The sequence below is a fragment of the Xenopus tropicalis genome, chromosome 9 (assembly GCF_000004195.4).
Source record: "Xenopus tropicalis strain Nigerian chromosome 9, UCB_Xtro_10.0, whole genome shotgun sequence".
Lineage (NCBI taxonomy): Eukaryota > Metazoa > Chordata > Amphibia > Anura > Pipidae > Xenopus > Xenopus tropicalis.
Window position 1 is genome coordinate 7,499,387 of NC_030685.2, and position 60,948 is coordinate 7,560,334.

At 42.0% G+C, this 60,948-nt stretch overlaps 3 protein-coding genes across 4 annotated transcripts; all 3 read left to right on the forward strand.

The window, feature by feature from the left end:
* Positions 1 to 26,104: 26,104 nt before the first annotated feature.
* On the forward strand, positions 26,105 to 34,210 carry prss8l100494289 (serine protease 27-like 100494289 [provisional]). 2 transcript variants are annotated; one of them, XM_031893519.1, is made up of 7 exons: positions 26,113 to 26,186; positions 28,048 to 28,252; positions 28,617 to 28,646; positions 31,036 to 31,198; positions 31,702 to 31,973; positions 32,712 to 32,881; positions 33,534 to 34,210. In XM_031893519.1, exons 4-7 carry the CDS (start codon positions 31,068 to 31,070, stop codon positions 33,912 to 33,914), a joined length of 954 nt encoding a protein of 317 aa, XP_031749379.1. In that variant the 5' UTR covers positions 26,113 to 26,186; positions 28,048 to 28,252; positions 28,617 to 28,646; positions 31,036 to 31,067; the 3' UTR covers positions 33,915 to 34,210. The 2 variants fall into 2 exon arrangements, with proteins under 2 accessions (XP_002939739.1, XP_031749379.1); XM_002939693.5 differs by lacking the exon at positions 28,048 to 28,252 and having other exon boundaries at positions 26,105 to 26,186.
* Positions 34,211 to 36,956: 2,746 nt separating this feature from the next.
* tpsg1 (tryptase gamma 1) lies at positions 36,957 to 45,813 on the forward strand. The gene is made up of 7 exons (XM_012970764.2): positions 36,957 to 37,058; positions 39,212 to 39,301; positions 40,228 to 40,393; positions 40,516 to 40,784; positions 42,051 to 42,208; positions 44,122 to 44,318; positions 45,022 to 45,813. The coding sequence occupies exons 1-6, from the start codon at positions 37,013 to 37,015 to the stop codon at positions 44,284 to 44,286; spliced, it is 894 nt and encodes a 297-aa protein (XP_012826218.1). The 5' UTR covers positions 36,957 to 37,012; the 3' UTR covers positions 44,287 to 44,318; positions 45,022 to 45,813.
* Positions 45,814 to 53,315: 7,502 nt separating this feature from the next.
* On the forward strand, positions 53,316 to 60,657 carry LOC105948396 (serine protease 27-like). Its single transcript, XM_031893373.1, has 5 exons — positions 53,316 to 53,397; positions 56,950 to 56,979; positions 57,811 to 57,973; positions 58,827 to 59,098; positions 60,428 to 60,657. The coding sequence occupies exons 1-5, from the start codon at positions 53,352 to 53,354 to the stop codon at positions 60,655 to 60,657; spliced, it is 741 nt and encodes a 246-aa protein (XP_031749233.1). The 5' UTR covers positions 53,316 to 53,351.
* Positions 60,658 to 60,948: the final 291 nt, after the last annotated feature.

Consider the following 60,948-nt stretch of genomic DNA (forward strand, 5'->3'; position numbering starts at 1 on the left):
GATATGTTTGTTGTACGGTCTGTGGTTTATTTGGGATGGCGGGTTGCATGAAATCATACCTATAGTGCCTATATATATATATATATATATAAATGTCCTATAAGAACACCTGTTTGGGCCGAGGTACCCTGCTATGTATATGCATCTCGGCCCATAACAGAGAAGGTACCAGAAATAGGTTTAATCAAATAAATGTATTTCATTTCAGGTTGGTGGAGAAGGCGCCACCAACCATCCATGATTTTCAGCTCCAGTCCTATCTCGGCGAAGGGACTTTCGAAAGGTAAGCTTTCTCGTCCCTATATGATATATCTAATCCTAATCCTGTATAATATCCAATTTCCATTCTGTCGTTTCTCCATTACAAACACCTAAATAGAACTGAAGCGGCAAATATGTATTGCATTTTATCTCATGAATCTCTTTCATTGCAGGTCTACAAGGCGCAACATAGAAAGTCGGGGAAGGTTGTTGCCATCAAGGCCATGGAAATGCACAATATCAACAAGATTCGTGCATTTAAAAGGTAAGTTATGGGTAAAAATCCCAACGGGGGCCCTCAGAGACTAATAGGGACTAATGGGGGCGCTCGGAGATGTAAATCAGTAACTGGGGGCTAATATAATGTAGAATAAGTGCATTTAGACTTGAATTAATGAAAACCTTAGATTATAACACTGGCATATTCATTTTGAATCCGAAATCATTTTAGACCTTTTAGAAAAGAACATTTGAACCTCGCCCCCACTCTCTCTGCCATAATTCAATGTGTATAATTATTCTTGTATTAACTTTGAATGGTTTTTATTTTCCAGGGTCGCCGTAGAGCAGAGAATCCTCCGGCTGGCCGATGAGGAACAATGTCCGTTCCTTGTCGGACTACGCGGCTCCTTCCGGGCTCCAAACCACGTGTGTCTGGCTATGGAGTATGCGGAAGGAGGAGATTTATATTCCTATGTGACTGCAGGCGGAATTCCACTTGACAGAGTTCGGTAAGTACTAATTAATGTTTAGGGAGCTCAACCCAATTACCCCTATGGCATTCTTACCACTATAGGGACATAATACCATTATTATTGGGTCAATAACTCACTCAATAGGTAGAACATTGGCGTCTCTCCCACTAGTCACACAATCCCATTTACTGGGAAACATGGGGGTCTGTTCATGTCATTAAAGGTTTCAATGCAATTTCAATCCATGTTTAACTTTAATTACTGTATTTATTCTTTGCAGATTCTATTCCGCCTGCATGGTTCTTGGCCTGCAATTTCTGCACCGACACAACATCGCCCATAGGTAAGCAACAATGAACATGAAAGGGACATAGAGCCCTAATCCTAGAAATGATCATTCTCCTTTGATTATTTATGCTAAACCTCTCATATTAAATATATTTTTGCTTTATAATAAATGAATCAGTTTTTTATAATGTGCTTCTGTTTTATTGTAGGGATATAAAAGCAGCCAATATTCTACTGTACGGGGATGGATACACCAAAATTACAGACTTTGGGCTTTGCAAAGAAGGTAAGATGTATAAGTAAGATGGTGTAGCATATACACAGTGTAGCAGCTGAGCTGTAGCATTGGCCATACATATATATATATATATTATTATAACCAGAGAGAGACAGAGATAGATAATAAGAGAGCTGTAGTGCACTGCTGCTCTTCTGTTCAGCCAATGAATGCAGCCTTTCTATGGATAAACTCTGTAACTAACTGTTTTCTTTCTGCTTCAGGAATGACGTTTGACAGAACAGCCTCATATTTATGTGAACCCTACCTTATTTGGCCCCAGAAATCCACAGGGGCAAATACACAAGAATGGTCGACTTGGAGTGACCATCTTCAAGCTGCTTACCGGAACTGTAAGTATCCATTTATAGAAAAAATTAGCCAATCACCGGCAGATCCAAATCCACTTTTTGTGTGAAAATTCCGGTAAGGTGACGAAAAGTCGGGGAAAATATTGTGACGGCGATGAAAAAGTTGCAGAAATACCGATCATTACGAAAAAAACGCCTTCAGAGCGTTCGTGGATTAATAAATGTGCCCCCTAGTGTCCCACAGGCCTTAGGGTGATAATGATCTTCTCACAGTATTACCATTTAATGTGAAAAGAAATGAGGTTAAGGCTAGAAATGGATCATTGCCTCCCTCATAACATGGGAAACCTTAGCAAATATATATTTTCACCATATATACCTTACAGAAAACATATACATGGATATAAACATGTACAGAGTGAAAATGTTATGTTCATTAGATACCAAGCAATTCCCTCCCTTGTTGGCTGTTTGGTTGGCTTCCTATTAGAAAGACCCGTATTGCCCAGAAGCCTTGGACATTATTGTAGTTTAGTTTTATCCCCCATAAATCACTCAACTCACTTTTTATATTAGTTTTTTTTTTCCAGGTACCATTTTATGGGGAAAATCAACATGAGGTGCTAAAACGAATATGTTACAAGGAGCCGCAATATCCTGAGGAGACTCGCAGCATATTGGTAAATGTAAGTATGAGGCCGGATATGGACATGTTGTTATCTGTATGATGAGAGTTTGGCACAGAAGCCTTTCCATTATTACTGACCCTGTGCTTATATTTGTCCTTACTCTTATCCTTTGTTCTAGTGGCTTCACAGAATCATAACTGTCCCTTTGTGATTAGGGAATTGTGTTGAGCTGTAAGCTTCTGTCTGTCTAACAACAATTTCTTTTTGCAGCTCTTGAAGAAAGATCCAGCCCAGTGCCTTGGAGCAGGGGAACATGGGGCCGAGGACGTGAAGAAGAGCCCATTCTTAAAGGTAAGTTGTTCTGGATTCCTGCCAGTTTCAGTTATTTGTGCCTATACCTGAGCTAAGGAATTGCATATCTACATACTCTGAATAGATTAATAAAGTGCATTTTGTTTCTCCTATTTTTATAGGGATTAGACTGGGAGGCTCTCGAGAAGAAAGAACTCGAGCCGCCATTTATCCCTGGAAGAAGAATACACGCCCAACCTGAAGAACGCCTTAAATTGATGGAAAAGGTTGAAGCAAAAGTGTGGGAAGAAACTGAATGGGCTTTAGTGGAGCTGGACTACCCTTTGGGTTCAGCTTCAGAAACAGAAATGTAAGAAGCGTTCCTCAGAATGAATGGATTTAGGCAGGGTGGAAGCCTGTTCCCTGCTTCAGTTCAACATCACCGTTCCCGAGTCCTGTTATGGATACAAAATGAATGCAAACAACGTGGCAACTCCTGGAGTAGGAGGAGGGGTGGAGGAGGGGTGAGACTGTTGGGCACAATGTTAAGTCAGTCAAGCGTTTATTTGCCCAACAGGGGTGGAGGAGGGTTCAAAAACATGGCTTAAAGTTACAAAAAACAAAGTCATGATCACCAACAGCAACCTGTAAGTACTTGTCTATATTGGTCAGATCTCTGAAGTGAATTGAAGTGAAGACCAATGTGCACATTGCAGCAGAGAGTCTGGGGGCCAAAAGGGTGTCGGTGAAGACCAATGTTAACAGGGGTTCACCTGTTCTAAAAGAGTCTGATCCTACAGAAACATCACCCAGAAGCTGATGCAAAGCGACATGAGGAGGGGTGAGACTGTTGGGCAAGATGTCAAGTCAGTCAAGCATTTATGTGCCCAACAGGGGTGGAGGAGGGTTCAAAAACATGGCTTGAAATTAAAGAAACCAAAACAAAGTCATGATCAGCAAGTAAATGGGCATGGACCTAACTGTCACCAGCAACCTGTCAAGTGAAGTGAATTGGTTCCCTGTGCACATTGTAGCAGAAAGTCCGGGGGCCAAAAGGGCGTCGGTGAAGACCAATGTTAGCGGGGGTTCACCTGTTCTAAAAGAGTCTGACCTAGAGAAACATCACCCAGAAGCTGACTGGTGCAAAGCGACATGAGGAAGGTTGAGACTGTTGGGCAGGATAGCAAGTCAGTCAAGTGTTTATTTGCACAACAGGGGTGGAGGAGGGTTCAAAAACATGGCTTAAAGTTAAAGAAACCAAAACAAAGTCATGATCAGCAAGTAAATGGGCATGGACCTAACTGTCACCGGCAACCTGTCAAGTGAAGTGAATTGGTTCCCTGGGCACATTGCATCAGAAAGCCCGGGGGCCAAACGGGCGTCGGTGAAGACCAATGTTAGTGGGGGTTCAACTGTTCATGAAAGACTCTGACTTCTCTGACGAGAAAAAAGTGTAAATTGAACATAATAAGAATAAAAAACATTCAACTTTTTAAGTCTGCACAAGCGAAAAATGCTTATTGTTACTGTATTCAACTGCATGTATGGGGGGGGGTAATAGGGGATCCAAGGGGCCAGGGGGCTGAACAGCTGCCATATTGGGTTATTTTAGGGTACCTGAGGGGAAAGTGGGTATAGGGGGTTGGGGGTAGGGAGGTGAGGTATCCTAGATCTCGTATGTAACCTTTCATCTATTAATATGTCAAGGAACGTCCCCCATAGGGCTTATTTCAGCAGTTGTGGTCCCTCTAAAATAAAAAAAAAACACTCCTTGAACTTGCACTTTTTGGCATCAATGGCCCCTGCCAGTCTGGTCACAAGAACTGTATGCATGGGGGACCCCTGGATCTACTGTCACCTCAAAGGTGGGGGCAGCTCCAGGTTTCCTACTCTGTTCCCACTAGTGTAAGAATGCCTTATTCTTGAGGGACCTGCCCTGACTGCAGAGTAAAGAGACAATTTGCCCACTTCTAGAAGCCTGAGATATCCTGTAGCCCAGCTGGCAGTGCCGCTTACTTGCCCCCCTGAGCAGGCAGTTGGCATTACTGAGCAACTCCTTGTCCCAGGATTATGGCCTAAGGGCACTTGTGGCGCCCACAGATGGGAACTAAATCAACTCTTCTCAGAAAGTCCCCAAGTCCCAAGAGGTCCCACATATAACCTGGAAGATAGAATGTATTTCTGATTATCTGACATATGAGGTAGGACCTGGCTTCAATGTGTGTAAATACGCCCAGATTCACCTTTATGGCTTTATGTGGGAGGGACAGATAGACTACAAAATCCAAAGGCAAAATTATGGTCCAAACAGTTGGTTTATCTTTCATTCCCCTCTGCTGCCTCCATACAGTATTCCCTATGTACAGGTAGATTCAGGGTAATACCTGCTATTACTGGGAAATAATAGTTCCGTTCTCTTCCAGAGTTCAGGTTTCAGCAATTAGCTAAACATGGCTGATCAACCTTAACGAGCCATTAAAATGGGGTGTAGTCTTGTTACAAGGTTCAGCAATATCTATAATGGAGTGTAAGTTGGGCAGGAACCCAGTGGGCATAACATGAATGGGAAGCCGTGTCCTTCTCTAACACTAAAGGCAAAGTTTGCTGCTGGGCACTATACAACCTTATGTTCCAAGGAATAATATGTTATCTTATGGGGCTCGTTACACATTTTGCTCAGTGGGTTTCAGACCCTTCTGTAGTCTCACCTTCCCTACTTTGATGACCAACATGTTGTTGGGTTCCTTATTCCATAACAAGGTTACAACTGAAACACTGTATATTACTTTAGCTCTGGGTATTTTGCCTGTTCAGAAAGACATCCAAGCATTTCTAAAGGCCATTAAAGGGACAGTATACTCTGTTTTTGGATTTTTACCAGCTAACTGGTTGCTAGGGGCTTATTTACCCTAGCAATTGGGCAGTGGTTGACACGAGAGATGGTAATAGGAACAGTAGAGGTTCTGCATAGGAAGATAAGTGATAAAAAAGCAACAATAACAATAAAACTGGAGCCTCACAGAGCAATAGTTTTTGGCTGCCGGGGTCAGTGACCCCCATTTGACAAATGGAAATTAAAAAACTATAAAAAAAATAAATAATGAAGACCAATTGCAAAGTTGCTAGGAATATGGCATTCTATAAGGGTGAACCACCCCTTCAAGCAACCAGATAGCCACTGAAATTCCAAACTGGAGAGCTGCTAAACAACTAAAAAAAAAAACTACCAAAAATAGCAAATCAATGTCTGCATCATAATAAAAGTTATTTCAAGGTGGGCAACCCCTTTAAGAATCCCATCTCATATAGTCCACCTGTATTGATTCCTTATTGTTAATGTTGCACTAATGCAGCCGCAGGCTACCAGTTATCCAGTTATACAACTGCGCTGCACCAAAAATAATCTCAATAGGAAAGGAATTTGTTTTCCGCTACGTGAAACCAACTGCGCACGCGAGGCAAGCCCCGCCCCTAAAAGACATGAATTCATGGAACGGGCACTTGAGAAACTTTAGAAAATGAAACAATAGGGGTTGAGAATACACCAAAATGCTACGTTTATGTAATAACTGGTAAGCCCACATTCCTGATACTAGAATTAGATATAGCCTTAGACCGAATGGTCATCGACAGAGCCGGAGAGGAGACAGCCATGAACGCAGTCCCTTTAATGCAAACTGTTCTCCTGCTGAACTTGGGTAAGTTTCCCTATAGCCGATAGGTCTGAGCATTATATGCAAACGCCCCATTCTGGATGCCGCCACAGTGGGAAATAGGGGCATGGGAGAAGGTGGAATGGTCATAGAAGACCAGATGGTTGGGTGAGTAAGGGGACACTGGTCCATTGTCTACTTGGAATATTCCTGGTGCCCTAGAAGGTGTGCTACATTTTAAAAAGTTACTACAGGTATGGGACCAGTTATCCAGAATGCTCGGGACCTGGGGTTTTCGGGATATGGGTTTTTTTTTCCATAATTTGGATCTCCTACCTTAACAAGAACATGTAGAACAGTTCTGAATTTAATTTTAGATGACCTCTTACATATCTGAGCCACAACCACCTCCCGCTCCTTTATAGTCCTTGGGCCGTTATCTGGAAACCCATTATCCAGAACATTCCGAATTATGGAATGGCCATCTACCATAGATTCCACATTGTACTTAATCCCAACTGAGATATAATTACCCCTTATTGGGGGCAGAACAGCCCTATTGGGTTTATTTCATGGTTAAATGATTCCCTTTTCTCTGTAATAATAAAACAGTACCTGTACTTGATCCCAACTAAGATATAATTACTCCTTATTGGGGGCAGAACAGCCCTATTGGGTTTATTTCATGGTTAAATGATTCCCTTTTCTCTGTAATAATAAAACAGTACCTGTACTTGAGCCCAACTAAGATATAATTACCCCTTATTGGGAGCAGAACAGCCCTATTGGGTTTATTTAATGGTTAAATGATTCCCTTTTCTCTGTAATAATAAAACAGTACCTGTACTTGATCCCAACTAAGATATAATTACCCCTTATTGGGGGCAGAACAGCCCTATTGGGTTTATTTAATGGTCAAAGGATTCCCTTTTCTCTGTAATAATAAAACAGTACCTGTACTTGATCCCAACTAAGATATAATTACCCCTTATTGGGGCAGAACAGCCCTATTGGGTTTATTTCATGGTTAAATGATTCCCTTTTCTCTGTAATAATAAAACAGTACCTGTACTTGATCCCAACTAAGATATAATTACCCCTTATTGGGGGCAGAACAGCCCTATTGGGTTTATTTCATGGTTAAATGATTCCCTTTTCTCTGTAATAATAAAACAGTATCTGTACTTGATCCCAACTAATATATTTAATCCTTATTGGAACAATCCTATTGGTTTAATTAATGTTTAAATGAGTAGACTTAATGCATGGAGGTCAGAATTACAGAAAGACCCCTTATCCGGAAAACTCCAGGTCCCTTACCTGTATCAACAATTTATTAATGATGATATTATTTGTATTATATTATAAACTTTGCTAATACTTATTCTATTTCCCCAGGCCTCTTTGGGGTTAAAGAAGCTGTAACAGGTAAGTTGGACTTTTAATAAGGAGAGTATTGCAAATTGATTATACCTATTGGATAGTGAGAACGTACAACGTTTCCCCTGCCCAGTGCCCTATGTCTATATATGATATTATACCAAACATCAAACTGAAGTTAACCCTTGCATGGTTTCACTAGAGCACAAATCAAATCAGATTAAAAGCATATGAAGACACTCTCTGTTATATCACTGACAACATTGAATAAAATACCCAACCCATAAAAGCAAAGCAGCGCTAGAGGAAAGGGAGGGGCCCCTCCACATGTGTAAATAATACTCTATAGATGATACAATATACTATGTTATAACATATGTGACAGCATAAATCTCTAACACCTAAACAGGTTGTTCGATGTGTTCCAGGCTATAATAGAATTGCTACAGCATAAAAATTGTCATATTGTTGAACGTTCAGTTAGGTATGTGTCAGTCCAACAAGATGCAGATTATCAATAAATGCTTTTCCCATAAAAATGATCAACGCACCAGTGGCCCCCCTTTAGATTAGAGGAACAGAGCTTCCATTTGAAGCAGCGTAGGGGGTTCCTCACGGTGAGGGCAGTGAGGGGGTTGGGGAATGCCCTGCCGGGGGATGTTGGGTAGGGGGTTTCTCACTGTGAGGGCAGTGAGGTTGGGGAATGCCCTGCCGGGGGATGTTGGGTAGGGGGTTCCTCACGGTGAGGGCAGTGAGGGGGTTGGGGAATGCCCTGCCGGGGGATGTTGGGTAGGGGGTTCCTCACTGTGAGGGCAGTGAGGTTGGGGAATGCCCTGCCGGGGGATGTTGGGTAGGGGGTTCCTCACGGTGAGGGCAGTGAGGTTGGGGAATGCCCTGCCGGGGGATGTTGGGTAGGGGGTTCCTCAAGGGGAGGGCAGTGAGGTTGGGGAATGCCCTGCCGGGGGATGTTGGGTAGGGGGTTCCTCAGGGTGAGGGCAGTGAGGGGGTTGGGGAATGCCCTGCCGGGGGATGTTGGGTAAGGGGTTCCTCACGGTGAGGGCAGTGAGGTTGGGGAATGCCCTGCCGGGGGATGTTGGGTAGGGGGTTCCTCACGGTGAGGGCAGTGAGGTTGGGGAATGCCCTGCCGGGGGATGTTGGGTAGGGGGTTCCTCACGGTGAGGGCAGTGAGGTTGGGGAATGCCCTGCCGGGGGATGTTGGGTAGGGGGTTCCTCAAGGGGAGGGCAGTGAGGTTGGGGAATGCCCTGCCGGGGGATGTTGGGTAGGGGGTTCCTCAGGGTGAGGGCAGTGAGGGGGTTGGGGAATGCCCTGCCGGGGGATGTTGGGTAAGGGGTTCCTCACGGTGAGGGCAGTGAGGTTGGGGAATGCCCTGCCGGGGGATGTTGGGTAGGGGGTTTATCACGGTGAGGGCAGTGAGGTTGGGGAATGCCCTGCCGGGGGATGTTGGGTAGGGGGTTCCTCACGGTGAGGGCAGTGAGGGGGTTGGGGAATGCCCTGCCGGGGGATGTTGGGTATGGGGTTCCTCACGGTGAGGGCAGTGAGGGGGTTGGGGAATGCCCTGCCGGGGGATGTTGGGTAGGGGGTTCCTCACGGTGAGGGCAGTGAGGTTGGGGAATGCCCTGCCGGGGGATGTTGGGTAGGGGGTTTCTCAAGGGGAGGGCAGTGAGGTTGGGGAATGCCCTGCCGGGGGATGTTGGGTAGGGGGTTCCTCAGGGTGAGGGCAGTGAGGGGGTTGGGGAATGCCCTGCCGGGGGATGTTGGGTAGGGGGTTCCTCACGGTGAGGGCAGTGAGGTTGGGGAATGCCCTGCCGGGGGATGTTGGGTAGGGGGTTTATCACGGTGAGGGCAGTGAGGTTGGGGAATGCCCTGCCGGGGGATGTTGGGTAGGGGGTTCCTCATGGTGAGGGCAGTGAGGGGGTTGGGGAATGCCCTGCCGGGGGATGTTGGGTAGGGGGTTCCTCACGGTGAGGGCAGTGAGGGGGTTGGGGAATGCCCTGCCGGGGGATGTTGGGTAGGGGTTCCTCACGGTGAGGGCAGTGAGGTTGGGGAATGCCCTGCCGGGGGATGTTGGGTAGGGGGTTCCTCATGGTGAGGGCAGTGAGGTTGGGGAATGCCCTGCCGGGGGATGTTGGGTAGGGGGTTCCTCACGGTGAGGGCAGTGAGTGGGTTGGGGAATGCCCTGCCGGGGGATGTTGGGTAGGGGGTTCCTCACGGTGAGGGCAGTGAGGGGGTTGGGGAATGCCCTGCCGGGGGATGTTGGGTAGGGGGTTCCTCACGGTGAGGGCAGTGAGGTTGGGGAATGCCCTGCCGGGGGATGTTGGGTAGGGGGTTCCTCAAGGGGAGGGCAGTGAGGTTGGGGAATGCCCTGCCGGGGGATGTTGGGTAGGGGGTTCCTCACGGTGAGGGCAGTGAGGGGGTTGGGGAATGCCCTGCCGGGGGATGTTGGGTAGGGGGTTCCTCACGGTGAGGGCAGTGAGGTTGGGGAATGCCCTGCCGGGGGATGTTGGGTAGGGGGTTCCTCATGGTGAGGGCAGTGAGGTTGGGGAATGCCCTGCCGGGGGATGTTGGGTAGGGGGTTCCTCACGGTGAGGGCAGTGAGTGGGTTGGGGAATGCCCTGCCGGGGGATGTTGGGTAGGGGGTTCCTCACGGTGAGGGCAGTGAGGGGGTTGGGGAATGCCCTGCCGGGGGATGTTGGGTAGGGGGTTCCTCACGGTGAGGGCAGTGAGGGGGTTGGGGAATGCCCTGCCGGGGGATGTTGGGTAGGGGGTTCCTCAGGGTGAGGGCAGTGAGGGGGTTGGGGAATGCCCTGCCGGGGGATGTTGGGTAGGGGGTTCCTCACGGTGAGGGCAGTGAGGGGGTTGGGGAATGCCCTGCCGGGGGATGTTGGGTAGGGGGTTCCTCACGGTGAGGGCAGTGAGGTTGGGGAATGCCCTGCCGGGGGATGTTGGGTAGGGGGTTTCTCAAGGGGAGGGCAGTGAGGTTGGGGAATGCCCTGCCGGGGGATGTTGGGTAGGGGGTTCCTCACGGTGAGGGCAGTGAGGGGGTTGGGGAATGCCCTGCCGGGGGATGTTGGGTAGGGGGTTCCTCACGGTGAGGGCAGTGAGGTTGGGGAATGCCCTGCCGGGGGATGTTGGGTAGGGGGTTTATCACGGTGAGGGCAGTGAGGTTGGGGAATTCCCTGCCGGGGATGTTGGGTAGGGGGTTCCTCATGGTGAGGGCAGTGAGGGGGTTGGGGAATGCCCTGCCAGGGGATGTTGGGTAGGGGGTTCCTCACGGTGAGGGCAGTGAGGTTGGGGAATGCCCTGCCGGGGGATGTTGGGTAGGGGGTTCCTCACGGTGAGGGCAGTGAGGTTGGGGAATTCCCTGCCGGGGGATGTTGGGTAGGGGGTTCCTCACGGTGAGGGCAGTGAGGTTGGGGAATGCCCTGCCGGGGGATGTTGGGGTAGGGGGTTCCTCACGGTGAGGGCAGTGAGTGGGTTGGGGAATGCCCTGCCGGGGGATGTTGGGTAGGGGGTTCCTCACGGTGAGGGCAGTGAGGGGGTTGGGGAATGCCCTGCCGGGGGATGTTGGGTAAGGGGTTCCTCACGGTGAGGGCAGTGAGGGGGTTGGGGAATGCCCTGCCGGGGGATGTTGGGTAGGGGGTTCCTCACGGTGAGGGCAGTGAGGGGGTTGGGGAATGCCCTGCCGGGGGATGTTGGGTAGGGGGTTCCTCACGGTGAGGGCAGTGAGGGGGTTGGGGAATGCCCTGCCGGGGGATGTTGGGTATGGGGTTCCTCACGGTGAGGGCAGTGAGGTTGGGGAATGCCCTGCCGGGGGATGTTGGGTATGGGGTTCCTCACGGTGAGGGCAGTGAGGTTGGGGAATGCCCTGCCGGGGGATGTTGGGTAGGGGGTTCCTCACAGTGAGGGCAGTGGGGTTTCTTTCCAGTTCTTGTACAATTGGCTGATTCCTATTTATGTATTTACACTCAACAAATTGCTTTGTAGTTGTTAAATACCCGTAACACCTGACATTTAAAACTACAAATGAGACGCGCTACTAATCCTGGAAAGGCGGCGGCTTTATGTAACATAAATACCTTAATGCTAGAAGAGACTTTGTTTTTTCTTACTAACTCCAAATGGGTTCCAAGTAGACGAGCCCAAATGTTGATATAAGACAAACCTACCACCCAGTTACAGCCAATAAAATTCAGCGACAGCCAATGAAATTCAGCGACAGCCTACTAGCAGCTTCCTTACATTAAAGTGTACATACACTCCCTTGTAACTTTTGAAGTTGTTACTGCCTTTAAACCAGATGAGCAAAATGGGCAGCCACCTACTGTATAACAGAAAAATTTGCCATTGGCGAAAAATTTGCCGCGGTAAAATTTTCGCTCCTGTCGAAAAATTGCTTTTTAAAAATTACGTGTGTCAAAAAAATTGATTTCGACGTGCGCAAATTTTTATGCAAACTTACATTTTTCACATTTTTCTGAGTTTGCAAATTCTACAAATTTGAGATATTCGAGTTTTTCATACGGAGGAGTTTTTTTGAGTTACAGAGTTCCATATGGGAGTTTATTCGATTTAGAAAAACAAACTCGAAATTCACAAACTCAAAACTTGCTAAATAAGCCCCTAAGGACCAGATTTATCAATTGCCATATTTTTTTGTACTAATAATCCTGATTTTTTTAACTTAAAAAGTGAATTTTTAACAATTTTTTATGCATGAAAACCGCAAATGTAAAAATACGTCATCTAAAAGCTTGCGAGGTGATGTAGAAGCCAATGGGAGCTGTCCTAGGCTTTTTTTTTTTGAGGTCCCTTCACTTTGATTTTTTCTTATTTATTTGGGGAGCTATTAAATTAAAGATCATAAATTTGCCTCTAGGTTTCTACAAAATGAAATTCCCGAGGTTTCGTCCTGAAAAACGATAACTGGAGAATTCTCCCAGAGATGTCATTTTTGACCCTAGGGGTAATAAGAATGAACACTGGGGTAAAGCATCAAAATGGATACAAAATCGAGTGTATGTTGACCCTATTCACAAATAGTGATGAGCAAATTTTTTGGGCAGGCGTGGATTTGCGTCGAATTTGGGAATTTTGCTATTGGTGAATTGTTTTGGGAAACTTCAGTGAAAAAAAAAGTCACGGTCACTTCAAAATAGGCGCAGCCGCATCACAAAAATACACGCGAGTGACAAAAAAAGTTGTGCGATAAATGCATTTTGCGGATTTTTCACCATTTTGCTAATTTTCCTGATTGATTGTTGTCATCAATATTTACACAGGTACTTGGATACTTAAATACTCCTTTGCGTGTCAAGCGGTATTTTCAAACTCAAATTCGAAACTCAAAAAATTCACGAAACGCATTTGTCACGCGAATATTTTTGTCGCCCGCGTCTTTTTTGTTGCATGTGTTGATTTTTTTTGTCGCCCGTGTCTATTTTTTTGTCACCTACGCTTTTTTTACGCGGCCACGCCCTTTTTGACATGACCACGCCTTTATTGATGTGACCATGCCCAATTTGATGAGCAACAAAAAAAATTCCGTGCAACAAATTTTTCCACCGCAAATTTTCATGGAAGTTTCGCGAAACAATTCGCCAATGGCGAAATGCGGAAATTCGCTGCAAATCCATGCCTGCCGAAAAAGTAAGCCCCGAAGGACAAGATTTATCAATTGCCGTATTTTTTCGCGCTAATATTCAGGTTTCTACATAAAGAAATTCCTGATGTTTCTTCCTGAAACGTGATAACTGAAACATACTCCCACAGATGTAATTTTTGACCCTAGGGGTAATAAGATGAACATTAGGGTAAACCATGAAAATGGATACAAAATCGAGTGTATTTTGACCCTATTCACAGAGATACTTGGGTACATACATAGCAATCATCAATGTGCTGCCAAGCCTTCGGCTTCACAAAATGGCAGCCTGAATCTAATGGTAATTCCAGCCATTTGTAATAATAGATGAAAGTGACTGGTGTCTTTAATGAAAAATCTCAGCACTTTGTTTTCCTCTTTATTGCCAGAATGTGGAATGCGCCAACAGTTAACTCGCATCATGGGGGGGCAAAATGCACAGCAAGGAGCGTGGCCTTGGCAGGCAAGGATTCAGGGAAATGATGGAGGCTTATGTGGTGGATCTCTGGTCACAACTAAATGGGTCATCTCTGCCGCTCACTGCTTTAACAGGTGAGTGCATGAAGAATGACGAGTGGGGGCAGTCGCTTTTTGAAGTGTAACTTTTCACCTACCACCGTGAATATGAAGATTTTCATTCATCCAGGTCATGGTATATCTACTTTAAGTAAATCTAGAGCAGCTGGACTTGCCGAATCATTGAAGACGTTTCACTTCTCATCCGAGCAGCTTCTTCAGTTCAACTGACTGGTATGGGAAGCCCTCAGCATATGTACTCTTCCACTAATCCAATCACAATGGCACTTTGTAACTCTTCCACTAATCCAATCACAATGGCACTTTGTAACTCTTCCACTAATCCAATCACAATGGCACTGTGTAACTCTTCCACTAATCCAATCACAATGGCACTTTGTAACTCTTCCACTAATCCAATCACAATGGCACTTTGTAACTCTTCAGAGAGGTGACATCTGAAACTCGCAGAGGTGTGAATGCTGGGGAGTTACTGTGAGAGGATTACCAAAGTATCATGCAACTCATGCAACAGATGTTACTTGTTATAGTTACAGATGTTAGAACAGCATTGTACGTAGCAGACAGATGGTGTCGAAGGCCCCCACCTCTGTTCAAATCTTCATGGTCACCTCTCTGAAGAGTTACAAAGTGCCATTGTGATTGGATTAGTGGAAGAGTATATATGCTGAGGGCTTCCCATACCAGTCAGTTGAACTGAAGAAGCTGCTCGGATGAGTAGTGAAACGTCTTCAATGATTACTTAACAAGTCCAGTTGCTTTAGATTTATTTATACTAGATATTCACACCATTGTGTAAAAAAAAAACACAACCAAACACACCACACATTGTGCTCTATATGTATATGTATGGGCTCAAGACAGGCATGTAGCCCAATGTAAAATGTCACCCAACCCAGTTATACCCCATCACCATTCCCAATTCTGCCCACTTTTTATAAACTTTCTGAACTTTCGGCTTTACAGCCGGGAGAATTTCTTAGGAGAGTGATACAATTTTTACTCTGTAAGTAGCCCTGTGTGTTAGTAAAATGAGAAAGCAATCAGTCAGTCAAGAAAGTGACCTTCTGTTCTAGCTCCACCAGTGTAAAGTTATGGGAAATTCTGCCCGCTTTTCTTCTCAATAACCTTTTTTTTCCTGTTTCAGTTCAAACCCACCTTCATTCTACACGGTTTATCTTGGGTCCTACCAGACAAGTGTGCCAAATGCCAATGAGGTTCCAATGACAGTCAAACGATTTATGAATCACCCTAATTACACTTCACCTGATAAAGGTTTTGATATTGCCCTTGTGGAACTCAGCAGTGATGTGAATTACACACTCTACATCCAACCAGTTTGTCTTCCATCCATTGGGGTGTCTTTACTGACCGGCCTACAGTGCTGGGTGACTGGCTGGGGAAATATCGCAAGTAATGGTGAGTAGCCCAAACTGAGTATAAAAAATATGAAATCTTAGTACCAAAGGACTTGTTGAAATGCCGTAGAAGTCAATGGAAGGTTGCCACTGCTCCTGTGATTTGTTGGCTTAACACAATTGTGGCTAAACCAATATAAAAATTGTTTACAAAAATGCTCAGAATCGCAAAAAATAGAATTGCTATTGCAGGAAAAGATACAATTTTTGATTAAATTAGATTTTTGATGAATTTACCCCAAGACGAAGAATCACAAAAACGTGCAAAGCATTCTGGGTATTGAAGTCTGTGCTGAAGGGAGCGAACTGCTACACTGTATGTAGGCCGTCAAACAAGAAAGACGAAGGACAGATAGATGTTACTTTTTAATTAGTAATTACATTTACAAAAACTTTAATATCGAAAATCAAAAATTGTAATTATTTATCAAAAGATTATTTAGAATTACCTTTTCTTTCTTTGTACATTTGTTTTTCTCGTTTGGGTGGAAAAGATGATGAGCTGAAGAGGGACGGACAATGTTTCCTCGGCTCCTGCCAGAGGACTATCAGTTCTAAAGGTCCTTTTTCTAACTACAGCTGCTGCCGCCTGGAGCACCATTATGTGCCTGGTCAATGGCAGTCAGTCAGCAGCCAATCCGCTCTTTGGGCACCCTAAGGAAAGCTCTATGTTCCTGCAAGGTAGACACTACAGCGACAGTAAACCCCAAACCAATAAAATGCCTAGGGCCTCATTGTATCCAAATCAACCTCTTCCAGAGTGGAGAGATGTAGCAATATGTAGGCCAAATGGTCCTTCTTGTCCTACAAAGTATCTTGCTATATTATCACTATACAGGTATAGGACCCATTATCCAGAATGCTCGGGACCAAGGGTATTCCAAATAAGGGGTCTTTCCATAATTTGGATCTCCATACCTTAAGTCTACTAAAAAATCAATAAAACATTAATTAAACCCATTAGGATTGTTTTGCATCAAATAAGGATTATTTATATCTTAGTTGGGATCAAGTACAGGTACTGTTTTATTATTACAGAGAAAAGGGAATCATTTAACCATTAAATAAACCCAATAGGGCTGTTCTGCCCCAATAAGGGGTAATTATATCTTAGTTGGGATCAAGTACAGGTACTGTTTTATTATTACAGAGAAAAGGGAATCATTTAACCATGAAATAAACCCAATAGGGCTGTTCTGCCCCAATAAGGGGTAATTATATCTTAGTTGGGATCAAGTACAGGTACTGTTTTATTATTACAGAGAAAAGGGAATCATTTAACCATTAAATAAACCCAATAGGGCTGTTCTGCCCCAATAAGGGGTAATTATATCTTAGTTGGGATCAAGTACAGGTACTGTTTTATTATTACAGAGAAAAGGGAATCATTTAACCATGAAATAAACCCAATAGGGCTGTTCTGCCCCAATAAGGGGTAATTATATCTTAGTTGGGATCAAGTACAGGTAATGTTTTATTATTACAGAGAAAAGGGAATCATTTAACCATGAAATAAACCCAATAGGGCTGTTCTGCCCCCAATAAGGGGTAATTATATCTTAGTTGGGATCAAGTACAGGTACTGTTTTATTACAGAGAAAAAAGGAAATCAGTTTTAAAATTCTGAATTATTTGATTAAAATGGAGTCTATGGGAGACAGGCTTTCCGTAATTCAGAGCTTTTTGGATACCGGGTTTCTGGATAAGAGATCCCATACCTGTACTGGTCTTTTTCTTTGGGTATTGGGCAATTTTATAACTGAGCGTTTTTACTCACAGTCAGCCTTCCAGAACCCAACACCCTTCAGGAACTTGCAGTGCCTCTGATTGATAACCAGCAGTGCAACACTTTACTTCAGACTCCATCTTCGACAGGCCAAAGTAGCTCATTTGTGATTTTAAATGATATGTTATGTGCCGGCTACATCGATGGTAGTAAAGACTCCTGCCAGGTGGGTATTGTATTTGAAGGACGGAAAAGGTTATATTGCTTAATTAATTCTATGTGGCAGAAATATTGCATGGCGCCACCTTTTGCCAAATGAGTGAACTACCAATGGGTTATGGAACAGGAATGTGAATCAGTTTTTGATTTGGGATGAAGGCTGGGGACCCTAGGAACCGTTTGGAAGGGTGATATTATGACAGTATTTGTTGAATCTCTAACCTTCTGAAGAACATAGAGGCCCCAAAAAAGCCTTAAACCAATGCTGAACCGTAACATTAGGAAATGTTTAGTTCAAGTTGAGGTACAAATAACCTGTTTTGTTACACACAACTTCTATTCTTTACTTGAATGTTTTCCCAGTTCTAATCCCTTTTGTTTTGTATTACAGGGTGACTCTGGGGGGCCTTTGGTTTGTACTCAGAACAGTCGCTGGTATTTGGTTGGGGCTGTGAGTTTTGGAGAGGGGTGTGGACAGCCCAACCGCCCCGGAGTGTATACCCGGCTGACTACATATTATGATTGGATTCTATCATATGCTCCTGAGGTCTCGGCCAATATTCTAAATGTATCTTTCTCAGGCCCATTTATTTCTCTCTATAGTGGAGTCGTAACCACGACCATGACCAGCAGTGTTACTGTCTGTACGTGCCCATAATGGCTGTATATAGTCAGCTCCAGAATGTAAGTCAGGCCCAACACTGATATAGAGTAGATGGTCAGCAATACTGTTTGGGTTACACCAAGCATTGGCGATCTCTTGCCCTGCCCCCGAATATATCTTGCTACCTGGTAATAATGCATTCAAACCACCTCAAGTGTTTTAGTCTATGGTAATAATACCTCCCCAACCTTCATAGCTCTAGTACCTGATAATAAGATAACACAAAACACCCAATGGGTGGGTATATGGTAGTAATACCTCCCCAACCTTCATAGCTCCAGTACCTGATAATAAGATAACACAAAACACCCAATGGGTGGGTATATGGTAGTAATACCTCCCCAACCTTCATAGCTCCAGTACCTGATAATAAGATGACACAAAACACCCAATGGGTAGTAATAATAATATTCATGGTGCAGTTCCAACTATTGTTGTGTTCACCTTCTTCTTTACATGGCTCGTTCTTTTGCTGACCTGGTTATGAAGGTTCTGATCATTTTGGGTTCTCATGTGTCCAGGATATTTATAAATATCTGTTGATTGGGGAGTAAATGGTGGTTGGCACTGATTTATAGTGGGCCAGTGTTCATTAATAACTAAATACACATTATATTGATACTCAGGAACATTGACCAAACCTATGGAAGGGGTTGTAAACCCAACTGCAACACTGTTCACTGCACCTCCTTAGTTATCTATAGAATTTTCCAAAAAATATCATTATTAATGCGATAAAATTCACCAGCGAGAATCCTACTGACCAAAAACTTAATTATAAATGCAAGAGAAGTGACCAATGAGAATGCTGATTCCCAGCACTGTGTCAGGCCCCTTGCTGGTACCTTACATATAGAGATAATGATGTCATTTTCCCGTCATTATATGGCACAGGAATCAGACATGGGGATAAAGGGACAGACTTGTTCAGTGCTGGGAAACTGTGCTTAATGCTCCCAACTCCAATTGCAGGAACAGAGAACAGGGAGCCAGATTTATACAGATCAGCTGGGATTCTCATTGGAGGATTCTTTTGCATTTCAATGCTGCCAATGCGGGCCCTAGAGAGCTGGGAAAGTTTTATTGTGCAATATTGCTCTCCCCTGCCCACAGCTGTCCCTCCCCTGACGCGTTTCACTTACATGCAATCAGGGGGAGGATGTCGGGCAGTGGCTGGGACTGTGGCGGAATCTTGGGCGAATCCCAACCCGAATCCTGGATTCAGCGCATCCCTAGGTTGAAGTATCGGCGCATTTAGGGTCCTGCACCCATTAACCAGCCTATGGCACTCAGAGTTATTGGAGAGGAAAGTCAGTTCGTTAGTTATACTGTATGTTCTGTTCCTGGGGATAATGTTTAATTTGGCAAACGAGACAATTCCTTATCCGAGGATCAGCTGAACAAGCACAAACATATCCGCTTGGCATCACATGACTCAGGCAACCAATGGCACAACCCCAAAGGTCTGGGGAAGCAAAACACTGATTGGTGCCAACAACGCCTTTGGCTGAGAATGTCAAGTAATCCAGGAAATGTATCAAACCTGAGTAATTAATTAATTTAAAGGTAAACAAACCCTTTTACTTTTAGTATGATATAGAGAGTGCTATTGCAATTTGCAATTGGTCTTCATTTTTTATTATTTGCGGCTTTTGAATGATGTGGCTTTTTGTTCAGCGGCTCTCCTGTTTGGAATTTCAGCAGCTATCTGGTTGCTAGGGTCTAATTTAACCGAGCAACCAGACAGTGGTTTGAAAGCGACACTGGAATATGAATAGGAGAGAGGGATAAATAAAGGATAAATAGAAAGATAAGAAATAAAAAGTAACAATGATAGCAGAGCAACAGTTTTTTAGCTGCCGGGGTAAGTGACCCCCCATTTGAAAGCTGCAAAGAGTTAGAAGATGAAGGCAAATAATTCAAAAACTATAAAAAACGAAGACCAATTGAAAGGTTGCTTATAATTGGCCATTCTATAACACAATTATTTCATTTTTTGTTCAGCAACTCTCCCATTTGGAATTGAAGCAGTTATCTGGTTGCTAGGGTCCAAATTATCTTAGCAACCAGGGAGTGGCTTGAATGAGACACTGGAATATGAAAAGGAGAGGGTCTAAATAGAAAGTATTAAAAAGTAACAATAACATTGTAGCCTCACAGAGCAATAGTTTTTGAGTGCCGGGGTCAGTGACCCCCATTTGAAAATAGGCAGACGTAAAAGGCAAATAATTCAAAAACGATAAAAAAATATATATATAATTATAATAATATATAATAAATAAATAAATATTATATGTAATAATATATAATAAAGACCAATTGAAAAGTTGCTTAAAATTAGCCATTCTATAACATACTAAAAGTAAACTCAAAGGTGAACCGTCCCTTTACGTCTCCTCCAATAATTGAGCCCTTGACTAAAGATAGCAGCCCAATCATGTTCTCCATATGGTTCCCCATAAAAATACACCCTTCAAGGTTTCCCAATGTGTTTTGATTGGTCATGTCTTAAGTGGTTTATAAATAAATATTCCAGTACCACACAAATGCTTGTATTTGATGGTTCCATCTAGTGGTGAAGGTGGGAATTACCCCATTACATTAGAGTAGCTCTATTACATGTCTATGTTATGCTATAGATGTGCATATGGTTCCCCTTCCTGATACCTACGAATTATCTATTCATTGTGTGTGATTGGTCCATGCATTTAGTGATGTATTATCTTCTAGGTACATGTTTTTATGCTGATTGTGCCTTTAGAATGTCCCATTTACATCAATAAAATAATTCAAATACACTAAATTTCCCTCTTTAACCAAGTTTTTCAATCTGTAATCAAGTTTTGAGGGTGCTATAAGGAATGTTAAGATTCCGTTGTTATGGGTGAACCTTATCCTCGTTTTCTGATTCTTATTCCATAATTTTTTCTTTTGGTTTCATGAAATCCCCAACATTATCCTTTTGAATGCACATGTTGCTTTTTTAAACTTTTATCCTGTTCCTAAGTAAAGGTGGCCATACGCTGAAAGATCCACTCGTTTGGGGAGGTGGCCAAAGAAGTTGAGCTTTCACCAATATGGCAGCCTTGAGGTTGGCAATATTTGATATATCCATCGGGCCTGACGATTGGTTCCCATTGACAGGGTACTGGCTGTCGGGATAAGGGACGCACCAATGAGGCGCTCTTTGTCCTGAAGGGATTCTTAAACTTGTCCAATCAACATCTGCCCAATTTTTGGCCATATATCAGTTGTATAGGGCCATCTGAGGGCCCCAATATCTGGGCCATCTGAGGGCCGCCTATTTAGGCCAATAAGCTAAAGACTCTGTCTTTTGGCAGCTTTTACCACCCTACCTATGGCCATATTAAATACTGATAACCTATAGCCGTTAACATAACAAAATGGCTGACTTTTATTGCCAAGAAGTCCCACTTCAGATGACAACGTGTTGAGAGGATTTGAAGGTATTATTGAACAGTGACTATTGTTTTATAATTGTATAAATACATTTATTATTCATTTTATAACAAATACTGGCCCTAGGAAGATGTATAAACTAAGAATCTAGGATTTGCTTGTTGGAGAAGGCCACGTTGAGGTGTTTGGTGTTAAAATGAAATATCACGTTATAATGAGGACACAAGGGGAGGCCGCTTTTGGAAGCTCTAATGGAACCAGTCAAGATAAAATATCAATCCCTTTTAAATGGGGTGTGATGGGATGTGTTGGGATGTGTAATGTGATTTGTGGACTGGCCAGAATGACCAAGGCATTGCTAAAGACCAAAATGAAGTTGAAGTCTAAGGCCTCCTTACTTAACCTGCACTTAACTCAGCAATGCCACCAGTGCTTGGGGAGAGAAGGCAGAAGTATTTTACCACCAAGCTTACCATGTATAACCATCACAACTTATTCTAACAATTATTTGTACAACAAACATTATACAGTAAAGGAGCAATGCCAACGTAAAGCCCAAAGTCTGTTTCCTGTCTTACTTGCCAAAACCCAGTCCAAGGCTGACCACCTCCACCCAAGCTTAAGGTGGCCATACACCTCGCCAAGCGAGCGGATCTTCTCCCGATATCGGGCTAATTCGGTCGCTTGGCCCTGGGGCCAGACAGTCAAATTAAAACGATGGGTATAGGCGTTGGTTGGTTCGGGGACCGCATCTGACTAACCGATCTGACTGACTGATCTGACTCATTTTTAAACTTGCCTGATCGATATCTGACTGATTTCAGGCCAGATGTCGGTCGGGCAGGCCCATCATTAGTGCCCATACATGGGCCGATAAGCAGCCGAATCAGTCTAAGGGACCGATATCAGCAGCTGGAATCGGCCTGTGTATGGCCACCTTTACCCAGTTACCCACTTACCTTGTCAACTACCTATAGAGGCGCATTAAAAAAAAAAATCAATATTGCAGTTTATATTGAAAAAGTGAAATGTTATAAAGCGAAGAAGAGAAATAGCGGAATTGAAAAGCGGAACAATGGGAATTTTTCACGCTACAATTGTGATGTTATAACCAACATGCAATGCTTTCAAAATAGCCTCACAGTCTCTCCATTGTTTGTATATCAAGTCCAACTTTCCAAATTAAACCAGCGCCTACGGATAGAGAGATTAAATATAGTGTAGTATTATGTTTACATGTTTACGTAAACCTTAAGAATTTATTTAGGTGCAGTTTCCCTTTAAAGAGGATTGATATAGCAGAAAAGGGATTCCACGTGTTCTAGATCAGCAGTCCACTCTCTTGTGGTTATAACCTTCACCTGGGAGATAGTAAGATTGCCTACATACAGACCTCTTGTAAGCTTATAACTAATAAAATAAATTAGTATTGCACTCACGTTTGATTAGGGTTTAAAAGCAGTCACAACAAGTCGCAGTGCGTGCAAGTGTATCAGGTTGCACCCAAACGTTTACATAATGCTGAGCTTGTTAGTAGCGCGGAACAATATCCAACTTTCTAAAGGTGACTACAAAGTCAAGGACTTGAATGAATTCAGCGGAAGGCAAACAAAGACCCCTAGCAGGCATCAACAGTTATGTTTTCTTATAGACAAAGAGGCGTCCAATGACAATGGGGTGTCTGAACCCAAGAAGCACCTCCTTACGGAGTTAATGCGAGGGGAAAGAAACCACTTGCCTAGTATTTAACACATGTTATTGAGCAATGATTTTTTGTTATTTCATGTGAATGGTCACAGCCAGTTTGTTTTTGGCTGAACCAGTAAATGACTATTGTATCTGCTGAAACAACAATGGATTCGAGCACAACACGTTTTTCTTCTATATAATACTCGATTCCTTGAATAAGATAAGAAACAATTCCTTGAGCAATGCAGAGAAACCATTACAATCACGTTCACCTTCTGGCCCCGTAAAGGTTATAAAGAGTGAATCATGGGGATTTCATAAGCCGTTTCTAGTTAGATAAGATTTTAAACATAGACCCGAGCCAATCCCATGGTTTTTTCATTGTACTGGAGGGATTAGGTCATATAAAAATGACATGTACAAATAACAAATGCAGAAGGTAAGAATTAAGCTCAGGTTTGTCCGGCTGAACAGGAAAACGTGACAGGTTTGAGTTGTAATATGAGTTTCTATCCACAACACTACAGGGCTCTTCGTGGAAAGTGGAATCCAGGGTTGGACCTGCCAGAGTACCCAAGGAACTCCCAGTGGGCAAGGTCCTATTGGGCCCCAGTCTTGGAAAATCCCTATTAGTCATTTTTTTATTTTTACCATAAGCCAATAGAATGTCAATGTCTCCATCTAATTTTGGTTAAAGTTGGCCTTAAATATCAGGTTTTCTGGTGGCCCAAGGAGGCCTAGTCCAACACTGCCTAAAATGGTCCAGGGAGTAGCACTAATAACAGCACACCTAGGGTTGCCACTAGGGATGCACCGAACCCAGTTTTTTGAGTTTGGCCGAACCCCAGAATCCATCCTGATAATAATTAGGATCTGGAAATGTTAAAAATAACCATGCTTGCCATGAAAAACTTTTCCCCCCTAACATTTAACCCTTCCAAATGCTAATTAGCATATGCTAATTTATGCTAATTTGGATTCGGTTCGGCCAGGACCATGGACTCACCGAAACCAAACCCTGCCAAAAAAGGCCGAATCCTGGCCGAATTATTGAACCGAATCCTGGATTTGGTGCATCCCTAGTCGCCACCCATCCAGTCATGGCATGGAAAGCCCGGTTTTTGGGAGGGCTGTTCAGGCCAAAACTGCCTTCCCACTTTTTCTAATTTGAAAAACCAGGCAGGACCTTCCTCCTATCAATGATCACTGTACCATAGCCACGCCTCCATGATGTCACAGCCTGCCCGGTTTTCGTGAGGGGGAAAGATGGCCACCCTAACCCCACTCCCAACTTCTGTTGTTTCTCAACCCTTATGACCCTCTGGGGCTTCATGTATGTGCAGTATAGTCCAACGTCTGATTTTTTTCTATATTACAAATGCTCACAGTATTATATTCTTCACAGGAGGCTGTCTGACATAAAGGCACCCCCAGCAATGTATACTTTTCTTGTCATCTTAAAAGAAAACAACACGCCCAAACAATGTCGGTCTCTATATAAATATATCACATAAACAGCTCATATGTAAAACCCTGCTTCATCTAAATAAACCATTTTCATATTTTTTTTAGCAGTATGTGCCATTGGGTAATCCTAAATAGGAAACTATTTTAAGTACTAAGGGCCGCCCCCTGGGATCATAGGATTCACTGTGCACACAAACAAGCCAAGGCACACATACATGCTAGGCCCCATCAGCCAATGAAATGGGCAGAGTTCTGCCTTTTGCTCCCACACTACTTCCTGTTACAGTTAGAGCTGCATCACTTCCTGTCAGCTGATCTCTGAGGGAGCACACAGCCCATCACTAAATGGCGGCTCAAGGGAAAGGCTGTAAAAGGGCAATATTTACTGATATATATATATTCCAGTTTGGTGAGATTCTTTTTTTTCTCATTTTATATTTTAACTGTGTTGTCCTTTGGGATATCTGAGGGTTTTCAATTCTCCGTGCCAGAACTGACCATAGGAGTAAGGCTGGTTGGAAGAAGCCTATGTGTAAGTATAAGCGGAAGGTTGAGGGATTCTCATTGGAGGATTCTTTTGCATTTCAATGCTGCCAATGCGGGCCCTAGAGAGCTGGGAAAGTTTTATTGTGCAATATTGCTTTAAGAATACAACCCTGATGTTGCTGGACTACAGCTCCCAGCATGTCTCACCCTTCATTATATGTTACATTGTTCCAATGAGAATCCCAGCTGATCTGTATAAATCTGGCTCCCTGTTCTCTGTTCCTGCAATTGGAGTTGGGAGCATTAAGCACAGTTTCCCAGCACTGAACAAGTCTGTCCCTTTATCCCCATGTCTGATTCCTGTGCCATATAATGACGGGAAAATGACATCATTATCTCTATATGTAAGGTACCAGCAAGGGGCCTGACACAGTGCTGGGAATCAGCAGTCTCATTGGTCACTTCTCTTGCATTTATAATTAAGTTTTGGGTCAGCAGAATTCTCATTGGGGAATTGGTTTCCATGTGTAATTACAATTTCAGCAGCTTCTATAGAGAACTAGGGGGCGCAGTGGGGCAGCTTTACGGTTGGGTTTAGTGTCCCTTTAACCTCAAGAACCTTTTTACCAAGTCTGCATTTCCTGCCAGACAAATCCAGTTATATATTCTATAATTTATTGTCACTTTACGGGTAATTATCACAACAACAAGGAAATGTTTTGCTACTGAGTAATATCCCCTACATACAGGAGTACGGAAATGCAGGTCTGAGAACATATACAGGTATTTGTAAAAGTTGCGACACCTTAGTCCCATATTGACCAAAAGCCAAAATACTCTATGGGCCCCAACGAGGAAGGAATGAGAAATAGTTGAAGAATTAATAACAATGGCAGTGGGGAAAAAGGAGAGGACCAAAACCTTGACAGAGGGCCGGGGTGATTTGTGTTTGTTTTAGCATTAGGTGTTTGTAATAACTGGAAAGCCCACATTCCTACTTGTACAATAAGATATAAAATGAGAATGAGAAGGAGTCAGTGAGGGCACCGCTGCACTAGAGAGAGCCATGAGCGCACTGTCGCTACTCAGAGCCGCACTCCTATTGAGCCTGGGTGAGTATCTCTGTAGTACATAGGGGATTGGATACAGATATTGGATATATCACTGTAGTACATAGGGCCGGGGATTGGATACGGATATTGGATATATCACTGTAGTACATAGGGCCGGGGATTGGATACGGATATTGGATATATCACTGTAGTATCACTGTAGTACATAGGGCCGGGGATTGGATACGGATATTGGATATATCACTGTAGTACATAGGGCCGGGGATTGGATACGGATATTGGATATATCACTGTAGTACATAGGGCCGGGGATTGGATATGGATATTGGATATATCACTGTAGTACATAGGGCCGGGGATTGGATACGGATATTGGATATATCACTGTAGTACATAGGGCCGGGGATTGGATATGGATATTGGATATATCACTGTAGTACATGGGGCCGGGGATTGGATGTGGATATTGGATATATCTCTGTAGTACATGGGGCCGGGGATTGGATGTGGATATTGGATATATCAATGTAGTACATGGGGCCGGGGATTGGATACGGATATTGGATATATCACTGTAGTACATGGGGCCGGGGATTGGATACGGATATTGGATATATCACTGTAGTACATAGGGCCGGGAATTGGATATGGATATTGGATATATCACTGTAGTACTTAGGGCCGGGGATTGGATACGGATATTGGATATATCACTGTAGTACATGGGGCCGGGGATTGGATACGGATATTGGATATATCACTGTAGTACATGGGGCCGGGGATTGGATACGGATATTGGATATATCACTGTAGTACATGGGGCTGGGGATTGGATATGGATATTGGATATATCACTGTAGTACATGGGGCCGGGGATTGGATATGGATATTGGATATATCACTGTAGTACATAGGGCCGGGGATTGGATATGGATATTGGATATATCACTGTAGTACATAGGGCCGGGGATTGGATATGGATATTGGATATATCACTGTAGTACATAGGGCCGGGGATTGGATATAGATATATCACTGTAGTACATAGGGCCGGGGATTGGATATGGATATTGGATATATCACTGTAGTACATAGGGCCGGGCATTGGATACGGAAATTGGATATATCACTGTAGTACATAGGGCCGGGGATTGGATACGGATATTGGATATATCACTGTAGTACATAGGGGATTGGATACGGATATTGGATATATCTCTGTAGTACATAGGGCCGGGGATTGGATACGGATATTGGATATATCACTGTAGTACATAGGGCCGGGGATTGGATATGGATATATCACTGTAGTACATAGGGCCGGGGATTGGATATGGATATTGGATATATCACTGTAGTACATAGGGCCGGGGATTGGATATGGATATTGGATATATCACTGTAGTACATAGGGCCGGGGATTGGATACGGATATTGGATATATCACTGTAGTACATAGGGCCGAGGATACAAAAAAACCTCATTTTCACTAAAACCAAGAATGCCAAGTAATATAACAGCCTAATATAAAAAACACAAAAAGAACCAGAATAAGAATACAAAAAGCTCAAAATCCTAACTTTTGTAAGAATTTTGTGAGCTTTCAAATGAAAAAAATCACAAAAACCTCTACAATTTGCCCTGGGACAGCTCCCATTGGCTTCTACATGACCTTCCCAGTTTTTAGATGGTAATGTTTTCTATTAGTGTTTTTTGTGGTTTTTATACTTTATAAATAATAAAAAAAAAAAATTCTTGTTTTTGAGCGATTAGTAAAATACATGATTTTTGGCGCTAAAAAGTATGATTTTTGATAATGACAAATCTGGCTATTTATGCCTATATATCAAAGGAAAATGGAAAATCATTCAAATGAAAATGTTTCTTATTGGTTTGACAGATTATAGAATCAATGAATAAACTCATTTCCACGCATGGCAGTCATTTATTAACGCTGGATTTATACGACAAGTTGAAAAAGTTTTTCGGGATTTTTTTTCTGCCGCTTTTTTCGTTCATGCTTTTTTTTTTTTAACTGTAAAGTTGATTAAAAAGGCAATAATGAGATGGGTGGGGCAATATTAGAAAGTTTGTCAACGTTACTGGTGAGTATATTCTGCCCAGAAACTTTGTTCTAAAAATTCTATGGAAAAGAATCATGGATAGAAAGATAAGCAAATGTACAAGCTGTAATACAGTTATTGATATATATAGTAGTGGGTTGGGAATTTCACAACTTACACCCAACCCAACCTGTACCTCCTGAACCTGTGCCGGAGCCGCCCAAGGCTGAGAATGCGCTTGCCTGCCCAACCCACTCACCCTTGTGAAGATCCCAAAAATAAAGCTTGTAAATACTAGAAAGGCTTATTACCTTGTCATGCCTGTATGTATCAACATGTCATCTTTATGTCTAACCTACTGTGTAATATCATCATCTCTGCATCTAAATGTCATCTTTTCCTCCAGGTTTTCTCGGGGTCTCTGAAGCTGTCGCCCGTAAGTAAAACCAGTAAATACGTATGCACTTGATAGCAATATTTACCTCTCCCTTGATATTTTCTGTACTGTTGGTGGCAACTAAATGTAGCATTTCCCATAATGCATTGCATAATCTGTGGTAAAAAAAAGGAAGGTCACAGCAATCACACCAGTAGTGGAGGAAATATCAAAGGGCAGTTACTGCTTCTAACAACAAACACATGTAGAAGTTGTTTCAAAATCATTATGATGTGTAAATACTGTAAAAATTAACTTCAGGACCTGTGCTTTTAAGCTGGACAATAGTAATCCATGCTGAAGTTTTACCAATAGTACTCTACATCTACGTTCCACCAGTAATAAACCATGTTGAGTTTCTACAAGTTCTAATCCACTCTAAGGTTCTAAGTAATAATCCATGCTAAATTTCTACAAATTGTAATCCATGCTGAGGTCTACAAATAGTAATCAGTTCTGAGGTTCTACAAGTAGTAATCAGTTCTAAGGTTCTACAAGTAGGAATAAGTTCTGAGGTTCTACAAGTAGTAATCAGTTCTGAGGCTCGACAGTTTGTAATCCATACAAAGGTTCTACAAGTAGTAATCAGTGCTAAAGGTCCTGCATCTTGTAATCCATACTGAGGTTCTACAAGTAGGAACCAGTTCTGAGGTTCTACAAGTAGGAATAAGTTCTGAGATTCTACAAGCAGTAATCAGTTCTAAAGTTCCACAAGTAGGAATCAGTTCTGAGGTTCGACAGCTTGTAATCCATACTAAGGTTCTAGAAGTAGGAATCAGTTCTGAGGTCCTGCAGCTTGTAAACCATACTAAGGTTCTACAAGTAGCAATCAGTTCTGGGGTCCTGCAGCTTGTAATCCATACTGAGGTTCTACAAGTAGTAATCAGTTCTAAGGTTCTACAAGTAGTAATAAGTTCTGAGGTTCTACAAGTAGTGATCAGTTCTCATGTTCTACAAGTAGTAATCAGTTCTGAGGTTCGACAGTTTGTAATCCATACAAAGGTTCTACAAGTAGTAATCAGTGCTAAAGGCCCTGCAGCTTGTAATCCATACTGAGGTTCTACAAGTAGGAACCAGTTCTTAGGTTCTACAAGTAGGAATAAGTTCTGAGATTCTACAAGTAGTAATCCGTTCTGAGGTTCTACAAATAGGAATCAGTTCTGAGGTTCAACAGCTTGTAATCCATACTGAGGTTCTACAATTAGTAATCAGTTCTAAGGTTCTACAAGTAGTAAAATGTTCTGAGGTTCTACAAGTAGGACTCAGTTCTAAAGGTTCTACAGCTTGTAATCCATACTAAGGTTCTACAAGTAGTAATCAGTTCTGAGGTCCTGCAGCTTGTAATCCATAACAAGGTTCTACAAGTAGTAATCAGTTCTGAGGTTCTACAAGTAGGAATAAGTTCTGAGGTTCTACAAGTAGTAATCACTTATAAGGTTCTACAAGTAGGAACACGTTCTGAGGTTCTACAAGTAGTAAACAGTTCTGAGGTTCTACAACTTGCAATCCATACTAAGGTTCTACAAGTAGGAATCAGTTCTGAGGTTCTACAGCGCGTAATCCATACTGAGGTTCTACAAGTAGGAATCAGTTCTGAGGTTCTACAGCGTGTAATCCATACTGAGGTTCTATAAGTAGAAATCATTTATGAGGTTCTACAGCGTGTAATCCATATTAAAGTTCTACAAGTAGTGATCAGTTCTGCCGTTCTATCTTGTAATCCATTCTGAGCAGCAGATTGGCTCTTTTCCAGCCTGCGTTTATACATAGGCCAAGAAATAGCCTGACATAGTGCTGGGAATCAGCATTCTCATTGGCAGATTCTTTTGCATTTATAATGAAGTTTTTTGATCAGTAGAATTCCTATTGGTAAATCTTTTTGCATCTATAATTATGTATCATGCAACTCCTATAGCACAACTAGGGGGCGCAGTGGTACAGTCCTATAGTTATAGTTCTACATAGTACAGGTTTGAGATCTCTTATCAGGAATCTCAATATTCAGAAATCACCTAATTACAGGAAGGACATCTCTCCAAAAGTCCAATATGAGCATATAAAAAATAATTTACTATAAAAATAGAATTTTGACTTGACCTTGATGGTTACTAAGCTGAACAAATCCATATTGGCGGCAAAGCAATCATATTGGGCAATTTAGTGTATTGTAAGGTATGGTTATCCAGAAAACCCCAAGTCCCAAGCATTCCAGTCTTCAGATACCAGATCCCATATCTTTCTCACCGAGGTTCTACAAACAGTAATGCACAGTCAGTCACTGTCGCAGATCTTTCGGTGGAATCATCACTATGGGTCACAACAGTTAACCCTCTGTTCAAGAAAATGGTCCATTGATCAAAGGTCTCAGCATCTCCCACTTTATTGGCAGAATGTGGAACACGCCAGGTGTCAACCCGCATCATGGGGGGGCAAGATTCCCAGCAAGGTATGTGGCCCTGGCAGGTCAACATTCGAAGCAATGATTTTAGTTTTTGTGGTGGATCCCTCATCACGAGTAAATGGGTCATCTCCGCAAGTCACTGCTTTAACAGGTGAGTGATTATTTAAATCCGTGACCCTATTGTGGGTAACATTCTTGTTTTCAAAAACTCAGCCCCCTTTAGAGCGGCACTTACCTATTTACTAGTCTTTATTTAAATGGCCAATACCCCTTCTTTTTACTCTTTTAATTTGTTTAATGGCAATATCAAGAGGAGTAAGTCTTCCTTCTGATGCTATCCCCTGAAAGCAAAATGGTTTCATCCCTTTTGTAGTTCTTGTAGCGTGGTGGACTGTGTTAATATGTTCACTGCCCTAGAAATCCTATGGGTTCCTCACGACTATAATGAGGTTAGAAGTACATTAGTAGATAACATCTCAAAGCAACAAACCAGGAGGTCTATCATCTGTTCCAGTTCCACCATAATGCCATGCTTTGGGAAGTGTTCTTATATAAACCTAGACCAACTACAATAATAATCACAGTCTCTTGTATAATTCAATTGATGTTCCTTTAGCCCATTTTGTTTCTCAAGAAGGTCTTCTTCTGTTTCAGGACAAATCCACCTTCATTCTACACTGTTTATCTTGGGTCCTACCAGCTAACCGGGGCAAATGGCAATGAGATTCCCATGGCAATCCAAAGATTTATAGTTCATCCTAATTACACTTCACCTGAGTATGGGCATGATATTACCCTTGTGGAACTTAGCAGTGATGTAAATTTCACAAACTACATCCAACCAGTTTGTCTGCCGTCGGCTGGAGTGAATTTTCCAACCGGCCTACAGTGCTGGGTGACTGGCTGGGGAAACATCGCAAGTAATGGTGAGTATCTCTGCATGGGTTTTGGACCAACAAAGAGGGCAAAAAGAAAAGGAATGGACTTTTCAAATATGCCATTCTTGTGGGAATATAGCTTTTTTTTAATGGTAGGTAAGTGGGTTTTTATTAATCATAAAAGAGACAGGAACACAAAAATGCCAGAGACAGGACTTTGCTTTAACTTTATTCCATTAAAGAACATATAAACTGGGTGTTTTTCTTCACAAGGCAACACAAATATATAACAGTCCCTCACAAAAGAGGTTGTAGTCTTCTTGACTTCCTCAACCAGAAACGGGGACACCACAAGGTTCATAGTTCACCATTAGAGATCAATCAGCTTCTCTCTATGTCAGACAGGTTCCAAACTGTCCTCAGTACCAGTACTTTCCCAAACAAGGAAGTCGGGGGGCTCCACAGGTGCCCTGTCTCTTTCTAACACCCGGGGGGGGGAGGTGCTAGACCCACCATATACTGATGGGTTCTACCTCTACCCACTAAAAAGGGGGTTTGGGATCAGGGAATTTTCCTTTACATGCAGTTATTATCATATAATCCTTAAGTGGTTATAAGTATCTTTCCATCCACACCAGTATATCAGCAAGCCCCTCACTCTTCCTACTTCTACATTCTGCTGTTTGGAACACATGTTCTCTTCTGCCTATCATTTCATACCTACAAACAGATCTAGATCCAATACAATAGACATACAGACTGTACAGTATTTGTTTTTATTCCCAGTCAGCCTTCGAGACCCCAATACTCTTCAGCAAGTGGCAGTGCCTCTGATTGGAAACCAGCAGTGTAACTCTATACTTCAAGCTCCATCACCTTTAGGCCCAAGTTCATTTGCAATTTTAAATGACATGTTATGTGCCGGCTACATCGACGGTGGAAAAGACTCCTGTCAGGTTAGTAATCTTGTTTGAAAGAAGGGGAGAACTACAAATAACCCCATGAATTAGATCTAGTGGTTCTGGAGACCTTCATTGAAATTCAAAAACTCAAAGTTGAAAGTCAAAAACTCCATTATGGGAAAGACACTTGGATTCAGAAAAAAATAGTTGCCTTGTGGTGACCATGAACATCTGACATATCGTTGTATGTAAATGTGAGGATTAAGGGCTCGTTATTCAAGGTTTTGTGGTTGAATGTACTCACCATGCCCCTGTTAAAAGCTTCTGTGATGTTTGAAATTGGGCACACTGTATTTGCAGCCTAGACATGACAATATTTTCATGGGAGGTTGGGAATAGAACTGGATTAAACTATGCGTTACAGTTTCTGTAGTTAAGTAAATGTTCTGCCCAGTTTTTATCTGGAATTGACTTGCTAAGGTGTGCCATATGGACACGCTCATGGTTTTATTGCCAGGGTAGAATGCTGATCATGAAGGCAAGGCAGGGCAACAAAGGGAAGGTATGCATCAGCCCCATTCATTGGAAGAAAGGTTCAATTGAAAATAAGAGCTTCTTTAATGAACCAGCATTATATCCAGACACAACCTCAAATGGTCATCATTTAGATGTTTTACCAGCCCACGTATTTTCCTTTTCTTTTCAGGGTGACTCTGGGGGACCTTTGGTTTGTGCTGCAGCCAATCAATGGTATTTGGTTGGGGTAGTGAGTTTTGGAGATGGCTGTGGGCAGCCCAACCGCCCCGGAGTCTATGTCCGAGTGACTGCATATTTGGACTGGATTGAGTCATATATTCCTGAGGCTTCAGCCAATGTTCTAAATGCGTCCTTCACAGGCCCTTTTATTTCTCTGTATAATAATAATATAACTACCACAGCTGTACCAGCACCAAGTAATACAACACAGACCTCAGGGGTAACCGGCAGCACCACTACTACTACTATTTTTGTTCCTGATGCATCTACAACTGTTGTTGCCTCCACCTTCTTATGTGCATGGATAACTCTCCTGTTAGCCTGTTTATGAAGCTCTTGGTCATGATGGCTGCTCATGGATACATGGTTACAACAAATCCCTGTTGACTTGGGAACAAATACATTGAATGGCATTTTTTTTACTAAGGAATGCCTATTGTAATTTACAGTTGAATGCAGAGCATTAATATTTTTCAAAAATATTCTCAGAATTATCAAACACCTTCTAAACCTAGTGAATTTCACATACTGTATCAAACAGATCCCATTAGTACTGATGAGCGAATCTGTCCCATTTCACTTCGCCATAAAATTGGCGAAACAAATTTGTCGTGCAATTTTTTTTTGTCGCTCACATCTTTTTTGTCGTCCGCGTCTATTTTTTTTTTGTCGCCCGCGCTTTTTTTTGACGCAACCGCATCCAATTTGATGCGATTGCTCCATTTTTTTGACACAACCACACTCAACTTGACGTGATTGCGCCCTTTTTTGCTGCGTCCATGCCCAATTTGACACGCAACAAAAAAAAATTTCAGCCCGTCAAACTTTTCCGCAGCAAATTTTCATGGAAGTTTTGCGAAACATTCACTACCCATTAGTTTTCACAGAAAAGTCACCAAACCTACTGAGGAAGAAGTTAGCCCACAAGTCGAAGGATCTTTTTAGAAAATATGCATGTATAACAATAATGCTGCTCTGAGTAGGGTTTGTTGTAGAGAGGACCCTAATGTTACATCCTATGTTTCTTATAGTTTGTGATACAGTCTTACCCTTTACTGAGAAAGGAAAGTTGCAGGTTATGGGCCCAAATGGATTTCCTCTGGAAGGACTATGTCCCCAGGATCAGAGGAGGATTCCAAGACCACAAAACATTTCCTATGAGATACTCTATACTAGTTGGTTCACAGGACACTTAACTGTTAGAAAATATTCCTTACTAGTACCTTGAACATGAGAATATTTCCTCTTGAAGACTTGCAAAGAAGTAGGTACACTTAGAAACAGGTTATCAACAAAAATGCACAGGTGGAGGTTCTACACATTATATTGCGAGCAGTAAAGGTCTGTGCCCCATTAGCTCTCCATCTTCATTTTTCCATCTCCATCTTTCATTTCATAGAACGTGTTGTGGGCTGCTCTCAGTTTCCTGAGGTTATATGTAAAGACCGGGGGGCCATACAAGCCCTTGCCCTAGCCCTTTTGATTGGGGGAGGGAAGAACCACTTGTATTGTCAGTCATCATGTAGACCTTAACTATGTTATTCATATCTTTTTGTTATTTTCTCAATAAAATATCACAAAAGGCCCTTCCTCTACCTGATCTTCCTTATTTGATAAAACTAAAGAAAGATTTACCATTTGTTTTTAAATTGAAACCAAAGTCTTCATGCTGATGAAGGAATCTGCAAGAAGATCTATGTGTGATATTTTAGGGCAGGGCTGAAGTTATGCAACAAAAATATAAATGCAAATGGTAACTTAAATGGAACGGTATTGGGTGTATTGCTGTAGCAAAGAAGCCACCAGGTACATCCATTAATAAAACGTGGTTTACACCCAAGGGGCAAAAGCTTAATGTGGCCTTCTTTAAATTCTTAGCATGTCCACACCTTCTTTAGTAAGAACACACCTTAGAAATAAAATGAAGTACAATAAAATATGTCTATGAAGATTCTCATTCATCCAGGTCATGAGATACAGTATCTAGTAGAAGTCTAAAGCAAGTCTAAAACAACTGGACTTTTCTGAGTTTACTGAAGAAGCCACTGGGATGAGAAATCAGAAAAGTTGTTTTTTAGAACTAATTCTAATAGATACAATAAAATATAATTAACATAATGCAGAACGACATGCCGGCCGGGGATTCCAAACCTATGGACAACCCATATTACCACCCCACTCCACTAATCAAATGTCCTGATGAAGGACTTGACAACTGGATGAAGACAGCTGAAGTCCACTAAAGAGTTTCCTAAATAGGATGATGAAAAAGCAGAACTATATACAGTATCTAGTAGAATTAAGTCTAAAACAACTGGACTTTTCTGACATCCGAGTGGCTTCTTCAGTTCAAATGACTATTAGGGAATTCCCTGGCATTTAAACCCTTGAGGGTAGTACAGTCACAGACATCCAATCACAATGGTTCCATTGAACGTCGGTTTCAGCCACCACCTAACTGAATAAGTTCAATGGAACCATTGTGATTGGATGTCTGTGACTGTACTACCCTCAAGGGTTTAAATGCCGGGGAATTCCCTACCAGCCATTTGAACTGAAGAAGACACTTGGATGAGTGGTGAAAAAACTCAGAAAAGTCCAGTTGTTTTAGAATTAATTCTACTACATACTGTATATCATGGCCTGGATGAATGAGAATCTTCATAGACAGAACTAAATACATCCAGAAGAATTTGCTCCTCATGGTGGCCTGAAGTGGCCAAGGTTTTCCTCCTTATTTGTAGATATTGCTCTTAATTCAGATAGTCCATGTTTCCCATTTCATGACCTCAGTCGCCTGAAATTACATCATTATTTGAAGAGGAGCTGTCTAACGAGCTGATACTGCTCCTCACTAGCAGACAGGTCCCTCCCATTCCACTTTAGCATTCCAAAAAGAACAGTAGGTGTAACTGTATGTCAATAAATAGATAATTGGGGGGGGCTATTAATAGCAGCTCCAAATAAAGGAGAGATGTTAGGCAATAAAAATATGCAGATCACAAATACAACCTGTTTCTCCTTCCCTTTCCCATGAACCACAAAAAAAGAAATACTTTTTACCTTTTTCTTTTTCCAAAAATTTTCCTTGGGTCTATGAAGCCATCGCTTTCTCCCCCAGGAAGAGTTGTATTAAAAGTTGTGTTTGTGTGTCTTCTCCTTGAGATCTGATCTATTCATAGACAAACCCACCTTATGCACTAACTGTTTCCCATCTTACAGCTCGCAGGCCATGGCTTTTTTCAGTCTGAAGTCTAAAAATAAATATGGTGGAAGGAGAATGGGTTCATTCAGACGGGAAAGACTAGGTGTGTTTGATATCTAATTATCTTGGTAGAAATTATGAAACTGGTCTGATGACCCTCCCACAAGATAAAGTAGATATATAGCCGGTCTCTGCAGTCAGTGGCCTCAGAAAAGGAAAGAATCATGGACTGGTCCCATTTATTGAGAGCTCTGCTCCTACTGAACTTGGGTAAGTGTCTCTATTTCTGATAAAGGGCATAGAGCTGCGCCGTGGTGACCGGAAACAGCCAGTTTGGGTTATGTTTTGGATAAAAAACAGTTATAAAACAGGATTTTTTTCTAAAACATTAATATGTATCCATAATAAAATGGGAGACATTGAGGTCATGAATGGGGGGATGCAGAAGTAGAGAGCAGACAAAGTAGAACAAGTAGATGATCATCTACTGAAAACTGATATCTTAGAGCAGGTACAGGTAAAGGACCCGTTATCCAGAATGCTCGGGACCAAGGGTATTCCGGATAAGGGGTCTTTCCGAAATTTGGATCTTCATACCTTAAGTCTACTAAAAAATCAATAAAACATTAATCAAAGCCAATAGGATAATTTTGCATCCAATAAGGGGTAATTATAGCTTAGTTGGGATCAAGTACAGGTACTGTTTTATTATTACAGAGAAAAGGGAATCATTTAACCATTAAATAAACCCAATAGGGCTGTTCTGCCCCCAATAAGGGGTAATTATATCTTAGTTGGGATCAAGTACAGGTACTGTTTTATTATTACAGAGAAAAGGGAATCATTTAACCATTAAATAAACCCAATAGGGCTGTTCTGCCCCCAATAAGGGGTAATTATATCTTAGTTGGGATCAAGTACAGGTACTGTTTTATTATTACAGAGAAAAGGGAATCATTTAACCATGAAATAAACCCAATAGGGCTGTTCTGCCCCCAATAAGGGGTAATTATATCTTAGTTGGGAACAAGTACAGGTACTGTTTTATTATTACAGAGAAAATGGAATCATTTAACCATTAAATAAACCCAATAAGATTGTTCTGCCCCCAATAAGGGGTAATTAAATCTTATTTGGGATCAAGTACAGGTACTGTTTTATTATTACAGAGAAAAGGGAATCATTTAACCATGAAATAAACCCAATAGGGCTGTTCTGCCCCAATAAGGGGTAATTATATCTTAGTTGGGATCAAGTACAGGTACTGTTTTATTATTACAGAGAAAAGGGAATCATTTATACATGAAATAAACCCAATAGGGCTGTTCTGCCCCAATAAGGGGTAATTATATCTTAGTTGGGATCAAGTACAGGTACTGTTTTATTATTACAGAGAAAAGGGAATCATTTATACATGAAATAAACCCAATAGGGCTGTTCTGCCCCCAATAAGGGGTAATTATATCTTAGTTGGGATCAAGTACAGGTACTGTTGTATTATTACAGAGAAAAAGGAATCATTTAACCATTAAATAAACCCAATAGGGCTGTTCTGCCCCAATAAGGGGTAATTATATCTTAGTTGGGATCAAGTACAGGTACTGTTTTATTATTACAGAGAAAAGGGAATCATTTAACCATGAAATAAACCCAATAGGGCTGTTCTGCCCCAATAAGGGGTAATTATATCTTAGTTGGGATCAAGTACAGGTACTTTTTTATTATTACAGAGAAAAAGGAAAGCAATTTAAAAAATCTGAATTATTTGATTAAAATGGAGTCTATGGGAGACAGGCTTTCCGTAATTTGGAGCTTTCTGGATATTGGGTTTCCGGATAAGGGATCCCTTACCTTATTATATAATAATAATTATCATTATTCCTTATAATATAACTTAGATGCCAAAAATCTCTAAAAAGATTGACCCTAATGCAGACCCCCACTCCTTAAAAAGTCCCCTATGCACAAAATCTACTAACGCCCTGTTAAATATTAGAACAATTCCATTCTTTTGAAATCTTATGCAGAGTTAATTAACATAACTTACAAAGAATTGTCCTATTATTGACCAGCGAGGGTCAATTTGCCAACTGGGGTCAATAGCCCCCCAATATGGTTGCAACCCCTTGAAACCCAACTCACCCCACGTACATTTGCACCTGCTCCAATGGGGGTCAGACACATTGGTGTATGGGAAGTTCATTTCTCTTACTTACATGCCTTTGGTTATTTGTTCCCCTGGAGTATTGGGGTTCTTGGCTCACCTCATGGCAGAAAGATATGGACAGGGCAACCAAATATTACTTGGAAAACCAATAATTTATTGAGCATTCTGGATAATAGGTTTCAAGATAAAGAATTCCATACCTGAAGACCAAATTAGATTTGCTGCTTTTGTTTTGATGCCTCTTTTCTTATTGTAGGGGTCTATGTCCTTGCTGGCTATGATAACTCTGATTATGATCAAGACAATGATGATGAAATTGATGATAATGATGATGATAACAAGCCAAGTGAGTACAGAATCCATCACATCTATTGATCTATATTGTACATGCTCCCATACTGCTGGTTTCCAGGGGGGGCATTAATGCAAAAGATGGAGGGAGGGAGCCAATAAGGCAAAAATTTGGGGTGTCTGCTTCCATAATTTCTACATCTTACAGGAAATCCAGTATGCATCTTGTGAACATCAATTTAAGAGATACAAGTGCTAAACATATAGCAGTGGGGGGCAGTGTCATGATTCCTGTAGTATTAGCAATAAGTGAGATGGTCTTTAACGAGATTGGGACATTTGGGTTGACTTTCTTAAATGTAAAAGCCTTTGATATAGTTTTAGGTTTCCCTGATACTTTTTGAAGTTTTATAAAAAGGCATTTCCAGGTGATCCAGGGACTGGTCCGATTGCCATCTTGGAGTCAAGAAGGATTTTTTTTCCCCTCTGCGGCTTCAGATGGGGTTTTTTGCCTTCCTCAGGATCAACTAACAGTTAGGCAGGTTATATATAGGCATTATGGTTGAACGTGATGGACGTACGTCTTTTTTCAACTTCATATGTTACTATGTATTCCATCTGCAAAGTTTTTCGCAAAACTGCAGCAAAAAGGCACCACAAAAAATTTTTTTTCCGCAAAATAAAAAAGTTATCAAGACAAAAAAGTAGCCAAGGAAAATGTGGGAGAGGCAAAAAAAGTTGCAGCAAAAAATTTGAGCAAGAAAAAACGCCTGATGTCGCTGAGACAAAAAGTCAAAAAGAGTAAGAAGAAGTCATGTGTCCAATTTTGCCGTTTGGTGAATTTTTAGGCAAAGCTGGACAGATTCGCTCTTCATTGACTTCTACCCAAGTAGTAAATGTTCTAAAATCCAATTAAAGTGTCCAACTGAATCAGCCGCTTTATGTACGGCGCTAATACTGCTCTTATACCCATGTGTGCAGCCTGTGGAACGCCGGTGAAGATCGACAACCGCATTGTGGGAGGGCAGGATGCAATGAAGGGGAAGAATCCCTGGCAAGTGATTGTGTGGATTCCTGGTAGTGGCTACTGTGGTGGAGCCCTCATTAGTAGCAACTTAGTTGTGACTGTAGCTCATTGTATAGATGGGTAAGTTTTTGTGTGGGGAGTCACTGATTGTGTATATCAGTGCAACATTGGCATTGCATTACTGTACTGATTATATTTGTTCATAATCGCGGCCTTTTTTCATTTTTTTAAAAATAAATTAGCTTCAATGCCTCCTCTGTCGTTGTTATCCTTGGAGCCTACAAAATAACTGGAAACCCCAATGAGGAGAATTCTGTTCCGGTACAACAGATCATTATCCACCCTAGTTACAATGAATCGGATAATTCTGCAGATATTGCCCTTCTACAGCTCTCCCAGAACGTACCCATCACGAGATACATCCAACCAGTCTGTGTGCCTTCAGCTTCCACCGTATTTCCTCCTGGTCAGAACTGTGTCGTGACTGGATGGGGAGACATTGAGCTCAGTGGTGGGTATCCCTAACATTTCTGTACCAGCATTATGTATTATCATAATTTACTATTGCAAATATACAGAGCTGTATAGGCATTATTTTGGCCCCATACATTCCACCCTATATTGATTTCACCATTTTTGCCCTCCAAAGGTTTTTGGGCATTCTCAGTTCCAAAGTGACCCAAAATGCAGACAATCATTTCCCAAGATCTCTTCATCTCCTCTCTAGGTTATGTGGACTTTATTGACACTGTAATTTCATATATCACTAGGTTTTTATTTCTAGTCATACATAGTAACATAATAACATAGTAAGTTAGGTTGAAAAAAGAGGTACGTCCATCACATTTAACCATAATGCCTATATATAACCTGCCTAACGGCTAGTTGATCCAGATGGCAATCGGACCAGGGGCAACTTGTTCTAAGAGCTATCTCCCATAACCCTGTATTCCCTCATTTGCTAAATACCCATCCAGCCCCTTCTTAAAGCTATATAATGTATCAGCCAGTACAACTGGTTCGGGGAGGGAATCCCACAACTTCACAGCTCTCACAGTAACAAATCCTTTCTTCTAAACGGAGTGGGTGCCCTCGTGTCTGTTGGAAGGCCCTACTGGTAAATAAAGCATTAGAGAGGTTATTATATGATCCCCTTATATATTTGTACATAGTTATCATGTTACCTCTTAAGCGCCTCTTCTCCAGTGTAAACAGACCCAACCTGGCTAGTCTTTCCCTGTAACTGAGACTTTCAATACCCTTTACCAGCTTAGTTGCCCTTCTCTGGACCCTCTCTAACTCAATCATGTCCCGTTTGAGAACTGGAGACCAAAACTGAACAGCATATTCTAGATGGGGCCTTACCACCATTGGCAGTAAGTTCTACCATGCATCAAACTGCTTGGACTTTTTAGGGTTGAATATTTGGGTCATAACCTTTGCACCAGGTCTAATAACCAATCCACTCAACAAGTAGCATGTACAGGTTACCAGTTAGAAAGCAAATATATGATTGGTTACAAGACCTTGAACAAAGCTTATGACATCATATTGCTCTTATCTTTCCCACATAGTGTCATGGCACCATGGAAAAAATATATAGGACTGTGTACATGTAGTTGGGTGGTACTGTATATCGGTGTAGCTTCGAGAAACTGCCTCTCTTGTCTTAATACTTGTCTTCAGTATGTAAGCTAATAATTGGTTGGAACCTGTGTTGATAATAATTTCCATTTTTCTTTTAATCTGTCTCTAATATGGCTTCATCTTCTCATAGTAATCCCGCAACGGCCCGTTGTTCTACAGGAGACGCAAGTGCGTTTGATGAGCACAGAGCAGTGCAAGAGTTACTATGACAACAAGGGAGTTGGGTCTTTCATTAAGGATGACATGATCTGTGCAGTGGATATCCTAGGCCAAAGAGGACCATGTCTGGTGGGTGATGTTAGCTGTCCGCAAGCAACAGGCGTAAAAGTATTAAACAGGATTCAATGAGGTCACAGTTTAGGCCACAGTCACACCCTGACACTCCATGAATATTGGGACCAATTTGGGAGGTATATTCAGAAATTAAATGTATTTCTATAAAATCTTAAAGATGAAAAGGGAGACCAAATTCTCACCTCATTCACAACAGCAAACCCTCTGTAGATGCCACCTAGAGGAACACACTGGATGACAAGTTTAGACATGTAATCTATATAAAATGCATTACCAATTCTACAAATACAAATGTATTCTTCCCCCTTTCTATAGAGAAAATGTTTCAAGCCCCCCTTTAAGGATCCAACATTAAGTCAGGACTCACTTTCGCTTAAAACTTGGTTGCATATACTGTATATAAAATACTGTTGTGTCAGTTATTTAGCAATATTTCCAAGTGTTTTCACTACAGTTCTCCTAACTGGGCTTCATCCTCAGCAAATGGACAATTTTTTCCAAATCTCACCCTAACAGCATTTAGCCTGCCCCCCCCCCTCCCCCTCCATAAAACTACTCCAGGAACATCAATTTGGGAACCTGTTGGTGTCTACATGCATTTCCATTTCATCTCAACTTTTCATAAACATAAAATACAACTAAGTACTATGGTTCTGCAGGGCTTGGAGATGCTCCTGTGTCAAAGGTCAAATATTTATGAATGCAATTCTGCCTGTTCAGACTCTACAGACTTTATGAGCACTGTTGTAGCTTACCCCCTCTGAAGGAGGTGGTTACACTGGCCTATCATAAGGGTAGGGAAGGAGGTTAGGGGAAGAGTACTCTCCTCCTTCCCTACCCTTATGATAGATCAGTGTAACCACCTCCTTCAGAGGGGGTAAGCTACAACAATACTTCCCTCTGAAGGAGGTGGTTACACTGGCCTAGCTTAAGGGTAGGGAAGGAGGTTAGGTGAAGATTATTTCTAGAGTTTATGGGAAGAGTATTTCCAGAGGGCCAAGAAGGCAGAAACCATCCCAAAAACTGTCCCTCTAGAAATACTCTTTTCCTAACCTCCTTCAGAGGGGGTAAGCTAAACAATACTCTCCTCTGAAGGAGGTGGTTACGCTGGCCTATCATAAGGTTAGGGAAGGAGGTTAGGGGAAGAGTATTTTTAGAGGTTAGTTGAAGAGTATTTCCAGAGGACCAGTTTTTGGGAAGGTTTCTGACTTCTTGGCCTTCTGGAAATACTCTTCCCCTAACCTCTAGAAATAATCTTCACCTAACCTCCTTCCCTACCCTTATGATAGACCAGTGTAACCACCTCCTTCAGAGGGGGTAAGCTACAACAATACTCCCCTCTGAAGGAGGTGGTTACACTGGCCTAGCATAAGAGTAGGGAAGGAGGTTAGGGGAAGAGTATTGCTAGAGGTTAGTGAAGAGTATTTCCAGAGGGACAGTTTTTGGGAAGGTTTCTGCCTTCTTGGCCCTCTGGAAATAATCTTCCCCTAACCTCTAGAAATAATCTTTATCTAACCTCCTCCCCTACATTTAAGATAGGGCAGTGTAACCAGGACTCTGCAGGGCATCCTACTAGTGATATTGGGGCTGAAAAACTGATGACAACAACATAGAATGCATGAGAAAAGAGAGTGAAAACCCCTACATTTATCACTTGTGCCTAATGTCAATGCACCCACTTATGACTTATGCAAAAGGTTCCGCACACAGGCCACCAAGGGGCAATTAAGACTTAATTATGTAGGTTTTTTGAGTCTTGTAAGTTACATTTATACTTTTTTACAATGAAGAAGGTGGAATAAAAACAATTTGTAATTTTTCTCATGTTTTGATTTCCTGGTAAATCCTTTATAAATGGATTGCCATATATGACAAATTGATCAATGACATTTGTCTCTGTCTAATAGGGTGATGGTGGCGGACCACTGGTTACCTACCAGAATAAACAGTGGAACTTGGTTGGAGTCGCGAGTTTTGGATTTGGTTGTGGAAATGAAAACCCCGCAGTGTATACGTCTGTGCGCGCCTACATAGACTGGATTCAGCAATATATGTACCCTATTGATGATTAGAACTTCTTGCCTTTTGTTGAGCCTCTGTATTGGTGAGTTCCATGGATTTATTCTCATTCTATTTGTGTTCAGTTTATTTTTGTACTGTCATATTCCATATATTCACATAGTACTGTAGGTAAGGTTAGAAAGTGGTATAGTCTATAACAGGGATCCCCAACCTTTCTTACTTGTGAGCCACAGTCAAATGTAAAAAGACTTGGAGAGCAACACAAGCACCATAAAAGAGGAACCAAATAAGGGCTGTGATTGGCTATTAGGGGCCTCTATGCACCCTATCAGCTTAAAGGGGCTTTATTTGGTAGGAAATCTTGTTTTTATCCAACCTAAACTTGCCCCCAAGTCAGGAATTCAAAAATAACTACCTGGTTTGGGGGCACTGAGAGCAACATCCAAGGTGTTGGGGAGCAACATGTTGCCCCCAAGCCACTGGTTGGGGATCATTGGTCTATAACATCCAACCATCTTCTCAGCTTCTAGTTGATCCAGCAAATACAAATTCCAATTTCTCTCCAGTCCTTAGACCAGTCCTTGGACTGAACTTGTACCTTGACTTTGATGTTGGTTCTTGGGATTCTGGCCACCGGATATAGGTTGGACATACGTTTTTTAAGGGGACACTGTACTGTACTTTTATCATTGTCTCCAAAGATCTAATTTTAAGAACATACAGGGAAGTTGTATTGTAATGTCCAGCTAAAGTTTCATCTCCCACTCTTTTTTCTTTTTTTACAGGGTGATGTTGCAGAACTCCTTCTTCATTTTGATCGTGAGCGCTGCTTCTTGGCTGGGATGGTTGGCTTTGGGGAGCCAGGCTGCTGAATTGTAGACTTCCCAACTGTACATGAAGCATTGCTTGAAAAATATCTACTAGTGTCTCAGTAAATGTGTTTCATGCTTGGGCTAAGTAGCAGTAGTAGTGCAAAAGATTGCAGAAACCTTCCCAGAAACGGGATCTTTTGGTCCTCCTAGCATGCAAGAGAATTCTCTATGGGGAATGCTTCCTACAAGCGCAACATCTTGTTGTTATGTGCAGCTTTTGCTTCTCAATATAACTTTATAATCAGACTTGAGAAAAGCAGATATAGAGCAGTTTATAGCTAAGAAATGTTTGTTCAATGGTCCCACCATGGATCTATTGAACCAAGAGGAGAAAGTCAATTGTATAGAGAATAGGGTTCATTGTAGGACCTTCTTGGAACACTTCAGACTTTGGATTGGAGAACTTATAAAAAAAATATTTGTAGTGTTACTTTGGGAATCCTTCTGATAATGTTGGACTGTAGACCCCATCGTGATTACTATATGATAATATGCTGGAGAATGCTGGGAGTTGTAGCCATTTGGGTGGAGCAATGCTTCTATGGGATGTTTATGTCCTCTTTTGTGTATTTTTAGTGTAGTCGTATATACATTCAAATATTCACTCTTCTCATAGATGTTAAGATTATGCCTTGATGTTGTGAGGGATTCTGTCCTATAGATACAGAGTAAATAAGCTCTTTTTCAATAAATGTAGTTGTTTTTCTTGTGTGTACTAACAAATCCATCAAGAGCATGCTGAATATCCATTATATTTTAATGCTTCAATGATAAGAGAGTATAACAACACAGGGATCATTTCTCATTGGATTACCTTAGGTCACATGACCCACAAGCAAAATGGATGCTCACCTGCACAAACTGTTGAACTTCAGAATCTGAAATGTAAAAACAAGACCCACAAAAATGCAAGGATCTGTTCTACAGTGTTTCTTCCCACACTCCAATAACTTATTTCCAGGTTTAGGGTCGGACTAGGGGGTGCAGGGCCCACTTGGGCTACTGCCCCAGGAGCGTCGCACCCTACAAGGTGCCCTCGCCAGCCACGTCCCCTGCCGCGCCCCACTAAACCCCGGAGGTGCCCCCTCCTGAAGTCCTCCTATGATGAATTTCACCTATGTATGCTCAGGGGAGGACTTCAGGAGGGGGCCCCCTAGGGGGTTTAGGGGGGCGTGGCAGGGGAAGGAGCATGGCAGAGGACGCAGCTAGTGGGGACATGTCGTGGGGTGCGAGGCCCTGCACCCCCCTGGCAGCTGGGGGAGTGGCAACATGCATCGGGTCTGGGCTCCTGGTTTTTTCCCGATGTCATGACGGCCCAGTTCGACCCTGTGCAGGTTAATTCACTCATGAAAATTTTGTGTGTGAATATAATAGAGATCTTAGATTGTAAGCTCCGATTGTAAGCTCCACTGTGGCAGGGCCTGATGGGAACAATGAGCAATCTTTTGGTGCCATACACATAAGGTATAATAACATTTTAAATAGTGGCCCCTTCTTGGATGTAATAGAACTGACTCATGAGTTTCTTCATTTTAATATTGTAAAAAAAAGATACGGAGTCCATATATATATATATATATATATATCCAAGCAGGACACCTAGAGATTCCATAGCCACATCCTACCAGGACCCCAGCTAAAGGTTACAAATGTACCAGGAAAATTGCCTCCTCTGGGTTATTTCATCTTTTCCAACTACTGTATATTGTCTTTGGGGAACTTGTATGAGGATCCCTTCATTTGGGTTACAGATTAGTGGCTGTAGGGCCATTTGTGTAATAAGCCAATAGAAAAGGTCTGAACCTATGGGCAGTAGAATAACAGGAAATAGTCAAAAACAGAAAGTGATCCTTTTAATAAAGAGGGGTGACTGTAAAGATAGAAGTGAACATTTTAGGCACAGACTTATTCGCTACTGGGTGAGTCTCTTTCCTAGTTTTTGTTGATTTGAGGACAGGTTATTGTGTACAACCATCCAAGAAACTTTGCTATGAGTTTCAACTTAGGCTCAAGTTATCTAGTCTAGGGAAGAGTAAAGGGTTATCAATTTTCAAGTGTTTTCTGCAAGAGAAGCAGTCATCATGCTGCAATAATGTCTCTTCTAAGTTGGATCTCATCACAATGGCTGGAAGCTCTCATGTTTCTACGAGGTTATGGGTGCGTTCCTATCACTCTCAAAAGCACATATAGTATGAGGGGAAACAATCACACAACTTCAGACACAACTCCCATAAAGGGTTTAGACTTAAGGCCAGACAAATGCTAACAGATGCTTCATTCCCAACACCTTCTACCTACCAGCCCCCAGGAGCAAAGTACAAGTGCAAAAAAGTTGCAGTAGTGCCAAATAAGTTGTGGTTGTGCCAAATAAGTCTGGTTGTGCCAAATAAGCCTTGTTGTGCCAAATAAGTTGTGGTTGTGCCAAATAAGTTGTTGTTGTGCCAAATAAGTCTGTTTGTGCCAAATAAGCCTTGTTGTGCCAAATAAGTCATGATTGTGCCAAATAAGTCTGGTTGTGCCAAATAAGTTGCGGTTGTGCCAAATTAGTCACAGCTATGCCAAATAAGTTGCGTTTGTGTCACATAAGTCACGCTTGTGCCAAATAAGTAATGGTTGGGTCAAAAAAACTTTTCACCTTTTTATGAGCAAAGTACTAGTGCAAAAAAGTCGCAGTAGTGCCAAATAAGTCACGGTTGTGCCAAATGAGTCTGGTTGTGCCAAATAAGCCTTGTTGTGCCAAAAAAGTTGTGGTTGTGCCAAAAAAGTTGTGGTTGTGCCAAATAAGTCACGGTTGTGCCAAATAAGTCACGGTTGTGCCAAATAAGTTGCGGTTGTGCCAAATAAGCCATGGTTGGGTCAAAAAAAAACTTTTCACCATTTTATGAATTTTCATGTACATGGGATCATATAAAGGATCATTACCCACTTTAACTTACTGAAATGAATCATTCTCCATTCACTATAATATTTAGTTTTAATCACTTCCAAAGCAAAGCAACGTCTACATTTAATATCAGTTCTGAAATCATTGCAACAATCCAAACAATTTGTGAAATGCCGACGTTTCCCAGCGGTGACACCATACTCGTACTGTTATTGCTTCATAATTAGCTGCTAAACTCTATTTGACTCCTTTATCAAAATCCTTTATCAAAGAGATTGTTCTGTTTTTACAGGAAGCCAAATTGCAGCACAAGGAATAGGTCAGTTTGGCCCAGGGCATTTTATTGCTCCATAATTCTTTATCTAAAGCTGAGTTTGTCTATGGTGAGTTCTATTTCCATCACTAAGACAGAGAATTTTTTTTTCTAACAAGAGATTTTGTGTTTAACAAGAAAACTTAAAATCGTTTAATACTTCATATACTGAAGGTTTCCATAGATTTCATCTCCCACCCATGTTGCCTGTGGCCTTGACCAATTGGTCATTGGCCAAACTGTGCTTTATGAGCCTATGTAAGGAACTATTATCTGCAGGACCACTTGCAGTTGATCTGAACATGCTTGTTGTCCTGGACAGAAGCTTCCAAAGACCCAAAGCCTAACAAGGGCCACAACAGAACATTTCCTTAGTAGGTTACTGGCAGGTTGTGAACTGAACTCTCCCCATGGCTCACCCCACCCAAGACCTTACACGAAAACATTTTCTTCTCTATCTCTCTTCCAGCATTGTGAGGGACACATCTTGCCCATATGGAAGTGTCCCATGGCCCACCCCACCCAAGACCTTACACTACAACATTTTCTTCTCTATCTCTCTTCCAGCATTGTGAGGGACACATCTTGCCCATCTGGAAGTGCCCCATGGCCCACCCCACCCAAGACCTTACACGAAAACATTTTCTTCTCTATCTCTCTTCCAGCAGTGTGAGGGACACATCTTGCCCATCTGGAAGTGTCAGAAATGGATGGATTGGGTGTGGGTATATAAATGATGATGGCAGGTAGGGTTGGATCAGATATGGGTATGGTGCTCACAAGTTAGGGTTGGCACTGGCCAACAAATGCATTACTTCCACATATGGTTTTCCTTCCCTGATTTCCTCTCAAGTTCTGTACTTGTCTAGGGGTTTCGTCTACTTGTATTTATAGATCTACAACTGAATGCCCAATTAAGTGGGGGTGGAAGCACTAACCCAATTCACGAGTAGTAATGCAGATGATTTGTATAAATCCCAGCACCGTTTTACAGATTCCGATTGACCTCCTGTCTCGGGGACCACTCTTCACTGGCTCCTCCCACTCCAGGCTCCGGACTACATCCAGTGGTTTCCTGTAGAAATATTTTGATTCTCACATACGGTACACTAGGGGGCAAATACACAAAAGTGTCAATAAAGCAAAATGTTTTACAAGTGTTAAATAATTCATAAACAAAAAAAGGATTTTTTTTTGTAAAAAGAGAATTTTTGGTGCTTGCATGACAATTTTGTATACATTGTACGTTAATTAAGTTTTTTTGCCATTGCGGTTTATGGCAATATGACAAATCCAAAAACATTTGCTCATCGCTAGACTTGACAAAACAGAGGCTTTCGTAGTCGTAGAACGTTCCTGCCCCTGGGGAACGCTGCTTTGGCAAGTAGGTCCCTTTACTAATTAGCATAAAATGCACAAATACATGAAAGAATTGATACCCACTGCATCCCTACTTTATATTTGTCTAAAATATTGAATTATATCTGGCATAAGGTTACCAGGTCCCCCTGGCACCATCCTTGACCATCGCCAAATATTATTCTCCTCCTCTCCCCAATTCGTTTGTGACTGTAATCAGATTATGTACAATAGGAGCAGCGGTGAGAGTATAGTTGGGTTTGCTTATGGTTTTCCTGTTTGTCCTGGGTAATGATGGGAAACATTGGCACTTTTCTTTTTGCACACTGCTCTTATAGCCCCAGACCTTTTGGTAGGGGCAAGAGAATTTTTATAATCTGGCCGAAAGGCTGGGGCTTTTTAAGCCACCTTTTTATGAATTTTAACATGATTTTTTAGGCATCTATTTATTATCTTAAAGCACTTTTTATGCCCACACCTTTTAGCACTTTTGGATTTTGGTGCAATAGCCTCTGGGTATTTTTGCACAATTCCCTGGACCCAGAGAGGGCGCACACTGTTTCGGGACAACTTCGGAGATCCACTAGTACCCTGACCCCTTCTCTGCTTCGGCTGGGAGGGGAACGGATAAAGGGATCCCCCTAGCCTTACGGTGAAGGGGATTTGAAGATCCTTGCCTCCTGCGGGCCTTTTGGTTGAGGATGAAGGGGTTCCCCTAAGCTTTGGCGAGGGGGTTCCTGAAGATTCGGGAGCATTTTTCCGCCTTTTGGCCAGGTGGACCTGGATGCCGGACTTAGCCTCTTTTGAGGCTAAGTCATTGCACCCCTCTGCACTGTGTGGCACTTTATAGTGAGCACGTTTTTGCACTTGGGTGGATTATGCACACGGGAATAAATAAAAGTGATGGGAAACATTTTTTTTCTTTACATTTATATTGATTTAGCCTCCAAAAACTGTTCTTGGGTAGCAGTTCCCCCAACATCTGGTAGTTATTTATTTATTAATCCCTGTGCTGCTGTGAGGCAATCTGGGTTGGCAGTATAAACGCAAACAAGAGAATATTTTGCTTGGCACCGAGCCCTTGGCACGAGTAATCATGTAACAACACCTTGTAGTGTAATTAGCCTGCTGCCAGTGACGCCGGCCGATTCATATTTATAATTAACTTTGATTTATTTCTGTATTTATTTGAATGAATTGGTGTGTCACAGAGTAGGTATTTGCTTTGGCACTTTCCCTTATTGTTCTGCTATTGAACTTGCTCAGTGACGCACTCCTGGATTGCTCTATACCCTGAATCGGGACATGGGGGATACAGACAAGTACAATGTATTGACAGATTCGCTCATCACTAGAACACAGAAGCTGCTGAAAAACGTAATTATCGATGCAAGAAAATTCACCACTGAGCATTCTACTGACTAACTATCTCATTATAAATGCAGGAGAAGTGACCAATGAGAATGCTGATTCCCGGCACTGTGTCAGGCCCCTTGCTGGTACCTTACATATAGAGATAATGATGGCATTTTCCCGTCATTATATGGCACAGGAATCAGACATGGGGATAAAGGGACAGACTTGTTCAGTGCTGGGAAACTGTGCTTAATGCTCCCAACTCCAATTGCAGGAACAGAGAACAGGGAGCCAGATTTATACAGATCAGCTGGGATTCTCATTGGAGGATTCTTTTGCATTTCAATGCTGCCAATGCGGGCCCTAGAGAGCTGGGAAAGTTTTATTGTGCAATATTGCTTTAAGAATACAACCCTGATGTTGCTGGACTACAGCTCCCAGCATGCCTCACCCTTCATTATATGTTACATTATTCTGGGATTTGTAGTCCAACAACAGCTGAGTAACGTTTGGTTGAACAGCAGGGTTTACTTCCCCTTTAAGAAACGAATGTTACGTAATAGTTCTGCCTTCAACCTCTTCCTATCAGCAGCTAGACTTAATCATGGGTGAACTGGCCTGGTTTTTAGAAGCCCAATAAACAATGTGCTCAGAGGATAGATTTCTTGTGCTATCTTCAACCAAGATGAAGCATTTACAGTAACTAGCCATGAACAATAAAGAATTGTCTTTATTCTGATGCTCTTGCACTTGTTTCTGGGCCAGGAGTGCAGGAGTTAATGGTCCCAGTGCCCATATTTTGGGTTCTGATTACAGCAAACCAAGCAGAAAACTAAAGGCCACGGTTGTGGCCACAAATAATATTGCTGACCTCTATATTGTTACCACAGATCAGGAGCTCAATGATGCAATCCTTGAGGTTATATTAAAACGATGTCACCAAAGAGCTCTTGAGAAGATTATGGGCTGTTGAATGGCCATATCTGGCCTACAGACCTCGAGCTAGACTGCCCTGATATAATCGATATCAAAGCTTTAGGCAGACAGTATTAAGATAACGACTTCTTACTTTAACAGCAGAGATCCACATGTTGACAACATCAAAGAGAGATCACTTGACCGTATCCGACTTACCCTTGAGATAAAGTTCAGAATATGAACATGTTTAGGGTCATGGTGCTATGGAGAGATAATATTGATGCAATTCATTTAGATACTTGCATCCAAACACAAACAAACAATCCATCCATCCTTCCTCTTCTGCACCTATTGATGGTGGGTAACCCTGGAACTAACACTACCCTACCTAAAGGTAGCTCCAGGGTTCCCACAGAGGGTTGTATTGATAGGTTGGCCAGCCTTGTGCCCAGTGTATTGGATGTAAATGCCAATTCAGTTTCAATGGGCAGTCATAAAGTTACTGCAAAGAGAAAAAGATTGATCTCAAACTGCAGTAGATCCTTGATGGAAAGAGGAAGACCTAGGACTAACCCTAAACAATTCATCCATCCTTCCTCTTCTGCACCTATTGATGGTGGGTAACCCTGGAACTAACACTACCCTACCTAAAGGTAGCTCCAGAGTTCCCACAGAGGGTTGCATTGATAGGTTGGCCAGCTTTGTGCCCAGTGTATTGGATGTAAATGCCAATTCAGTTTCAATGGGCAGTCATAAAGTTACTGCAAAGAGACAAAGATTCATCTCAAACTGCAGTAGATCCTTGATAGAAAGAAGAAGACCTAGGACTAACCCTACGTGCAAACCCAATCATGCACCCAGCTCTAACCCCCCTTTTGTCTCTCAAATGTCCTTAATCTTCTGGCACCTGTTATATTTCACCGAAGAAGGATTCCACTTTTGAATTCTATAGTCATTTTGACCTTGGAAAGACTAAATGAAGGGTCCAGAGCTAATAGAAAAGGTGACCCTGGGTAATAACTGAGGCTTCTTAAGCATTTTTTTTAAACTTACTTATGCTGCAACCCAATGAATATCTGGTCAGAAGAGTAGGTCTCACCTTGGCCTTACAAACGTGCCTTTCTTTGACTAAAAAACTGTTGGTGGCTTCTCCTGCAAGAGCATCATCTATGGCTTCTTCATTTGATCCATGGATTCTCTCCACGACCTTTAGCATTCCTCAAATTCTAAGAACAAGTATTAGAAGATAAGAAGGAGGAAATGGTTACAGCAACTCCAGGGATGCAGGGTGTGTCTTATCATTGATTAACTTAATATGATATAAATTGTGGAACTAATCAGCCAACACTTCCGTAGGACTTATAGATACACAGCCAGTCTCTGTGCTCAGTGACCAGAGGAAAAGAAAGAATCATGCACTGGTTCCAGTTCATCAAAGCTCTGCTCCTACTGAATCTGGGTAAGGGTCTCCATAGTGAATAAGTCATAGGCCTTGTATCTACTACATACCTGCACCAAATGTAACAACCTTGGCTGCCAAAAATTGAAAAATGAGAAAAAATTGTCATTCTTTTCTTTTATTTACACTTTATAATTTGAATTGGAGAAAGGGTAGAGGAGATCGTAGCAACGAGGCACTGACTAGTCAGAGAGATATCTTATGGACATTATAGGGAATATGGGGCACACTGTTGTACAAGATAAGGATATTAGAAGTCACCGTGGAGTTCCACAACTATATGCGCAGGTTATGGAGTTCCACGACTATATACGCAGGTTATGGGGTTCCACGACTATATACGCAGGTTATGGAGTTCCACGACTATATACGTAGGTTATGGAGCTCCACGACTATATAAGCAGGTAATGGAGTTCCACGACTATATACGCAGGTTATGGAGTTCCACGACTATATACGCAGGTTATGGGGTTCCACGACTATATACGCAGGTTATGGGGTTCCACGACTATATACGCAGATTATGGAGTTCCACGACTATATACGCAGGTTATGGAGTTCCACGACTATATACGCAGGTTATGGAGTTCCACGACTATATACCCAGGTTATGGAGTTCCACGACTATATACGTAGGTTATGGAGCTCCACGACTATATAAGCAGGTAATGGAGTTCCACGACTATATACGCAGGTTATGGAGTTCCACGACTATATACGCAGGTTATGGACTTCCACGACTATATACGCAGGTAATGGAGTTCCACAACTATATACGCAGGTTATGGAGTTCCACGGCTATATACGCAGGTTATGGAGTTCCACGACTCTATACTGTACGCAGGTTATGGAGTTCCACGACTATATAAGCAGGTTATGGAGTTCCACGGCTATATACGCAGGTTATGGAGTTCCACGACTATATAAGCAGGTTATGGAGTTCCACGACTATATACGCAGGTTATGGGGTTCCACGACTATATACTGTATGCAGGTTATGGAGTTCCACGACTATATAAGCAGGTTATGGAGTTCCATGACTATATACGCAGGTTATGGAGTTCCACGACTATATATGCAGGTTATGGAGTTCCAAGGTGACAGAGGGGATATTATTTTTCATTATACACAAGTCATGTGACATTTCTAATTACATCACTGAGGACCTCATTATAACTGATGACATCACTAATCTTCATTTCATTTCGATTTTGTTCTATTTGTTATTTATATGGCGCCAACACATTTTTGCAGCACTTAGCAGAGATTATCCATCATTCCCTGCCCCAGAGAAGCTTACAATCTAAAGTCCCTATTGCATTCACTATGGTAAATTTGGTCTGAAGCCCATTAACCTGCCTGTATGTTTTTGGAGCGTGGGAGGAAACGGGAGAAGCCCCACAGCGACATGAGGAGAACATCCAAATTTCTTGCAGATAGTGCCCTGGCTGGGATTGAACCCCACGTGCTGTTTACATGATACTTGTGGCTTTTGTGTATATATAGATATTAATATTACTCAATTCATCCCTTTATTTTTACTTTAAAAAGGGGTAGTTCACCTTTAAAAGGGTAGTTTGCCATTAAATTAACTTTCAATATGATGTAGCCATTGATATTCTGAGACAAATTGCAACTGGTCTTCATTTTTTAACTTTTATCAGTTGTCATCATCAGTTTATCGTTTTTCAGTTATTTAGCTTTTTGTTCAGCAGCTATCTGGTTGCTAGGGTCTGATTTACCCTAGCAACCAGGCAGTGGTTTAAACAAGAAATGAATAGTAGACAAAGAAATAAGACCCTATAAAAGTCTAAAAATGAAACTGCTGAAAAATTTGCAAAATGGCAAAAAATTTCAGCTGGGGCCCCTTGGGGGTGCGGGGGCCCTTGGGTTGCAGCACCACCCAGTCTGACCCTGCTGTAATGTGAGAGTTATCAGTGTTATGTTATGCTAAACTCTTGGCCACCTAATGTCCCCTTTCCTTAGTTATTTTGAAATAGGTGCAAAGTCCAATATATCACTCTGCTGAAATTGGGAAATAATTAACGGCTTAGTGTTTATCTAATACAAATACCGCCCTCCGACAGTCGGTGATTTTTAAGTCCTAGCAAAAAGCAATGAGAATATATTTTGTATTTTACTGCAAATCAAGGAGAGAACTCGGCTGCCAAGACCAATATTTAGTATGGATAAATGGTGCCAGGATCAATAGGCAGTGTGGGCCCCAACGAGGAACATTTATAGGGTAATTGTGGGATCGTCTCACACTCTGCCAGCGGCTGCATTGAAATGCAAAAGAATCCTCCAATAAGAATCCCAGCTGATCTGTATAAATCTGGCTCCCTGTTCTCTGTTCCTGCAATTGGAGTTGGGAGCATTAAAGGAACAGTAACACCAAAAAATGAAAGTGTATAGAAATAATTAATATATTATATACTATTGCTCTGCACTGGTAAAAGTTGTGTGTTTTCTTCATAAACACTACTGCAGTTTATATATATACCCTGCTGTGTAGCCACGGGGGCAGCCATTTAAATTGAAAAAAGGAGAAAAGGCACAGGTTACTAAGCAGATAACAGATAAGTAGCAGATTCCCATTGTATTCTACACAGTTTATCTGGTATCTTCTTATGTAACCTGTGCCTTTTCTCCTTTTTTCAATTTAAATGGCTGCCCCCATGACTACACAGCAGCTATTTCTATTAACTATAGTAGTCTTTCTGAAGCAAACACGCAACTTTTACCAGTGCAGGGTAACCGTACGTTATATTTTAATTATTTGAAAAGATTTTTATTTTTTAGTGTTACTGTTCCTTTAAGCACAGTTTCCCAGCACTGAACAAGTCTGTCCCTTTATCCCCATGTCTGATTCCTGTGCCATATAATGACGGGAAAATGACATCATTATCTCTATATGTAAGGTACCAGCAAGGGGCCTGACACAGTGCTGGGAATCAGTAGTCTCATTGGTCAGTTCTCTTGCATTTATAATGAAGTTTTTGGTCCGTAGAATTCTTATTGGTGAACTTTCTTGCATTTATAATGACATTTTTTGACAATTTCTATAGCAAAACTATGGAGCGCAGTGGGACAGTATTATGATTGGGTTTTCAACCCCTTTAAAGAGCCCTCCGGCAGGCCACCCCGACCAATATATGGCCAAAAATCCTGTCTTTGATTCGGTCCTTCACTCTTTTTTCTATCCCCTAGGGCCAAACGATCACATATCCCCCACCCAACCCAAACTGGGAATATCGGGGGAAGTATTTGCTCATTTGACGACCTTCCCAAACAAGCAAATCTCACTGGATATGGCCATCTCAACCCAAGTGTTAGAAAATTAGACAGTATCTGGTCCTAGTGATTCCCACATTTCTATCCTAATTACTTATATACCACTAAAGTCCATATATAAAAGTCTGTAATTAGATTTCCAAAAATACCAGATCCCCGAAACAACCAACATCCAAAGCTGAGATGGGGGGGCTGCTGTATATATACTGGGAATTGTGCAAAACTTTGTTTTTATTATATTATCTTTTTTTTCTCCAGGACTTCTTGTGGTCACTGAAGCTGCAGTAGGTGAGTAGTAGGAGTGTAATGTATGGTACAGGTGTGGGATTAGTTATCTGGAAAACCTGTTATCCAGAAAGCTCTGAACAACCACAGACTCCATTGTAATCAATTTCTTAATTTTTTTGTAAAATGATTCCCTTTTCTCTGTAATAATAAAACAGTACTTGTACTTGATCCCAACTAAGATATAATTACCCCTTATTGGGGGCAGAACAACCCTATTGGGTTTATTTCATGGTTAAATGATTCCCTTTTCTCTGTAATAATAAAACAGTACCTGTACTTGATCCCAACTAAGATATAATTACCCCTTAATGGGGCAGAACAGCCCTATTGGGTTTATTTCATGGTTAAATGATTCCCTTTTCTCTGTAATAATAAAACAGTACCTGTACTTGATCCCAACTAAGATATAATTACCCCTTATTGGGGCAGAACAGCCCTATTGGGTTTATTTCATGGTTAAATGATTCCCTTTTCTCTGTAATAATAAAACAGTACCTGTACTTGATCCCAACTAAGATATAATTACCCCTTATTGGGGCAGAACAGCCCTATTGGGTTTATTTCATGGTTAAATGATTCCCTTTTCTCTGTAATAATAAAACAGTACCTGTACTTGATCCCAACTAAGATATAATTACCCCTTATTGGGGGCAGAACAGTCCTATTGGGTTTATTTAAGGGTTAAATGATTCCCTTTTCTCTGTAATAATAAAACAGTACCTGTACTTGATCCCAACTAAGATATAATTACCCCTTATTGGGGGCAGAACAGCCCTATTGGGTTTATTTCATGTTGGCGCATTAATGATTAATCTCCTACTTTATTGGCAGAATGTGGAAGACGCCAGCTGCTGAGTCGCATCATGGGGGGGCAAGATTCCAAGGCAGGCATGTGGCCCTGGCAGGTGATGATATATAGCGAGGCTTTCGAGTTATGTGGGGGATCCCTGATCACAAATAATTGGGTTGTCTCTGCAGCTCACTGCTTTAATAGGTGAGTTACATACTGTACAGTAGTTACCATATCGCCCCTTATCTGCTTCATCTCCTGTATAACAACTCAAACTTGGCCAGTCTTTCTCCATAACTGAGACTTGCCATAACCATAGCTTGGGTGCTCATCTCTAACTCAATAATGTCCTGTTCGAGCGTTGGAAACCAAAACTGCATGGCAAAGTCTAGATGGGGCCTTACCGGCGCTCTGTAAAGGGGAAGATTAACCTCCCCCTCCCGTGAATCGATGCCCCTTTTGATACAGCTCAAAACCTTGTTAGCTTTTGCAGCTGCTGCCTGGCATTTCTTGCTACAGCTACATTTATCATCCACAAGTACCCCCAGGTCCTCCTCCATTAAGGATTTGACTTTGCCACCCAAAGTGCCAGTTTGTCCAGATTCTCTCTAGGGATGCCACATTCTGTATGTCATCCTATGGTTACCCCATTAAATGAAATTGAGATTTAAACAAGAACATAGTGCATGGTAATATGTACATGGTAGAGAACATCTCAAAGCCAAACCAAAAAAGACACTGGAGGTCATAAACACTGGGCAAATTTGCACCATGGCAACCAATCAGGTGTTTTCTTTCATTGTTCGACCTGCCACTGGCTGGAAAAAAGCTAATAATTGATTGGTTACTACGGGTTACTGCCCAGGTGCAAATTTGCGCAGTGTTGATAAATAAGCGCCACTATCTGTTCCAGATCCACCTCAGTGTCCTTTATTGGCAAATGCTGTTATATAAATATATATATAATAATAATAGCCATGATGGTGCAGCCTTGTGTATAATTCAACTGATGCTCTTTTAGCCCATTGTTTCTCAAGAAGATCTTTTTCTGTTTCAGGACAAAGCCACCTTCGTTCTACACGGTTTATCTTGGGGTCTACCAAATCAGTGTGCTAAATGGCAATGAGGTTGCAATGCCAATCAAACAATTTATTGTTCACCCTAATTACACTGTACCCGAGAATGGTTCTGATATTGCCCTAGTGGAACTCAGCGGTGATATCATTTACACCAATCACATCCAACCAGTTTGTCTTCCAACCGGAGGGGTGAATTTACCGACCGGCCTACAGTGCTGGGTGACTGGCTGGGGAAACATCGCAAGTAATGGTGAGTATTAGTGATGTGCTGGTCAAGATTTTCTCAACCTGCACCCAACCCTAACCCGCCCACTCCCAACCCTTACCCGTCCACTCCCAACCCTAACCCACCCACTCTCAACCCTTACCCGTCCACTCCCAACCCTTACCAGTCCACTCCCAACCCTAACCCGCCCACTGCCAACCCTAACCCGCCCACTGCCAACCCTAACCAGCCCATTCCCTACCCTAACCCGCCCACTCCCAACCCTAAGACGCCCACTCCCTACCCTAACCCGCCGACTCCCAACCCTTACCCACCCACCCACTCCCTTCCCTAACTCGCCCACTCCCAACCCTTACCCGCCCACTCCCAACCCTAATACGCCCACTCCCTACCCTTACCCGCCCATTCCCAACCCTAACCCGCCCATTCCCAACCCTAACCCGCCCTCTACCTACCCTACTTTTTTGCTACATCTCAAGAGATCAAATTATATATACAGTATATCTCCGCAACAGTAAAACTGGTCTGATTCCCTGTAAAGTTTTCTTTACTTGGACCTTTTACTCCAAGTTCTCCAGCTGTTTCTACCCCATGGTAATAGGTAAAGTCCAAAGTGGAAGAATCACTTGCTTCTTTTATGGACAAGAACTTGGGTCAACTTGGAGAAACTCTTGGGTCAATAGAGGGAAACAGTAACTGTGACTTGCTGAGCCAGAAGATGAATTTAACCTTATGGTTCATCTTCTATTACTGTTACCATCTTGCACTAATTGCCATTATTCTTCCTACTGTTTCCATCTTGCACTAATTGTCATTATTCTTCCTACTGTTACCATCTTGCACTAATTCTCATTATTCTTCCTACTGTTACCATCTTGCACTAATTCTCATTATTCTTCCTACTGTTACCATCTTGCACTAATTCTCATTATTCTTCCTACTGTTACCATCTTGCACTAATTCTCATTATTCTTCCTACTGTTACCATCTTGCTCACTTATTATCTTCTTAACATCTTCTTCCCCCCCATGCCAGTATATCTCTAGTCCCCCCAGTCTTCCTAATTCACCTGCTGCTGTCTGGAGCACCACTATGTTGAAAGGCTTATAGCAATCACCTCTCTTCAGCCCCTAAATCCCACTCTGTATGAGTCTGTGAGAGATAGACAACATTGGCAATGGAACTTTGGGGTTCCATTTTGTATTAATCCATCTCTACCAGGGAAGGCTGCAGTTGCAAAAAGTTTTTCAGATAGGGGCTACCTTGATAGGGTTGGTGGTGGGTGGCTGGAGGTTTACTGAGAAGCTGTGTCACCTGGAGCTGTGGGAATAATGGTTTGATAATTCTTCACAGTCAGCCTTCCAGAACCCAATACCCTTCAGGAAGTGGCAGTACCTCTGATTGGAAACCAGCAGTGCAACGCTTTATTTCAAGTTCCATCTCCCATAGATCCAAAAACATACGTGATTTCAAATGACATGTTATGTGCTGGATTCATTGATGGTGGAAAAGACTCCTGCCAGGTTAGTAATGTTACACAGAAAACAGGAATGGGATATACATGGAATCACTGTAAGGGGTAGAACTGTTACATCTAAACCATTGCTATTGAAGTCATTGAAGGCACCACCATGACTCTCAATCAATATTAGATATATGCTGAATACTAATATGTTGAGCTGGAAACCCTTGAAGCTTTTGGGTAAGCTGACTTCTGACAATATTTGATATATTTCTCACTGTGACAAAAGGGGCATAAAGCACCAAAAATCTGATGTCCAAAAGTCAATTTAGCAGAAGAGCAATCTTTAACATCTCACATACAGACCCACACTGACCTATCTATCCACTCACATACAGACCCACACTGACCT

What these genes read in the sequence shown, in the direction of transcription:
- prss8l100494289 (XM_002939693.5), top strand. Translation starts at nt 26,141, where the DNA reads ATGAGCGCACTGTCGCTACTCAGAGCCGCACTCCTATTGAGCCTGG. An exon ending in CGCACTCCTATTGAGCCTGG is followed by an intron (nt 26,187 to 28,616) that starts GTGAGTATCTCT and finishes CTTTTCCTCCAG; the next exon opens with GTTTTCTCGGGGTCTCTGAA. An exon ending in GGTCTCTGAAGCTGTCGCCC is followed by an intron (nt 28,647 to 31,035) that starts GTAAGTAAAACC and finishes CTTTATTGGCAG; the next exon opens with AATGTGGAACACGCCAGGTG.
- tpsg1 (XM_012970764.2), top strand. Translation starts at nt 37,013, where the DNA reads ATGGACTGGTCCCATTTATTGAGAGCTCTGCTCCTACTGAACTTGG. An exon ending in TCTGCTCCTACTGAACTTGG is followed by an intron (nt 37,059 to 39,211) that starts GTAAGTGTCTCT and finishes TTCTTATTGTAG; the next exon opens with GGGTCTATGTCCTTGCTGGC. An exon ending in GGGAGACATTGAGCTCAGTG is followed by an intron (nt 40,785 to 42,050) that starts GTGGGTATCCCT and finishes ATCTTCTCATAG; the next exon opens with TAATCCCGCAACGGCCCGTT.
- LOC105948396 (XM_031893373.1), top strand. Translation starts at nt 53,352, where the DNA reads ATGCACTGGTTCCAGTTCATCAAAGCTCTGCTCCTACTGAATCTGG. An exon ending in GCAGCTCACTGCTTTAATAG is followed by an intron (nt 57,974 to 58,826) that starts GTGAGTTACATA and finishes TTTCTGTTTCAG; the next exon opens with GACAAAGCCACCTTCGTTCT. An exon ending in GGGAAACATCGCAAGTAATG is followed by an intron (nt 59,099 to 60,427) that starts GTGAGTATTAGT and finishes AATTCTTCACAG; the next exon opens with TCAGCCTTCCAGAACCCAAT.